The sequence below is a fragment of the Chiloscyllium plagiosum genome, unplaced genomic scaffold (genome assembly GCF_037043375.1).
Source record: "Chiloscyllium plagiosum isolate Xiang-an unplaced genomic scaffold, Cpla_swu_hap1 HiC_scaffold_1, whole genome shotgun sequence".
NCBI lineage: Eukaryota > Metazoa > Chordata > Chondrichthyes > Orectolobiformes > Hemiscylliidae > Chiloscyllium > Chiloscyllium plagiosum.
This window is the reverse complement of record NW_028270139.1, coordinates 109,516,357-109,578,112: the sequence shown is the minus strand read 5'-3', so window position 1 is coordinate 109,578,112 and position 61,756 is coordinate 109,516,357. Positions and strand designations below refer to the sequence as shown.

General features: G+C 44.3%; 1 protein-coding gene across 1 annotated transcript; it reads right to left on the bottom strand.

Moving 5' to 3' along the window:
* Positions 1 to 2,895: 2,895 nt before the first annotated feature.
* On the bottom strand, positions 2,896 to 40,684 carry LOC122555438 (cryptic protein-like). Its single transcript, XM_087993291.1, has 7 exons — positions 40,133 to 40,684; positions 39,972 to 40,036; positions 39,678 to 39,851; positions 11,350 to 11,464; positions 9,326 to 9,432; positions 5,517 to 5,626; positions 2,896 to 3,425 (listed from the first exon to the last, which is right to left on the bottom strand). The coding sequence occupies exons 1-7, from the start codon at positions 40,153 to 40,155 to the stop codon at positions 3,315 to 3,317; spliced, it is 705 nt and encodes a 234-aa protein (XP_087849417.1). The 5' UTR covers positions 40,156 to 40,684; the 3' UTR covers positions 2,896 to 3,314.
* Positions 40,685 to 61,756: the final 21,072 nt, after the last annotated feature.

Genomic DNA, 61,756 nt, shown 5'->3' with positions numbered 1-61,756 from the left:
TGTACAACCAACTCTTTACTCAGCAAATGAAAGGACAGTTGTGATCTTCACAAATACACCAAAATCTTAAAATAAAATAACAAAGGAGGAAGTCAATCTTGAATCATTGTGTCTGTGATAGTTCTCTGAAAGAGTTAATTGATTATTCCTACTTTACTGCTATTTCCCCATTGCCCAGAAATGTGTACTTCTCGAGTACCTATCTAATTCCTTTATAAAAATAATGAATCAACCTGCTTTTGCCATTCAATAAAAACTAAAAGAACTGCAGTTGCTGTAAATCAGGCACAAAAATAGAAGTTTCCCAAATAGCTCACCAGGCCTGGTAGCATCTGTGAAGAGAAATCAAAGTTAGTATTTGGGTCCAGTGACCCTTCATCAGAACTGATGGTCGCTAGGAAAATGTCAGTGTGTATGCAAAGATAGGGTGAGGGAGGGGGGTAAGGAGTAAACGATAAGTAGGGATAGAGCCTAAAACAAGAGAAGAACAGTCGACAAACAAAGGAGTCAATAATGATCTGGTTGTAATGAGGTAGAGAGTGGCTAACAATAGGTAGCATGTAATAGCAGACTATGTTCTGGTGTGTGTGGTAGGGGATTAGGTCATGGGGGAGTTCAGGCCCTAAAATTATTGAACTCGATATTGAATCCGGAGGACTGCAAGTTCCCCAAGTGGAAAATGAGGTGTTGTTCTTTCAGCTTGTTCCCTGACCAACATCTCTGTCTCAGGCTTGCTGCAGTGCTCCAGTGAAGCTCAGTGCAAGCTGGAAGAGCAACGCCTCATTTTCCACTTGGGGGACCCTACAGCCATCTAGCCAACTGACAGACCTGGGTGTATATGTGCACAGACCATTAAAAGTAATGGGTCAGATGAAGAGAACTGTTAATAAAGTATTTCATTTGATTTTGATTTGATTTATTATTATCATGTACTGAGATATAGTAAAAAGCATTGTTTTGCATACTAACCAGACACATCATACCTTACGTGAGTACATCAGGGTAATAGTACAAAGTGCAGAATATAGTGTTACAGCTACAGAGAAGGTGCAGAGAAAGATCAACTCCAATATATGAGAGATCTGTTCATAACAGTGGGGAAGAAGCTGTTCTTAAATCTGTTGGTAAGTATTTTCAAACCTTTGAGTCTGCTGCCAGATGGAAGAGGGTGGAAGAGCGTATAACTGGGATGGGATATATCTTTGATTATATTGGCTGCTTTCCCAAAGCAGCAAGAAGTGTAGACAGAATCAATGTGATGAAGGCTGGTTTTCATGATGGACTGGGCTGTGTTCACAACTCGCTGTAATTTCTTGCAGCCTTGGGCACAGTAGTTGCCATACTAAGCTGTGATGCATCTGGATAGGATGCTTTCTAAATTGGTAAAACTTATTGTTGACATGCCAAATTTCTTTAGCCTTCTGAGGAAGTAATGGCATTGGTGTGCTTTCTTGACTGTGGTGTCAATGTGGATGGACTAGGATAGATTGCTGGTGATATTTACTTCAAGGAAAGTGAAGCTCTCGATCTCCTCCACCTCAGCACCATTGATAGAGACACGGGTGTGTCCTCCACTCTTCCTGCTTCCTGAAGTCAATGACCAGCCCTTTCGTTTTGCTGACATTGAGGGAGAATGATCTTTACACCATTCAACTAAGCTGTATATCTCTTTCCTGTAATTTGTCTTGTTGCTGTATTCACAGTAGATATTTGCTAGGTTTGATGCCTGTATGGACAAGCCTTGGTTCACAATGGAAGAGTGGGCACTAGGTAGCAGAGGATTGATAACATTTATGAACTGTACCCGCCCATCAACTCCCTTATATGTCAGCAATTGCAGATGAAGAAAAGAAGGTGAAAAGCTGCCTGAAAGAATACAACAATATTTGTAATTGCTGGAATATGGGAGTCCATCCACTAGGATAGGAAGATGCAGCAGTATAGGAATCTTCCGGGAATGTAGTACTCTCAAGCTGGTTTCCAGTGCAAGTAATAACACAACAGGTACTGTAGTCCAGATCAAATCCATGGTACTGTGGGCAAATGATAGAACTACAGAAGCAGCAAAGTGGAAAAGTGCTTTTTTTTTTATTCTTTAAGGGGATGTGGTCTTCACTGGCTGGGCCAGCATTATTGCCCATTCCTAGTTGCCCTTGAGAAAATGGTGGTGAGCTGCCTTCTTGAACTGCTGCAGTCCATTTGGTTTAGGTACACTCATGATGCAACTAGGGAGGGAGTTCCAGGATTTTGACCTGACGACAGTTCAGGGACAGTGATATATTTTCAAGTCAAGATTGTCTTGGACAGGAACTTGCCAGTAGTAGGGTTCCCAGGTGCTGATGCCCATGTCCTTCAAGCTGGTAATGATCATGAGTTTCGAACATGCTGGTGAATTTCCCTGGTACCTTGTATATGGTACACACTGCTCCTCCTGTGTATCAGTTGTGATGGGGGTTTTGTGGATGTGGTGTCAATTTCAAGCATCTGCTTTGTTTTGGTGTCGAGCTTCTTGAGTGTTATTAGAGCTGCACCCTGACCTGTGCCTTGCAGAGGATGAGCAGGCTTTGGGAAGTCAGATGATGAGTTATTTGCATAGTCCTCTTTCACATTGAGGATACCCTCCATCATGTAATATGTTATTATTACAATGCTGCACAGATTAGATTTCAAAAAGATCTAGCAACTTTCCACTTTGCTGCTCCTGGAGTCCTGTCATTTTCCCACAGTGCTGTGGATTTGATTTAGACTACAGTACCTGAGGTACTGGAAACCAGTTTGAAAGTACTACATTCCTGGAAAATTTCTATACTGCTGCACCTATCCACCCTGCTGGATGGACTCCCAATTACCATCGTCTTGGTCTCGAGCTGCAAAATATTTAACCACAATCTGTAACCTCATGGCTCACCATATCCCCAACTTTACCATTATCATCAAGCCAGGGCGTCAATCCTAGTTCAATGAAAAATGTGGGAGGGCATTCCAAGAGTGGTGTCATACCTACATAAAAATGAAGTATCATTTTATTCTCTAGAATGGGAGGATAAAATGATGACCAAAGTCTTCACCAACACAGATGGTTTTACGATTAAGATTTTGAAAATATTGGGATGGAGAGAAAACGGCACAAGGCCTAGATTTGCTAATGTTAGACTTTATTATCTCTCACTAGAGCATATAGCATCTCTACATGACAATTCTAGGAAATTGGGTAATGAGTGCGGAAGGTGCATATAGTCACTGGTCGACTGGGGAAGGCAGAGTAGTCCTTTTGGAGTAATGAAGTAATGGTAAACCTCACTGCTTTGATTTTCTCAGATTTTTCCATGTGATTTGGTCTGCTTTTCATCAAGGAGAATTATGTTGAAGCTGTACAGGACATTGGTGAGGCATCTTCTGGTGTGTTGTGTCCAGTTCTGGTCACCCTATTATAGGAAGAATATTATTAAGCTGGAGATGAAATTTACCAGAGATTTACCATGAGCCCTTCTTCTTTCCTGAAGAAGGGCTCATGCCCAAAATGTTGATTCTCCTGCTCCTTGGATGCTGCCTGACCTGCTGCGCTTTTCCAGCAACACATTTTCAGCTTTTACTAGACTGTTGCCAGGAAAGGAGGGGTTTAAATTATGGGGAGAGGCTGGATATGCTGGGACATTTTCACTGGAGCAAAGGAGGTTGAGGGGTGATATTATAGAGGTTTATAAAGTTACAAGTATTAGCATCATAGAGCTGTACAGCTCAGAAACAGCTGTCACACCCGGCCATGCCAACCAGATATCCTAACCTAATCTAGTCCCATTTGCTAACATTTCATAGAGTCATAGAGATGTACAGCATGGAAACACACCCTTTGGTCCAACTTGTCCATGCCGACCAGATATCCCAACCCAATCTAGTCCTACCTGCCAGCACCCGACCCATATCCCTCCAAACCCTTCCTATTCATATATCCATCTAGATGCCTTTTAAATGTTGCAATTGCACCAGCCTCCACCACGTCCTCTGGCAGCTCATTCCATACATGTACCACCCTCTGTGTGAAAACGTTGCCCCTTAAGTCTCTTTTATATCTCTCCCCTCTCACCCTAAACCTATGCCCTCTAGTTCTAGGCTCCCCCATCCTAGGGAAAATACCTTGTCTATTTATTCTATCCATGCCACTCATGATTTTATAAACTTCTTTGAGGTCAGCCCTCAGCCTCCAATGCTCCAGGGAAAACAGCCACAACCTGTTCAGCCTCTCCCTACAGCTCAAATCCTCTAATTCTGGCAACATCCTTGTAAATCTTTTCTGAACCCTTTCAAATTTCACATCATCCTTCCTATAGGAGGGAGACCAGAATTGAACACAGTATTCCAATAGCGATGAATGGCAGGTGTCATTTCCCTAGGATGGAAGATTTCAAGATTAAGGGATATACTTTTAAGATGAGAGGAGAAAGATATAAAAAGGCATGGGGACTTTTTTTTTACAGAGAGAATGCCTCATGTGTGGAATAAGTCCAAAGATGTGCAGGTTAGGTGAATTGGCCATGCTAAATTGCCCGTAGTGTTAGGTAAGGGGTAAATGTAGGGGTATGGGTGGGTTACGCTTCGGCGGGTCGGTGTGGACTTGTTGGGCCGAAGGGCCTGTTTCCACACAGTAATGTAATGTAATCTAATCTAATCTAAACCACAGGTAGGTAATACTAATTTAAGATTATGGTTGGCATGGCTGGTTGGACAAAAGGGTCCATTTCCGTGCTCAATGACTATCTAAATAATTATAGGTGTTAACAATGCCAGCTTTTTATAATAACAGTTAGACAAATGATTCCATTGACTTATATGGGAAATGAGTGGTTGATTTCTGCTTCTACAAAATCCAATGTCCATCTCAATAGAAGCATTATACTCAGAGCAACAAAATATCAAGACCAATCATAAACTGACATAAATAAATTTATTAATATATTATAGAATAGCATCATACTTACAACAGGAATATTTACATTTTAAATAACACTTAAAAAACCTATTATTGATAGATAGGTTCCAACACAATAATTTCTTGAACAGTAAAACAAGAAAGAAATGATACCATAGCACCGTTTTGTTGACCATGGCTACTCTGAACAATTCCCCATGTGCAATACTGCATGAATATACCATTGCAACACTCCCTTATTGCCCAGCCTTCTAGCTGATGCAATAAAATAAAAACATGATAACCATTTCACACCAATCAACCCACCTACTATGATCGGACTTATATGCCTCACAAAAAAGGTGCACTAAAAAAAACCTACCACAGGCAGACCCACTACCCTCTCATATATTCCTATTTAATAATAAAAGAATTGTAGTGTATTGGAAATAATGGTAGCATTCCACTGAAGATAAACCACAATAGATTCTGCACATTAACTCAGTCATTGGCAAGAATAATATCCCTGTATTTCCCAAGACAGTACCAAACACATTCATGTGTTTCCAGTTTATGAATATACATTGTTAGGTAACAGTCCAAATAATACCATGTTGAAGAATATCACTGGCAGCAGCAGGTATCCCAATGGTAGCAGCTGAGAGCCATCTGAGAGTAATTGGTAATATTTATGATCTTCCTTTAAGTCTCTTCTAATATCTGATGTAGAAAGGAAAGGAAATGAAATGTTAAGCACACAGAACTCAATCTTCAAGCCTGAACATCAAATTGAAGAAATCCTGATGTGTAACATTCTGGCTTGTCTTACTTCAGTGCACCTTTGCACTTACATATTGGAGCCTTAGGTGAAAGGAGTTCTAATCTGCAAATGTTATGCATTACTCTCGACAATTTATGTTTGCTTTCTGTCAACACTTCACCTGAGAGTTCAACAGAGGGTAAAGACTTGGTTGTTTGATCAAAGGTCTGGATTACATTTTTAATTAATTTGTAATTAGTGGAGTGTAAGGCCACCTACACGACCTACAAAATGTACGCTGATTTTCTAGGGTTCTTATTATTCTTTAAAAAAAAACCTTCTGATCCTAATTTCCAGGCAAAGATGACGAATGTTAACTAAACCACCTTCTCGGACCAACATATGAATCATTAACAAAAGTAGGCCACCTGGCCTCTCAAGACTGCTCTACCTTTAGTAAGATCATGGCTGATCTAATTATTCCACATTCCTGCCTTTCACTGATAACCTCTCACCCCTTGCTTATCAAGGATCTTCCTACTTCTGCCTTAAAAACAGTGATGGACTCTGCTTACACCACTTTGAGGATGGGAGCTTCAAAGACTCATGATCTCCTGAGAGAATGTGCCCTGCCTTAAATGCGTCACCTTTTGTGGTGTTACCTAGTATGGTGATGTAACGTCCGAAAATGAACCTTCCAGCTCAGCGAGCAAACCTACATCCAGAACCTCAACCTGAGCTACAAATCTTCTCAAAACCTGCTGTGACTTCTTATTTTTAAACAGTGACCCTGATTCTAAATTCTCCCACAAAAGGAAATATTCCCTCCACACCTATCCTATTAAGAACCCTCATGAGCTCATATGTTTCAATGAAGTCACCTTACTCTTTTGAGCTCCCATAAATACAAGCCTAATCTGTCCAAGCAGTCCTCATTAGACAACTTGCCCATTGTCCAAACATCAATTACTCCAAATTATCTCAGATCCATTCTGTCTTTATCCAACATCCATGAACTTTACTGTGAATTGTAATTTAACTGAATTGTAATCTTGACAGAAACAAAACATTGGTCAAATTTTTCCTCCTCAGTTTCAGAGATGCTGAAAACAATGTAGAACATTCACTTATACAGGAAGTGGCATATACCAAAAGGTATAATTTCCTCTTCAACAAAGGCCATGCTTTTAAAATCAGATTGAGTTATGTTCTTAAAATATTAACAAAAGATGTAAGAAATCTAAAGTTAAAAATAGAAAATGTAAAGAACCTCAAGATGAAGTATTCATATTAATGAAGTATTAAATTCTTTGTCTTTAATGAGAATTTGAAATTGCTTTCTTATTCTGCAGGTACAGAACTAACAAGAACACTTGTTTACTTCACCTTGTTCTTTTGAGATGTAGGCATCAATAATAAAGCCAATCTTTGCTGCCCCTCTCTAATTGCCTTTGATCTGAGTAGCTTGCTAAGGTACTTTAAAGGACAGTTAAGACCCAACCATATTGTTGTGGGTCTGGAGTCATATGTAGGTCAGACCAGGTAAGGATGGCAGATTTCATATGAACAAGCAGCAGGAATAGGCCATTCAGTGCCTCAAACTCTTTCTGTCATCAATAAGGTCACGACTGACCTGATTGTAACCTCAAATACACATTCTCATCTGCCTTGATAAACTTTCACCCCTTACTTAACAAGAATCTACATGCCTCTGACTTAAAATATTCAAGGACCACTTTGTGAGGAAAAGAATTCTGAAGACACATGACCGTACATACAAGCAGTGGTAGAAGTTTGGAGCACTCTGCAACAAATGGCGACAAATTGTCATAAATTGTAAATTTGTCTTCAACAGATTCTTATTATCCTAAGTTATTATGAATGTATGAATTAGGAGCAGGAGTAGATCACTCAGGCCCTCGAGTCTCCTCCTCTATTCAGTAAGATCATGCTGATCTGATTATTCCACACTCTCAATAACTTTTCACTTCCTCCACTATTAAGCAATCAAAGGCAAGGATAAGTATATGGGGTTAGGTCATATATCAGCCATGATCTAATTGAAGAACAGCTGAGCGAACCTGAGAGAACAGGTCTACTCCTGTCCTTATGTTACTACCCCAAAAATAAATTTCATGTCAGCTGTCAAACACAAAAACAGCACTGGGTTTAGATTATGGGGGTCACAGCTTGAAATTGGTTTCCAGCACATTCTGTGCTTCTATGGGACACGGGTACACAGGATCCATAAGGTAAGTCAAGGATTATATATCAGCAATGACATTAACTTTTGTCTGATCAAGTAAGTGATAGCAGTGAGCAGTGTATTCTGTATTATCCACCTTTTGGATGCATTCGATCTTTCCACCTTAGATCTACTTTAATATTCCATGTCTTTATGTTTTCCAGCAGTGATTTTCTGAGCTGATACTTGGTGAAATTCCACACCATTGATACTTATTTGAAAGTTTCAGCCTTTGCTCTTGGTTCTAAATCCTTACTAGTGGAAGAATCATTCGGTCTCCATCATGTGAAGCCCTTTCATTATGTTAAACAGTTCAATCAGTTAACATTTTAATCCTCCTTTCAACTCTTGTGCATAAAACCTGTTTACATGATTACTTGTTATGGGAAATTTCCATCATCTAAGGCATCTCCCTGATGAAAATTCAATGAACTTCCTCCAAGATCAATAATTTCTCCCACTGGGAGGGTGCTTAAAGGTAATAACTCCTCTAGAATCAAGCTGGAAGCTATGCTTTCTATTATTAACAGCTCTTTCACTTGTTCACTAGTGCCGAGCAACTTTGTAATTACATTAACCACCATATATACTCAAGTAATAGTCGATCTCATGTAAACGTCGACTCCCTATGTTTGGCCAAATAACCTGGAATTTTCCATATATCTCGTGTAAAGGTCAACCCCAGTTCTTCACAGATAACAGATCAATGCTTATGAGTCAGTGTGCAGGCTGTCACATTCCACTCCAGTTTCCAGTCTGCCGGTTGTTGTGCTCTGCTCCCAATCTTCCAGTCTGCTAGCTGTTTTGTTCCACCCCGGGTTTTCAAAATTACCAAAATTCATCTTTTTTTCTCTTTATTCATTTAGAGAATTGGGCTTCTGCTAATGATATGATATGAATTTTGACAGGCATGAATTTCAGCCCCTCAAAAGTAGTATTCATGTAATAGTGGATGCCATAAATTTAAAAAGTAGTCAAAAAAATTTCACTATTTCTCAAGTATATATGGCATTTATTTTTATGCATGTGAGAAAAGGCTCAAAATTGCTGATCCAGGAAGTTCCTTTCTAATAGCACTGTAGGTGTTCCTACACCCCAAGGACAATATGAAGATGGTTCACTACCATCTTCTCCTGTTGAAGAGTCTATGCTCGAAACATCGATTCTCCTCCTCCTCGGATGCTGCCTGACCTGCTGTGCTTTTCCAGCGCTGCATGTTTTGACCTCACCATCTTCTCAAGAATGACTAAAGATGGGTAACAAATATTGGTTTGCGAAGCAATGCCCACATCTCATAAATGACTAATAAAAAAAAAATCAGGGAAATGATGCTTGTTTATTATTGCCATTACAACAGGATTTTATACTGCAATTTCTACAAGGCCCCTGTTACAAGACATTGCATATTTCTTACCACAGTTATCTTGTGATCCTTGAATGCAGTGCAAGATTCCAAAGCTACATCTACACCAAGTACAATTTTTGGGTACCCATGCTCCTTCAGGAATACTGCCACAATTCCTGTCAGAGATAAAAATGGAAACCATTCAGGAAACTATAACCACATACACATAATTATTAGATACAAGATAAAGGCTACTTCTCAAGAAATAAGACTTTAACTTGCTACCACATCACCACCCCCAACTCCCAGAAGCCTGATACATCCTGAACTGTGAAGTGATTCACACTTGGTATGAACTTGGATAGTCCTCACCCATATTGCATTATTAATACATGAATCTAATCAGCAATTGTCAGCAAAAATCCTAGAAAATCTAATCCTGGAACTCCCATTCTAACAGCACTATAAGTGTTTGTACACACAAGGATTTAGTGGTTCATGAAGGTAGCGCACTACCAATCTCTCAACAGCAATTAGAGATGGAGAAAGTGAGGACTGCAGATGCTGGAAATCAGAGTCAAAAAGTGTGGCATTGGAAAAGCTCAGGCAGCATCCAAGCAGCAGAAAAGTCAATGTTTTGGGCATTTCATCAGCAATTAGAGATGGGCAACAAATATAGTCCAGGGTTTTCCTTAGGTAAAGACAAATAGTAGCAAATTAAATGTTGATCAGATAATTCAGCTCAAACCTGGACTTTGAAGTCTGTTCCCTTTATTCACTGGGCCAAAACCAACCAGGCTATTGATAGAATCACATATGATCTCATTAAATTTACTGAGATTAACCTTTAATGGTATAATCAATATGTTTTACAAGACATTTTTCAAAAAAATAAACATATTAATAATAGCAAATGTTATGTTGCATTTACATGGAGAATGAATGGAATAACATCAGATAGCGAGGATCCCAGGACTAAGGGTCCCTAACTCAATAGAACTTAGTATAAAACCAGGCATCCTTCACATTTGAATGGTTGAGTATAATTTTGAAATGCTTTCTCCTGGAATATGTAACATAAGGTTGTTAATCATTTAAGATTTACCGAACTGACCAAACTTCAGACTTTACATTGACAATAAATATTGACAAGTTGGTCCATTGTGGAAGAAACTCTAACTATGTCTGATACTCTGTGTGAGGTACCAGTGTGTGTTTTGCTCCTGAACTTGCGGGGTCATCCAAATAGACACATTCCAATGTTACTCACTTATCATACAAACCTGAGGGGGTGGAAGGGAGTAGTCACTGAATAAGCAGCATGGATCAGAACTGTATTTTTGCCAATCATTTAACTTTTTAAAATTTATTGAAATATTTTATTTCATAAACTGGAGCTCTGCAACCAATTGTAATGCTTCTTAATCATTACACCAGCAGAAATCAGCTAAGTCTGGCTATTGAGGGAGTGCAGCGTATTCTGGCTATTGAGGGAGTATAGCGTAGGTTCACGAGGTCAATTCCTGGAAAGACAGGACTACCTTACGCTGAAAGACTGGAGCGACTGGGCTTGTATACCCTTGAGTTTAGAATACTGAGAGGAGATCTGATTGAGACATATAAGATTATTAAAGGATTGGACACTTTGGAGGCAGGAAACATGTTTCCGCTGATGGGTGAGTGCCGAACCAGAGGACACAGCTTAAAAATACGGGGTAGACCATTTAAGACAGAGATGAGGAGAAACCTCTTCACCCAGAGAGTGGTGGCTGTGTGGAATGCTCTGCCCCAGAGGGCAGTGGAGGCCCAGTCTCTGGATTCATTTAAGAAAGAGTTGGATAGAGCTCTCAAGGATAGTGGAATCAAGGGTTATGGAGATAAGGCAGGAACAGGATACTGACTAAGGATGATCAGCCATGATCATATTGAATGGTGGTGCAGGCTCGAAGGGCAGAATGGCCTACTCCTGCACCTATTGTCTATTGTTTAAATCAGTACAGTCTGGGATCTGCCACGTTCCTGGTCCGTGTAATTCACTCAAACTTCATCTATGAGCAATTGGGATGAATGCGGTTCTTAAATCTGAATCTTACCTAATACGTTCATCATATTCACAGTTTCTCCCCAGGAAGTGTTTTGGGCAAACGCAGAAACTCCCCAGTACACACGTACCTCCATTCTGACAACAATTCCTGCTCAATTTGCTACCTGGGGAAAGAAAAATAAATCATAAAATAAAATTTTATGAAATGTTGAGTCCTATATCTCAACATTTGAAACTGATAACTAAGTGTTTGATAAAAATCACAACAGACATAAGATTTCTATTAGAAATTTTAGTGACAGTTGTGTATTTATGTGCATTCTAATCTATACATATTTCTGCAAACACTTATAGAGCTAAGTTTGAACCCAATGGCTGTATTGCTACATGCAATATAGAACTGGGTCATACAGGTTATAGATGTTATCACATTGACCATTTGCTTTCTTCAGATGACAGGATGTTATCATGAATCCATCGGACTGTCAGTGCTTTCAGTTCAGTCAAGTGACTACTTTTAGAAGCAAAATAAATCAGCATAAAAACTGTGCCATGATTAGTATTGGTGAATTAGACAATTTATTTTAGGCAAACCGAAGCTATCTACGGTCAAGCCTCTTGAAAATATGAGTCTACATGTCTGCTGTTATAAACCCCAACAATTGACCTTACCTGACATGGCTACAATTTGGATTAGGGAGATGGCAAAAAGAGATGAGGTGGGGGGTGACTGCCCTTGGCAGGGCAGCATTTGATCAAATGCAGCATCAAGGAGCCCATTAAACTGGTGTCAATGGTAATCAGGTGAAAGGTCTCCACTAGCTGGAAACATGCCTGACATAAAAGAAGATGGTTGTGGTTGTTGGGAGAAAGTTGTGTCAGCTTCAGAACATGTCTGCAGAAGTTCCTCAGGATAATGTCCTAGATGCAACCATTTTCAGCTGCTTCATCAATGACTTTCATTCCATCATAGAGTCAGAAGTAAGAATGTTTGCTGAAATTGTACAATGTTCAGTACCATTCACAAATCCTCAAAACTGAAGCAGACTGTGTCCATATACAGCTAAACCTGTACAACATCTAAGCTTGGGCTGAGATGTGACAAGGAATGTTTATGCCCCATAAATTCCAGGAAATGATTATCTTTAACAGGAGAGAACCTAATCATCATCTCTTGACATTCAATGGCATTACCATCACCGAAGCCCCCATTATATAAATCGTAAGGATTTCTATTGACTAGAAACTGACCCGAACAGCCATATAAATACTATGGCTACACAAATAGGACAGAGGCTGGGAATTCTGTGACAGGTAACTTACCTCCTGTCTCCTGAGTGTTTGTCAACCATACCGCGACGAGTACAGCTCCAACAACACGCAAGGAGGTTGACAACACTCAGAACAAAACAGCTCTCTTGATTGACATCCTTTCCAATATCTTTTACATCAGTCCCTTCACCACTGATGTATATACCATCTATCTCAGCCTTGAATATTCTTAACACAGCATTGACAGCCCACTGCAGTAAAGAAATCCACAAATCCACAGAATCCACCTTCTGAGAGAGAAATTCCTTCATTTCTATGTTACTCTGAGAGTATGCCCTCTGGTCCTGGACTCCTGGCATGTGGACCAAAATGTAAAATTGAAATTGGGTAAATGAATATCTTTTTAAAATTAAAGTAAGTGTGTTTTGAATATTTACTGTTGATGAACTAGACAACAATTTAGTTCAAGCAAATCCAAACTGTGGCCTAAGGAACATGCAGTCTACAGCCCTAGTGATTTACTCCACAAAGCATAAGTAACTTAGTCCTATATATACTAATTTCTTCTTAGTTGCTGTTCTAATATTGTGGGCCTGAAAATTTTATAAAAAACGTTTTTGTGCTATCCCTGGGTCAGTGGTAGCACACTTGCCTCTCAGTTAAACTGTTGTGGAACTAAGGCCCAAGCAGATGCCTGAAAGCTTAATCCAAATACCTCAGTGCACTACTGAAGGAGATGACAAAAAATGCCACCTTTCATGTGAAATGTTAAGTTGAAGTTCTATCCACACTTTCTGGTGGATATAAAAGACCCCAAAGGCATTATTTGAAGAAAAGCAAGAAAATTCTCCCTGCTACACTGGTTGAAATCCATTCTTGAACAACATCACGAAGTATTTTGGAGTTCCCCCTTGGACATTGGTAAAATAGACAGAGCTTTTTGGGTTCAATGTCAAGTTCAACCAAGGAATCATCTTGCAATCTTGTTAATATATACCTGACCTTAAAATTATCATTAATCTTTATAAACAATCATAGCATAGTAAAATGCCAACCCACACAAATACATTTCTTCTCTTTATCTTAAGAGTTTATAACACATCATTAATCTGAACATTAACACATTTCTGTCTGCACACAGGATAAAGAGATGGTTCAGCACTTTCTGATTTTACTACAGTTGGATTGAAAAATTGGAATTATGATCAATTTGGTCAGTGATTCCTTTGAACTAATAGTTTGATGGTTAAGATGTCATCAGGAGTACTGTAGTTAAGTATAACTCACTTACAGCTAAAACTATCAAAATGGTCTATTCAGGCAATAATTCAGTTATATCTAGATTACACACATATTTTAGATGCAAATGAAGACAAAGCTCCAGGCCACAATCTGACCATTCATGTTTGTTGCAGCTTGCTATATGCTAAAATGGCCTGCATTCCCCTACATTACAACAATGATTACACTTCAGACCTACTTCATTGGCTGGACAATGTTTTGGAATGTCTTTCGTCCATGAATGGTGCCACACAAATGAAAAATGTTTCTTCCACCATTGGTGAAAAATTTCTGAATCAGGTCTGCAACTGGATTCATCCTGAGATATGAATGTTAAAATTAATCTTTATAAGTGGTCAACAAAGTTCTACAGCCAGGTGAGGCATGCAAACTAAAAGCATGGATACACCAGATGCAGCAAATTTTCAAAAAGTAGATGAAATTGAAGCAGATTGGGGAGAATGTCCATGCAGTCAGTGTCATTGTGAAGCAGTCTGGGAAGAGTATCAGAGTCATAAAGGTGTGCAGCACAGAAAAAGACACTTCAGTCCAACTCGTCCATGCCAGATATCCTAAATTAATCTAGTCCTATTGCAAGCATTTGGTCCATATCCATCCAAACCCTTCCTACTCATATACTCATTCAGATGCGTTTTCAACATTGTAATTATACCAGCCTCCACCACTTCCTCTGGTAATTCATTCAATACACTCACTACTCTCTGCTTGAAAAAGTTGCCCCTTAAGTCATTTTTAAATCTTTCTCCTCTCATCTTAAACCTATGCCCTCTAGTTTTGGACTCCACTACCCTGGGAAAAGACCTCGACTATTCACCCTATCCATGCCCCTCATGATTTTATAAACTTCTAAAAGGTCACCCCTCATTCTCCGAGACTCTAGAGAAAATAGCCCCAGCATATTCAGCCTCTCCCTATAGCTAAAGCCCTCCAAAACTGGCAACACACTTGTAAATTTTTTCTGAACCCTTACAAGCTTAACAACATCTTGCCTATAGCAAGGGGACCAGAAATGAACGCAGTATTCCAAAAGTGGCCTCATCAATGTCCTTTACCGCTGCGACATGACCTCCCAACTCCTGTATTCAATGCATTGACCAACAAAGGCAAGCAAATCAAATGCCTTCTTCACTACCCTGTCTACCTGCGACTCCACTTTCAATGAACTGTGAACCTGCATCCCAAGGTCTCTTTATTTGGCAACACTGCCCAGGACCTTACCATTAAGTGTATAATTCATGCCCTGATTTGCCTTTCCAAAAAGCAGCCCTTCACATATATCTGGATTCCTTGCAGTCAGTGTCACTGTGAAGCAGTCTGGGATGGGTGTCCTTGCAGTGGGTGTGAGTTGTATAGAGCCTTTTGCTGAGTCCAATGGAAGGATACGAGTCCAAGAGGGATGGTTATTCAAGGCAGTGGAGACCTGCAGGTTGGAGCCTCCCTGTACATGAACAATGTCATCGTTTTCTGCTCAGATCTGATGTCAGTGCACAGACTCATGAATATCTATTACCAGGTTGAACTGGTCCCGGGAGCCAAGGTAAATCAAGGCAAGAGCGAGGCCATGTTCTATAGGAACTGGGCCGATCAATCTTTTATCCCCTTCACCATCAGGACAGATTATCTGTGATGAGCATTTGATTCACAGGGGTCAGGAACATGTGCAAAATCTTGGAGGAGCACATTGCCAAGGTGAAGCAGGAACTGGTCTTTTGGGAACAGCACTCCCTCTCCATTGTGGATAAAAACCTGGTCATCAGGTGTGAGGCACTCTGTTGTTGCACATGTCTGGCCCATTCCCTGCGAATTGCGCTGTCACAGTCACCTGAGTCATCTTCCAGTTCGTCTGGAGGCCTAAGATGGACCATGTTTGCAGGGACTCCATGTACAAAACTCTACATAAGTGGGTGTAGGAATGAAAAATGCTCTTTGGTCTGCCCAAAACTCATTGGTCTTCCAGAACAAGGAGTTGACCTTAACCATTGTTGCAGACTGGCACATTCCCAAGGTCCTGAAAAATGCACTAAAGCTTGGGCAGCTGATGCAAAGGCACACACAGCAGGGAAAGACCACTGACTGAAGTCTTCTTCTGAACTTAAATGGGGGTCCGTTCAGTTATTGCAACCTCCCGGTGCCTCAAATCCATGTAAAGTAGGATGCTGGAAGAACACAGCAAGCCAGGCAACATCAGGAGGTGGAGAAGTCGTCGTTTCCGGTGTAACCCTTCTTTAGAACCGGGAGCAGGTGTGCAGGAAGCTGCAGATAAAGGGGGTGGCAGGGCCAGGGGGATGAAGTGGGGATAGGTGAAGACAGTGTTACGGACTAGGCCAAATCACTCAAAACATTCATAAGCAGGCAGCCCAGAATGTAACTTTGCTATTTGTTTTGATAAATGTACAGTGAAAATTACCCAGAGTAAGTTAGCTAGGTTGACTGGATCAGTGGTGCTGGAAGAGCACAGCAATTCAGGCAGCATCCGAGGACAGGCAAAATCGACGTTTCGGGCAAAAGCCCTTCATCAGGAATAAAGGCAGAGAGCCTGAAGCGTGGAGAGATAAGCTAGAGGAGGGTGGGGGTGGGAGAGAGTGGCATAGAGTACAATAGGTCAGTGGGGAAGGAGATGAAGGTGATAGGTCAGGGAGGAGAGGGTGGAGTGGATAGGTGGAAAAGGAGCTGGGCAGGTCGGACAAGTCCGGACAGGTCAGGGGATCGAGTTTCTGGAGGTTAGAAGCTAGGATGAGGTGGGGGAAGGGGAAATGAGGAAACTGTTAAAATCCACATTGATGCCCTGGGGTTGAAGTGTTCCGAGGCGGAAGATGAGGCGTTCTTCCTCCAGGCGTCTGGTGGTGAGGGAGCGGCGGTGGAGGAGGCCCAGCACCTCCATATCCTCGGCAGAGTGGGAGGGGGAGTTGAAATGTTGAGCCACTGGGCGATGTGGTTGATTGGTGCGGGTGTCTCGGAGATGTTCCCTAAAGCGCTCTGCTAGGAGGCGTCCAGTCTCCCCAATGTAGAGGAGACCGCATCGGGAGCAACGGATACAATAGATGATATTAGTGGATGTGCAGGTAAAACTTTGATGGATGTGGAAAGCTCCTTTGGGGCCTTGGATGGAGGTGAGGGAGGACGTGTGGGCGCAGGTTTTACAGTTCCTGCGGTGGCAGGGGAAAGTGCCAGGATGGGAGGGTGGGTCGTAGGGGGTCGTGGACCTGACCAGGTAGTCACGGAGGGAACGGTCTTTGCGGAAGGCGGAGAGGGGTGGGGAGGGAAATATATCCCTGGTGGTGGGGTCTGTTTGGAGGTGGCGGAAATGTCGGCGGATGATTTGGTTTATGCGAAGGTTGGTAGGGTGGAAGGTGAGCACCAGGGGCGTTCTGTCCTTGTTGCGGTTGGAGGGGTTGGGTCTGAGGGCGGAGGTGCGGGATGTGGATGAGATGCGTTGGAGGGCATCTTTAACCACGTGGGAAGGGAAATTGCGGTCTCTAAAGAAGGAGGCCATCTGGTGTGTTCTATGGTGGAACCGCTCCTCCTGGGAGCAGATACGGCGGAGGCGGAGGAATTGGGAATACGGGATGGCATTTTTGCAAGAGGTGGGGTGGGAAGAGGTGTAATCCAGGTAGCTGTGGGAGTCGGTGGGTTTGTAGAAGATGTCAGTGTCAAGTCGGTCGTCACTGATGGAGATGGAGAGGTCCAGGAAGGGGAGGGAGGTGTCAGAGATGGTCCAGGTAAATTTAAGGTCAGGGTGGAATGTGTTGGTGAAGTTGATGAATTGCTCAACCTCCTCGCGGGAGCACGAGGTGGCGCCAATGCAGTCATCAATGTAGCGGAGGAAGAGGTGGGGAGTGGTGCCGGTGTAATTACGGAAGATCAACTGCTCTACGTAGCCAACAAAGAGACAGGCATAGCTGGGGCCCATACGTGTGCCCATGGCTACCCCTTTGGTCTGGAGGAAGTGGGAGGATTCAAAGGAGAAATTGTTAAGGGTGAGGACCAGTTCGGCCAAACGAATGAGAGTGTCGGTGGAGGGGTACTGTTGGGAACGTCTGGAGAGGAAAAAACGGAGGGCTTGGAGGCCCTGGTCATGGCGGATGGAGGTGTAGAGGGATTGGATATCCATGGTGAAGATGAGGTGTTGGGGGCCGGGGAAACGGAAGTCTTGGAGGAGGTGGAGGGCGTGGGTGGTGTCTCGAACGTATGTGGGGAGTTCCTGGACTAGGGGGGATAGGACAGTGTCGAGGTAGGTAGAGATGAGTTCAGTGGGGCAGGAGCATGCTGAGACAATGGGTCGGCCAGGGTGGTCAGGCTTGTGGATCTTGGGAAGGAGGTAGAACCGGGCAGTGCGGGGTTCCCGGACTATGAGGTTGGAAGCTGTGGGTGGGAGATCTCCTGAGGTGATGAGGTTCTGTATGGTCTGGGAGATGATGGTTTGGTGATGGGGGGTGGGGTCATGGTCAAGGGGGCGGTAGGAGGAGGTGTCCTCGAGTTGGCGTTTGGCTTCAGCGATGTAGAGGTCAGTGCGCCAGACTACCACTGCGCCCCCTTTGTCCGCTGGCTTGATGGTGAGGTCAGGATTGGAGCAGAGGGATTGGAGGGCTGCGCGTTGTGAGGGTGAGAGGTTGGAGTGGGGGAGGGGGGTCGACAGGTTGAGGCGGTTAATGTCCCGGCGGCAGTTGGAAATGAAGAGGTCGAGGGCAGGTAATAGGCCAGCGCGGGGTGTCCAGGTGGATGCAGTGTGTTGGAGGTGGGCGAAGGGGTCCTCAGAAGGTGGGCGGGAGTCCTGATTGTGAAAGTAAGCTCGGAGGCGGAGGCGACGGAAGAATTGTTCGATGTCACGGCGTGTATTAAATTCATTGATGCGTGGACGGACGGGGACGAAGGTGAGTCCTTTGCTGAGGACTGATCGTTCGTCCTCAGTGAGGGGGAGGTCTGGGGGGATGGTGAAAACTCGGCAGGGCTGGGAGCTGGGAGCTGGTGTGGGTGTAGAGCTGGGAGTGGGGTCGGAGCCAGTACCTGGAGTGGGTGTGATGGTGGGGGGAATGGGGGTAGGGTCATGAGCAGGGGTAGTGTTCCCCTCGGGGTTCTGGGGGGTGGGGATAGTGACAGTGGGGTCTGTGGGGGGCGTGTCAGCAGAATGCAGGTGAGTGGCGCTGGTGGGGGCGGAAGTGGTGGCAGACACGGCAGTAGGGGTGGCGGAAGTCACTGAGCGTGTGGCATCGGCGATGATGTGAGGGCCAGAAGTGGCTGTGGGAGTGGCCATGATGGGGGCAGAAGTGACATCATCAATCAGCGTGGGGGTGGTAGCTGCATCAGCCGCATGGCTAATGGCGTTTCCGAGGCCAGGGGAATCTTCTGGAATGTTCAAGGAGCGCTGGTTATGGAGCTGGGTAGATAAAAGTTTGTTGTACTTACAGTTTTTGATGTTTGAGATGGAATTGAAATACTGTTTGTTGAGAGTATGAATTCTCCTGAGGATGTAGTACAGAGTGGGTCCTTTGCAATTCTGAGAGAGTGTGGCCCTCAGCTGAGGCAGGGCAGACTGTAGAGAGGTTAGGTACCGGCGCATTGCTGCAAGCGTAGAGCGGAGGATCTTGATGGAGAACCGTTGCTGGTGTTTTTGAATCTGTAATCTGTACTGTTTGTCCTGTTCGGGTCCGAACTCTGCTGGTTTAAAGGTGGTCCGGAGTCCGTGTGGGGTGAGTTGGTTACGGAGACAGGCACTGAGGAAGCAAATGTGGCTGTGATACCGAGTTTGTTTCAGGACATGGTTGAAGAGCTTCAGGGCTGAGGAAATGACCTGGGAGTTGCAATGAGAGAGAGACTCCCTGAGATTCTTGTAGAGAGAGGAGGAAAACTTCTTCAAGGCAGGCATCCTTGCAAGAGGATTCGCAGTAGGGTTAAAATCAACGAGGTAAAAACAATGACTGCAGATGCTGGAAACCAGATTCTGGTTTCCAGCATCTGCAGTCATTGTTTTTACCTCGTTGATTTTAACCCTACTGCGAATCCTCTTGCAAGGATGCCTGCCTTGAAGAAGTTTTCCTCCTCTCTCTACAAGAATCTCAGGGAGTCTCTCTCTCATTGCAACTCCCAGGTCATTTCCTCAGCCCTGAAGCTCTTCAACCATGTCCTGAAACAAACTCGGTATCACAGCCACATTTGCTTCCTCAGTGCCTGTCTCCGTAACCAACTCACCCCACACGGACTCCGGACCACCTTTAAACCAGCAGAGTTCGGACCCGAACAGGACAAACAATACAGATTACAGATTCAAAAACACCAGCAACGGTTCTCCATCAAGATCCTCCGCTCTACGCTTGCAGCAATGCGCCGGTACCTAACCTCTCTACAGTCTGCCCTGCCTCAGCTGAGGGCCACACTCTCTCAGAATTGCAAAGGACCCACTCTGTACTACATCCTCAGGAGAATTCATACTCTCAACAAACAGTATTTCAATTCCATCTCAAACATCAAAAACTGTAAGTACAACAAACTTTTATCTACCCAGCTCCATAACCAGCGCTCCTTGAACATTCCAGAAGATTCCCCTGGCCTCGGAAACGCCATTAGCCATGCGGCTGATGCAGCTACCACCCCCACGCTGATTGATGATGTCACTTCTGCCCCCATCATGGCCACTCCCACAGCCACTTCTGGCCCTCACATCATCGCCGATGCCACACGCTCAGTGACTTCCGCCACCCCTACTGCCGTGTCTGCCACCACTTCCGCCCCCACCAGCGCCACTCACCTGCATTCTGCTGACACGCCCCCCACAGACCCCACTGTCACTATCCCCACCCCCCAGAACCCCGAGGGGAACACTACCCCTGCTCATGACCCTACCCCCATTCCCCCCACCATCACACCCACTCCAGGTACTGGCTCCGACCCCACTCCCAGCTCTACACCCACACCAGCTCCCAGCTCCCAGCCCTGCCGAGTTTTCACCATCCCCCCAGACCTCCCCCTCACTGAGGACGAACGATCAGTCCTCAGCAAAGGACTCACCTTCGTCCCCGTCCGTCCACGCATCAATGAATTTAATACACGCCGTGACATCGAACAATTCTTCCGTCGCCTCCGCCTCCGAGCTTACTTTCACAATCAGGACTCCCGCCCACCTTCTGAGGACCCCTTCGCCCACCTCCAACACACTGCATCCACCTGGACACCCCGCGCTGGCCTATTACCTGCCCTCGACCTCTTCATTTCCAACTGCCGCCGGGACATTAACCGCCTCAACCTGTCGACCCCCCTCCCCCACTCCAACCTCTCACCCTCACAACGCGCAGCCCTCCAATCCCTCTGCTCCAATCCTGACCTCACCATCAAGCCAGCGGACAAAGGGGGCGCAGTGGTAGTCTGGCGCACTGACCTCTACATCGCTGAAGCCAAACGCCAACTCGAGGACACCTCCTCCTACCGCCCCCTTGACCATGACCCCACCCCCCATCACCAAACCATCATCTCCCAGACCATACAGAACCTCATCACCTCAGGAGATCTCCCACCCACAGCTTCCAACCTCATAGTCCGGGAACCCCGCACTGCCCGGTTCTACCTCCTTCCCAAGATCCACAAGCCTGACCACCCTGGCCGACCCATTGTCTCAGCATGCTCCTGCCCCACTGAACTCATCTCTACCTACCTCGACACTGTCCTATCCCCCCTAGTCCAGGAACTCTCCACATACGTTCGAGACACCACCCACGCCCTCCACCTCCTCCAAGACTTCCGTTTCCCCGGCCCCCAACACCTCATCTTCACCATGGATATCCAATCCCTCTACACCTCCATCCGCCATGACCAGGGCCTCCAAGCCCTCCGTTTTTTCCTCTCCAGACGTTCCCAACAGTACCCCTCCACCGACACTCTCATTCGTTTGGCCGAACTGGTCCTCACCCTTAACAATTTCTCCTTTGAATCCTCCCACTTCCTCCAGACCAAAGGGGTAGCCATGGGCACACGTATGGGCCCCAGCTATGCCTGTCTCTTTGTTGGCTACGTAGAGCAGTTGATCTTCCGTAATTACACCGGCACCACTCCCCACCTCTTCCTCCGCTACATTGATGACTGCATTGGCGCCACCTCGTGCTCCCGCGAGGAGGTTGAGCAATTCATCAACTTCACCAACACATTCCACCCTGACCTTAAATTTACCTGGACCATCTCTGACACCTCCCTCCCCTTCCTGGACCTCTCCATCTCCATCAGTGACGACCGACTTGACACTGACATCTTCTACAAACCCACCGACTCCTACAGCTACCTGGATTACACCTCTTCCCACCCCACCTCTTGCAAAAATGCCATCCCGTATTCCCAATTCCTCCGCCTCCGCCGTATCTGCTCCCAGGAGGAGCGGTTCCACCATAGAACACACCAGATGGCCTCCTTCTTTAGAGACCGCAATTTCCCTTCCCACGTGGTTAAAGATGCCCTCCAACGCATCTCATCCACATCCCGCACCTCCGCCCTCAGACCCAACCCCTCCAACCGCAACAAGGACAGAACGCCCCTGGTGCTCACCTTCCACCCTACCAACCTTCGCATAAACCAAATCATCCGCCGACATTTCCGCCACCTCCAAACAGACCCCACCACCAGGGATATATTTCCCTCCCCACCCCTCTCCGCCTTCCGCAAAGACCGTTCCCTCCGTGACTACCTGGTCAGGTCCACGACCCCCTACGACCCACCCTCCCATCCTGGCACTTTCCCCTGCCACCGCAGGAACTGTAAAACCTGCGCCCACACGTCCTCCCTCACCTCCATCCAAGGCCCCAAAGGAGCTTTCCACATCCATCAAAGTTTTACCTGCACATCCACTAATATCATCTATTGTATCCGTTGCTCCCGATGCGGTCTCCTCTACATTGGGGAGACTGGACGCCTCCTAGCAGAGCGCTTTAGGGAACATCTCCGAGACACCCGCACCAATCAACCACATCGCCCAGTGGCTCAACATTTCAACTCCCCCTCCCACTCTGCCGAGGATATGGAGGTGCTGGGCCTCCTCCACCGCCGCTCCCTCACCACCAGACGCCTGGAGGAAGAACGCCTCATCTTCCGCCTCGGAACACTTCAACCCCAGGGCATCAATGTGGATTTTAACAGTTTCCTCATTTCCCCTTCCCCCACCTCATCCTAGCTTCTAACCTCCAGAAACTCGATCCCCTGACCTGTCCGGACTTGTCCGACCTGCCCAGCTCCTTTTCCACCTATCCACTCCACCCTCTCCTCCCTGACCTATCACCTTCATCTCCTTCCCCACTGACCTATTGTACTCTATGCCACTCTCTCCCACCCCCACCCTCCTCTAGCTTATCTCTCCACGCTTCAGGCTCTCTGCCTTTATTCCTGATGAAGGGCTTTTGCCCGAAACGTCGATTTTGCCTGTCCTCGGATGCTGCCTGAATTGCTGTGCTCTTCCAGCACCACTGATCCAGAATCTGGTTTCCAGCATCTGCAGTCATTGTTTTTACCTAGCTAGGTTGACTACCAGGTTTTAAAACAGACAAAAATTTATTCACAAAATTATTGAATGAAACACAAAGAACAGAATATAGGATACCCTGAGAACTCAGTCTATTCAAACTAGACTTCATTATGCTGTTCTGAAAATACACGACAGTCCTAATAAAGAAACCCCTTAAACACAGAGTAAAACTGAAATAGAGATTTACAGGTTGAAGTTAGAAAGAGAAGGAGTCTAGTGGCCTGTTTCCACACAGTCCACTGCTGCACTGAACTAACTAACAACAAGAATTCAGCTTCCAGGACTGACCATTCCCCTTTCATTATATAGGTTACATCTACATGAAAGCTGTGACTTAAAGTTTATGTATAACCATAAAGGTCTCCCAATACCCTTTTCATCTCTGTACCAACCCAGCTGATTCGGAGTCCAGACTGTTTTACAACCCCTCTGAAAAAATCAAGGACACAGAATCTTTGATTTTTGGGCGGCACAGTGGCTCAGTCGTTAGCACTGCTGCCTCACAGTGCGAGGGACCCGAGTTCGATTCCGACCTCGGCAACTGTCTATGTGGAGTTTGCACATTCTCCCCGTGTCTGCATGGGTTTCCTCCAGGTGCTCCGGTTTCCTCCCACAATCCAAAGATGTGCAGATCAGGTGAATTGGCCATTCTAAATTGCCCATAGTGTTAGGTGTATTATTCAGGGGTAAATATTAGGCAGGAGAATGGGTCTGAGTGGGTTACTCTTCGGAGGACCGATGTGGACTTGTTGGGCTGAAGAGCCTGTTTGCATACTGTAAGGAATCTAATCTAACCTAATCTAATAAAAAGGACCAGCTTTGTGACAACAAGTAGAGAGTATGACTTGGTTGGTCAATGGGAGGAATGCATCTGGTTGGTAGCAGGGAGCAGCAGAAGGAATGGGGAAGGGCTGGGAATGGAGTTGGGGGATGGGAAGGGAAATTGGAGAACTCAGTGTGGAGCCCTCCAGGCTGTAGACTGCCCAGACAGAAGATAAGGCATTGTTCCTCCAATTTCTGGTGTGGTTTGTAGTGGCAATGGAGGAGGCCAAGGATGGTCATGTTGGAAAGGGAGTGGTTAGGGAAATTGAAATGTGCGTTGACTGGGAGGTCCGGTCGGCCACTGCAGGCCCAGCTGCGATGCTCAGTGAACCGTTCCATAAGCTTGCATTCAGTGTACCTGATGTAGAGAAAACCACATTGGGAGCACCTGATGCAGTAAACTACTTTGGAAGAGAGGCAAGTGAACCCCTGTCTCATCTGGAAGGACTGTTTGGGGCCCTGGTTGGAGTTGAGGGGAGTGGCATGCTGGCAGGTTTTGCATCTTTTGCAGGGGAGGGTACCTGGGGGTTTTGGATGGGGGGGCATGTTTGATGGGGAGTGTGGCACAAACCAAGGATTGTCGAAGACAGTGGTCCTTGTAGAAGGCAGAGTGGTGGGGAAGGGAAGAGGTTCTTGGTGCTGGGGTCTAGTTGGAGTTGGCGGAAGTGTTTAAGGATGATGCGTTGGATGCGGAGACTGATGGGATGGTAAGTGAGGACAAGGGGAACTCTGTCATTATTGTGTTGCAGGGAGGTTTTAGAGCAGTGGAACGGGGAATGGAGGTCATGTGGAGGAGGGCTGTCTGGATGACAGAGGGAGGATGGAAATGCAGCCTTGTATGTGAAAGAGATCCCTTTGGTTTGTCTGGAGAGAGTCAAACTCCAATGTTTATTTGTTTCCTTGATATGCGCTGTACAGAACTGAACTGCGTTTGTGACTATATATTCATAAAAAATATCCATATTTATATATAAAGGTATATTTTTGAAATAAAAACATCTGGGAAGAGTGTTCTCACAATCAGCATCACTGTGAAGCAGCACTTGGAAGAGTACGTGTCAAGGTTATCATGCCTTTGAGTTCTTTTCCCCCAGAGAGGGGGTAATTGGCCAGGCTCCAACTCGGTTGAGTTTGAAAGGTTTGTTGGGGCCCTTTTTGTTTACCCCAACAGACAATGCATCCGGCCTGAAGCTTGTATGTCTTAAAAAAACTGGTATAATCAAAGGATAGTGGCCATCTAGCTGTGGAGCTCGCCTTTGTTTAGATGAGAGTTCAGTAGCAGTGCGTGAGAAGAAAAGCAGCTAGGGCAAGTCCAGCTGGGTACTCTCTCTCTCTCTCGAACTTCAAGCCTGTAAGCCCTAGTTTGTTTCATTTTTGCTCTTTGTGCTAAGGGATGTGTTTACTGGGACTGTTGCAAGTATTTTTGGAACAGCATAATTAAGTTGGGATAGTCTGTCAGGGCTTTGGATAGGATAAGTTATCCGGTATTCCATTTTCTGTTCCTTGTGTTTCATTCCATAATTTTGTAAATAAATTGGTTGTTTAAAACTTGGCAGTCAAACCAGCTAATTCACTCCGGGAATATCCACTATACACTTACCTAAAACAATAGTAAAGTTACGGTCTGGGTTACCTGCTTACAAATGTTTTGAGAGGTTGGGCTTGGTCCATAACAGATTGGGGGCTCTTTGTGGGATTTAAACAGCGAGTGGTAGATATTAGAGTCTTTTATTTCGGGTGTTGGTTTGGTTGGTTTAAACAGCACTTGGTTACCAATGGCTCTTTTAGTCAACAAGGCGGTTCTGGAGGTGGAAGAAGTGACCTTGTGGGTTTTACAAAAGGATAAGACCAAGCTGTGGGAATTAGTAGCTGAAAATGTGTTGCTGGAAAAGCGCAGCAGGTCAGGCAGCATCCAAGGAGAATCGACGTTTTGGGCATAAGCCCTTCTTCAGGAATGCGCTAAAAGCGCTTTTCCAGCAACACATTTTCAGCTAAAGCGCTTTTCCAGCAACACATTTTCAGCTCTGATCTCCAGCATCTGCAGTCCTCACTTTCTCCTGTGGGAATTAGTAGACAAGCTGGAGTTGAAGTTACCTCCTAATGTGAAGAAAGATGTGTTTATTGCAGCAGTAGCTCAGCATTTAAATTTGCTGGAAACCCCATCAGGATCTGTGGAAATAGCTAAACTTCAATTGCAAATGAAGAAGCTTCAGTTAGAATCAGAAATGAAATTCTTTGAGTTACAATTAAAATTGGAAGAGAAAGAAAATGAGCAAAGGGCTTTAGCAGAAGGGAAAAAAAAGAGTTTGAACTTCAGAAAATGACACTTAGAAAGGAAAGTCAGCTTAAAAGGATGGAGATGAAAGCTGAAGTAAAGCTTAGTGAGGAAGAGCAGAGAGTTGAAACAGCGAGGTTAGCAGCTGAAATGGCTGATGATTATGAGCTGGTCCATAAAGCATGGTTTGGCTTCCAGAATCAATTTCAGTCCATGAGGGATTGAAATTGGGGCAAAGAGAAATTGTCACATGGAAAGGGAGAGGAAGAGCTCAGTGAAGATCAGAAGGATAACTTACCACAGGGTAAAAAGGAAACCCTTGAAAGGGATAGAGAAGGTAAAAAGCTCCAGTGTTTTCATTGCAATAAAGTAGGCCACATGAAATCACAGTGTTGGTGTGCTAGGAAAAAGCCAGATATAGGAAAATAGGACAAGTCTGGGAGTTTTGTTGGAATAGTGAAAGAAAGCACAGTGGAAGCTAGAAAGCTGCATCAGCATGTACAAGCTGATCGGAGGTTGGTTGAAGAGGAAATGTCGGAGCTGCTTAAAAAATATACCTGCAAAGGTAAAGTTTATTCACAAAAGCCAGCAGTAGCAGGTAAAGAGGTTACAATATGAAGGGACACAGAATCCTCTCAGTCTGTGATGCTGAAGGATGAGTAGATATGTACTCCTGAAGAACTATTGCCAGAAAAGGTACTGGTAGCAGGAATTCATGGTGAGACAAAAAGTGCTCAGTTATGTAAAGTGAGGCTAGAGTGTCCAGAAAAGAGTGGAGAATTTGTGGTAGGAGTACTGGACGAACTCTCAGCTCCAGAATACAATTTGTCCTTTCAAATGATATAGCTGATTCACCGATAGATGTGCTGCCTACTGTGGTTGAAAGGCCAATGGCGACTCAGGTAACTGAAGCAATGCTGGATTTTTATCCAGGAATCTTCCCTGATTGTGTAGTAACTAGGTCACAGGGTCACCAGTTGAAAGAGGAGAGATCAAAGGGCATTGATAAGGAAGCTGAAGTGACATTAGCAGAGACTGTGTTCAATCAGATAGTTGAGACACAACAGGAAATGGAGATCATCACATTTTCAAGCAGATGAGAAATGGGCAGAAATTCATCAAATCGTATTGCCAGTGGTGTATAGAAAGGACATTTTGCAAGTGGCACATGAGCTGCCACTTCGAAGTCATTTAGGAGGGAGGAAAACACAGGATAAAATACAAAGACATTTTTACTGGCCTGGACTGCACACGCATGCAGTTGAATTTTGCCAGACATTTAGATTAGATTACTTACAGTGTGGAAACAGGCCCTTCAGCCCAACAAGTCCACACTGAACCGCCGAAGCGTAACCCACCCAGACCCATTCCCTTACATTTACCTCTTCACCTAACACTACGAGCAATTTAGCTTGGCCAATTTCACCTAACCTGCACATTTTTGGATTGTGGGAAGAAACCGAAGCACCCGGAGGAAACCCACGCAGACACGGGGAGAATGTGCAAACTCCACACAGAGAGTCGCCTGAGGCGGGAAATGAACCCGGGTCTCTGGCGCTGTGAAGCAGCAGTGCTAACCACTGTGCTACCGTGCCGCCCAAATGTCAGATAATTGTAAAACTACAGGTGGTAATAAAACTGCAGCTTTAATAACTATCCCAGTATTTGAGGGTCCTTTTACAAGAGTCTTAATTTATTGCATAGGTCCCCTACCTAAACAAAAACTGAATCAGTATTTGTTAACAATAATGGATGTATCAACTAGATTTCCAGTGGCTGTTCAATTACACAATATCACAGCTAAAAGGATTGAAGAGGGATTACTCAGATTTTTTACTAGATACAGACTACCAATAGAGATACAGTCAGATCAAGGGTCAAACTTCATATCCAAACTATTCAAAGAAGTTACGGACAGCTTAGGCATACAACAATTCAAATCTACTGTGTACCATCCAGAATCGCGGAAAGGTGGCATCAAACACTAAAGACCATGTTGAGGGCTTATAGTCAGGATTATCTGGATGATTGGGATAAGGGAATTCTGTTTGTACTTTTTGCTATCAGAGATACACCAAATGAATCGACCAAATTCAGTCCATTTGAATTAGTTTTTGGGCATGAAGTGAGAGGACCATTAAAATTAATTAAGGAGAAGTTAGTAAGTCATAATTCAGAGACCATGCATTTGGATGGTGTGTCAAATTTTAGAGAATGATTAAATAGAGCCGGGGAGTTGGCTAGGCAGCATTTAAAAAATATCATGGCATGCAATGAAACAGGAAGTAGGCAAGGAATTAAAAATTTGCAATTTTGCTATCTGAAATATCAGATATCAGTAATAGTGTTTTACTTCCAGTAATAGGTGAACCCTTAAAAGCAAGGTTTGGTGGATCTTATCAAATCTAAAGGAAATTGAGTGAAGTGAACTACTTGATGGGGACTCCAGACAGGAAGAAATCTCACAGTGTGTGTCATGTAAGTATGCTCAAGAGATATTTTGACAGGGAAGGAAAGCAGGAGGAGAAGGTGTTAATGATTACAACATAGAGGGAAGAACCAAATTCAGAGGATTCTGAATTGGACATTCCTCAAATTAAATGAGGAAGTTGTCAAAAATTGGGATAAATTATTGAATTACTTTCTTGACAAAAATCAAAATGACCTGAGTTATTCCTATCACATGGGGAGATATGTGGAAATAAACTAGGACGTACTAACTTAATTGTGCACGATGTAGATATAGGAGATGCTGTTTTGATTAAACAACATCCTTATAGGCATAACCCTCTAAAGTTGACACAGGTTCAGAAGGAGATTGAATGCATGCTCCAAGATGATATAATTGAAGTGGCTTACAGTGACTGGAGCTCACCTAGTGTAAAGGTGCCAAAGCCAGATGGTACCCAACAGTTATGTGTGGACTATCACAAAATCATTGCAGTTACAAAGACTGATGCATATCCGATTCCATGGTTGGAAGACTATATTGAAAAGGTGGGACAAGCAACTTACATTTCTAAATTGGATTTGCCCAGAGGTTACTGGCAGGTACCATTGTCAGAAAGAGCAAAGGCAATTTCGGCTTTCATAACGCCAAATGGTCTGTATCAGTTTAATGTCTTGTCAATTGGTATGAAAAACGGTACAGCCACATTTCAGAGATTAACTAATTAGGTCATTGCCAGTTGACCCAACTGTGTTGACTACATCGATGACCTGGTGATTTTTAGTCACTCATTGAATGAACATTTGCAACATTTATCGGACTTATTCAATTGACTTCGGAAGGCAGGCTTGGTGATAAACCTAGCTAAAAGTGAATTTGTCAAAAGCCCAAGTCACCTTCCTGGGCCATGTTATTAGACACTGACAAATGGCGCCACGGGATACGAAAACAAAAGTAATTGGGGAATTTCCCACACCCTCGACAAAAATAGCAATACTATGGTTTCTGGGGTTGAGTGGATTTTATTGAAAGTTTGTGCTGAATTTTAGCAGTGTGGCAGCTCCATTCACTGAATTACTAAAGAAAGACAAGAAGTTTCAATGGACAGCAGACTGTCAGAGGGCGTTTGACAGCCTGAAGACTGTGTTAACCACTGCCCCAGTATTAGCCACACCTGATTACACAAAGCCTTTCAAGACGGCTATTGAGGTCAGTGATGTGGTTGTCGGTGCTGTGCTCCTGCAGGAAGATAACAAGAAGATAGAGAGACCTATTGGGTATCTCTGAACGAAGTTGAAAGTTCATCAACAGACATATTCAATAGTGGAGAGAGGGATTTTGAGCTTGGTGTTGGCACTACAACATTTCAGTGTTTATACTACCAGTAACACATGTGAAACGATCGTATACACTGATCATAACTCATTGAAATCTATGGAGAAATTGAAGGACAAAAATGCCAGACTGTTTAGATGGAGCTTGTTGTTACAGCAATTTGATTTGAAAATTGTGCAGGTGGCAGGTCGAGAAAACGTGATTGTCGATGCATTATCAAGATTCAAATGAGAGATGAAGGCGTTCAGTGGTGGGAGTACTACAGACTAAATCCGAATGTAGTTATGCGTGTTTGTGTGTTTATAGTCAGTGAATGTGTGTGCGTGTTTTAGGGTATTAACCACTATTTTTTGGGGTTTTGAAAAATGAAGCCATCTTTGGATATTGATGTTGTTTTTTTAAGGGGGGGAGGTGTCACAATGCTGTTTCTTTTAACAAGGTTACAATGCCTTGGAGTTCTTTTTGCAGAGAGGGGGTAATTGGACAGGCTCCCACTAGGCTAGATTTGAAAAGTACATTCGGGCCCTTTTTGTTTATGCTGGAAAAGCGCAGCAGGTCAGGCAGCATCCAAGGAACAGGAGAATCGACGTTTCGGGCATAAGGAAAGTTGTTGGGGCAAGTCTCGAAGTGGGAATTGAGAGCAAACGCAGATGCTGCCTGGAGCCACCAGAATGCCAGCACAATGCACTCACAACCTAGTTGATTAGTTTAAGACAGGTGGGGGAGAGAATACACATAAGTAGCATATTCTGCCCGCTGAAGTGTCTGGGTCCAGCCAACAACTTTGATAGAAATGTTAATAGCTTGATGCAGACTCAAACAAAGTGCTAATAGCCAGGGCTGCAGTAACCGTCCTTCACAGAAAGTCATTAGCGCCCATTATCACACTAATGGACTTCTGCGCAGATGCTGAAATTGACAATGTCTGCACTGAAACTGACAATGACCACACTGAAGTTAACAAAGGCTGTGCTGGAACTGACAATGACTGCACCAAAGCTATCAATGATTCTGCAATGTTTACAATAAACAAACTATAATACAGAGACAATAACCTCATCACTAACCTATTATATTACAAACATATAAAAATATCTTGACATGTGCTCCAGGTTGAGAGAGGACTCGCAGCTGACCACTGTGCTGTTGGTGTCTTTCTCTCCCCGGAGCTCTGGTATTTCCTTGTACAATAAACTCTTCTCGATGAACCCTGGCTGATTCTGAGGCTGGTGATTTTTCCCATAACAAACAATTGGTGCTGTGAGCAGCAGGGTTCCTTTCACTGGTGCCCTGGTCGAAGGCCACGATCGGGGAGCTGGGGTAAGAATCAATTTGTACCTGCAAACGGGAAGAGTCAGACCGGGCCAGTTTAAAAGGTATACCAATTGTAATGTCTAACTTGCTATAGTACTGTGTTTAAAAAATGTAAGTGCATGCCTGTGGAGAATGAGTGTTAACTGCGTCAACTGTTGTAAGAACCTGCTGCTTGTGATGAAACAGCCAGAGGACAAGGGCGTGCCTGTCTCAAAACCCTGCCCTAAACTGGTTGTTAAGAGGGGTAGCCCCCCCATGTGAAGGTTGGGATTTGAAGGAGGAATTGAGGCGCCAAGGGCACGAGGAGTTGTGAAGCACAAGTGGCAAAGTCAGGTAACATTGGACTCTGTAGGGACAAACAACAGAGTCCAGTTAGAGTTTTAATTAAGTCAGGTGCCATTTGTACTTGTAATTTCCAATGTGGTGAGGAAGAGGAGCTGATCACTCTGACCAAGAGCCAAACCTCAATGGAGCGCATGTTACCAAAGTGTGAAGTGTGGACACTGAGTAACTGTGTTAGACTGGCGCCTCCTAGCAGAGCGCTTTAGGGGACATCTCCGAGACACCCGCACCAATCAACCACACCACCCCGTGGCCCAACACTTCAACTTCCCCTTCTGGATTAGTGGTGCTGGAAGAGCACAGCAGTTCAGGCAGCATCCAAGGAGCTTCGAAATCGACATTTCGGGCAAAAGCCCTTCATCAGGAATAAAGGCAGTGAGCCTGGAGCATGGAGAGATAAGCTAGAGGAGGGTGGGGGTGGGGAGAAAGTAGCATAGAGTACAATGGGTGAGTGTGGGAGGGGATAAAGGTGATAGGTCAGGGAGGAGAGGGTGGAGTGGATAGGTGGAAAAGGAGATAGGCAGGTAGGACAAGTCCGGACAAGTCATGGGGACAGTGCTGAGCTGCAAGTTTAGAACTAGGGTGAAGTGGGGGAAGGGGAAATGAGGAAACTGTTGAAGTCCACATTGATGCCCTGGGGTTGAAGTGTTCCGAGGCGGAAGATGAGGTGTTCTTCCTCCAGGCGTCTGGTGGCGAGGGAGCCGCGGTGAAGGGCTTTTGCCCGAAATGTCGATTTCGAAGCTCCTTGGATGCTGCCTGAACTGCTGTGCTCTTCCAGCACCACTAATCCAGAATCTGGTTTCCAGCATCTGCAGTCATTGTTTTTACTGTGTTACCCTGTCAATCCATAGTAGAAAATCAGAGCTTGAATAGTGGCGGTGGCCGGGAGGGCAAAGAGTTCCACCAATAGAGAGCACACTGGGCTAGAGGTAGGTTTCTGGGCCTATCGGGAGGGGTTGGGTCAGTAGAGGTGGCCGGGCAGGTACAGGAGTCCCACCGGTAGAGAGCACACCCTATTGAGCCAGTGTTCCCAGCTGACTGGTAGGTACCGACTAGTAGTGGTGGCTGGGAGAGTAAAGAAGTCCCACCGCTAGAGAGTACACCTTGCTAGGAGGCTGCTATGGCCATACGGATGATGCTTGGACAGTATTATTGGCCAGGGGTAGAGATGTCCCCACTGGTTAGGAACACTTTACTGTTGGTGGTATCCGGGGGTACACAATCTGCTAAATGGCGGATCAAAGTTTTAAGGGGGGACACTGCAGGTTCCCTTATTGGGAAATACAAGGCAGACAGACAAGGGTTGACAGAGCAAAGAAGAAAATTGATTGGGATCCATCCCAGACAGTAGCATAACAGAGAGGGTGGATAGGTAAACAAACGGAATAAAACCAAACAGATAGGGGTAATGTTACTGCATCAATTAGCAGGCCCAATTGAACAAGTAAGTGCCTCCACGAGTAGGTGGAGAAAGGGCCAAGAACAAATTAAAGAGCTGGAGGACAGAATACAAGAGTTGGAGCAGGATCCAAGAAGGGTGCACAAAAATTCAGACATGGATTCGCTTCCTCCTTACGAGACCATCCAGCAGGGACCAACTGCTCCCTCTGTCGGACGAACCATGCACAAGTATAACTTAGCGCCAGTTACTAGAGGAGGAGCAGACTTACCACCCAAAGCAAATTATAAACCCTTCACCCCAGGGGAGAGGCAGCAAATTATGGCGTCTCTGGGCAAATTACAGCCCTGCAGCACAAACACCAGGTTCTGGGAAAGCTGGACAGTGTATGGGTAGGGCACCAACTACACCTGAGAGACATACACCAGCTGGTCTGGGCAGCTTGCCCAGTGGACAAATGGTGACAGGTAGCTGGCTGACCCGATCCCACAGCAGCCTGAGACTTGAGGGAAGGGCGGTGGACACATGCCATTGCCCTTACAACCGAGATCGATGCCCAGCAGGCCCCCTTCACTGACTTTAAAGAAGAAATCCGGAGGGTGCTGGGAAATGCTCCCATGAACTGGAGCAAGATCACGACCACTAAGCAAATTAAAGGGGAAGGAGCCTTTGAGTATAGGGAACGATTATTTAGGGTCTATCAGGAATGCTCAGGGCGAGCGAACCCAGATCAGGGGGAATCAGGCATTCATCCAAGCTTTTAGGGATGGGCTCTCTAGCGCCCACCAAGCCATCCTGAAAATGGGAGTAATAATGCCCCAGGATGATGATGATCTCGTTGTGTGAGCTAGCTGGGTGCAGGAGGCAGAAGCTCCAGCAATAAGGCAAGACCTGACAAAGCAGCTGACCTGAATGGAGGGGAGAGTAGAATAAAGCAATCCTGCCACAACTGTGGCTGGCAGGGAGGCTTTGCTAGAGAGAATGTAGGGCCCCATGAGCAGGGAATAGAGCAGGGAACAATGTAAAATACTGCAGCTACTGCAACAGAATAGGACACATTGAAGCACCCCCAAACACCACCCGGAACACCACAGAGTCCTGAGGTCAGCAGAGCTGACAACCAGCTGTCCACACTCGTGAGGGTAAGGGAGAGAGGCGAATTTACGTACCCGAAGTAATAGGAGGGAGAAAATGTGAAACTCGAGTAGACACAGGAATGGCCGTATCTATCACAAACTTACCCTTACCCCACACAAATAAAATGATTCACTTTACTGGGATAGCAAGATTGACTGGTATGAGGGGTCATAGTTTTAAGATATTAGGAGGAAGGTATAGAGGGGACATCAGAGGAAGGTTCTTTAAACAAAGAGTTGTGAATGCATGGAATGTGTTGCCAGCAGTGGTGGTGGAAGCAGAGTCATTGGGGACATTTAAGTGACTGCTGGACATACATATGGATAGCAGTGAATTGAGGGGTGCAGAGGTTGTTATTTTATTTTTCATTAGGATTAATGCTTGGCACAACATCATGGGCCAAAAGGCCTGTTCTGTGCTGTACTTTTCCATGTTCTATGTTCTATAAGGTCACCCCCAAATTGAACCCATTTGTAGCAGACCCCTCCACCATTTTAAATGACTTGGCTCTCCCGAACACAAGACCTTTACTGTTTTAGACATAGCCAATGGGTTCTGGTCTATCCTATTACACCCTGAGTCCCAGAATAAATTCACTTTTATAGTAAGGGACAGGCAGTACATGTGGACTCACCTGCCACAGGGTTCCACAACAGCCCCACTATTTTTCGCAGGGTGATGAGCGACATTCTGAAAAGAATAGATTTAGCAGAGGGTAGCACTGCCCTCTTATATGTAGATGATATTCTAACTATCAGAGTCTGGGTCAGGACACCAGGAAGTTTTACGTCTAGTATTACAGGAATTGGCAACTACAGGATTAAAAGTTAGCCCCACAAAGGCACAGACTGGCAAAACACCAGTCTTATACCGGGGACACCTTATATCCCAGGGACTCAAAGAAATGCCCAACAACCATAAGAAGGCAATCCAACAGATGGCATGAGCTGCCACTGTCAGGGGTGTCAGAAAGGTCATGGGGCTATTCAACTACAGTCGGAGCTCTATTCCCGAGTTTGCAAAATTGGCTGAACTGATCAAGAGATTAACTAAAGGAGGCAAGCTCTCCTTGGAATCTGTAACCTGGGGGCCAGAACAGGAGGAGGCATACAGTCAACTTAAAACTCAACTCATATCAGGTAAGGCTGACAGATCCCAGCAAGGATTTTCACATCCGCTGTAATAATGAGGGAGGGTTTTACTCTGCAGTGGTCACCCAAGACCATGGTAGCAGGAGAAGGCCCATAGAGTACTACTCAACTACAGAAGGGCCAGTAGTCAACGGGTTGGCAGGTGCATAGCAGCCTTAGACTGTGCTGTTTGGGCCGTTAGGGTTAGCGAGCCCATAGTAATGACAGGGAATGTCATCCTCCACATTAAACACACCCTAGTAGAGATGCTAAACACAGGGAAAGTGAGGGCCGTCTCCAGTATGAGAAGGGCAAAGTGGGAGGCAGTTCTTTTACCCCCAAGTTGGGGTCCATGGTAATAGTTAGGGATACAGGAGAAAACCCAGCTGAGGGAATTCTAGACACAGGGGAACTGCACAGCTGTGGGAATATGGATGGGGATGAGGATGAGGATAGGGGGCGAGTAAAAGATACCACCCTAGACACAGCCCAGGAGGCCATCTTTGTGGACAGGTCACAAAAATATGTAGCAGGGTCACCCCGAACAGGATGGGCTGTGGTAAATGATAGGTTAAAAACTTATCTGAAAGGATTGATGGAAGTCAGTCTGCACAGGTAGTAGAACTGGTAGCACTCACCAAAGCACTGGAACTAGTAAAAGGAAAAACCGTGAATATATATACAGACAGTCAATATGCCTTCAGTGTAGTCCATGACTACATGGTGGCATGGGGGCAGAAGAGGGTTCACCATTGCAGGGGGATCCCCGATTAAACACCAATTAAGAATTCAGACACTATTGCGTGCCAGTGACAGCCAAGAGAGGCTGCAGTAATAAAAAGAAAAGGCCATCAAAGGGAGCCAGCAAAAGAGAGCCAAAGTTAACTAAAGTTCAAAGGAAGCTGAAAATGTGTTGCTGGAAAAGCGCAGCAGGTCAGGCAGCATCCAAGGAACAGGAGAATCAGGAATCCTGAAGAAGGGCTTATGCCTGAAACATCGATTCTCCTGTTCCTTGGATGCTGCCTGACCTGCTGCGCTTTTCCAGCAACACATTTTCAGCTCTGATCTCCAGCATCTGCAGCCCTCACTTTCTCTTAAAGTTCAAAAGAAATCAGGTAGCAGACCGAGCAGCTTAGAAAGCCTTAGAACAAGAAGTCATTGACGAGGCTGCAATAGCCACTATTGAATTAGCAAAACACGCTAACCAAATTCAGCAGCGACTGGAGGACACTGTGCAGGAAGAGAGAGAGAAATGGGAACTGCAGAGGGCATTCAAAGGGGAGAATGGTGTCTGGAGGTGAGCAGACAAGGTGGTAGCATCAGTGTGTATACAGAACACATTGCTGGAACTGCATCACGGGCTCTCCCATACAGATAGAGCCTAAGGAGAGAGTGGTGGTGGAAGGGAATGGAAAGACACGTGGCCAAGTACTGCCACAGATGCATGGTTTGTGCACAACATAACCCAGGGAGACCCATAAAAGTTAGGATGGGACACCAGCCCAGACCTAGGGGACCCTGGGAACATCTTCAGGTGAATTTTACAAGGCCACTACCACCATTCTGTGGGAAAGCGTACTGCCTGGTCACCATAAACCAATTCACCTAGTGGGTACAGGTATTCCCAACCAAATGCTGAACTGCGACCACTGGAGCCAGAATATTAGAGGAGGAGGTAATCCCGAGGTGGGGGGTACCCCTCCAGATCGGCTACGACCAAGGGACGCATTTTACAATCAAAGTCATAAAGACTGTCTGCCAATTACTCAGCATTAGACAAAAATTTCACATCCCCTATCACCCCCAGAGCTCAGGGATGGTAGAGAGAGAATGAATAGAATGCTCAAAAATACTTTAGCTAAGGCTACACAAACCTCAGACAGAACAGGGGCTGAAGTGCTGCCACCCATACGAATGAAATTAAGAGCCACCACAAATCACAAACCGGGCTAACACCATATGAATTAAAGACCGCGCAAGCAATGCAATTAGCAGAGACAATAATCACAGGTGGCACCGATGTGGGTCCATGAAAAGACAAAATTCGGCAGTATGTAATAGAATTAAGCGCCCAATTGAAAGGGACGCGGAAATCTGTAATTGACAAACAAGACAAAAAGGACAAGGCAGGGGAACTCGAAATCTTCCCTGAGGTCCCAGAGTTGGGGTGGCTTGGTGGTTAGCACTGCTGCCTCACAGCACCAGGGTCGCAGGTTTGATTCCAACCTTGGGTGACTGTCTGTGTGGAGTTTGCACATTCTCCCCGTATCTGCGTGGGTTTCCTCCGGGTGCTCCGGTTTCCTCCCACAGTCCAAAGATGTGCAGGTTAGGTGAATTGGCCTTGCCAAAGTGCCCGTAGTGTTAGGTGCAGGGATAAAATGTAGGGGAATGGTCTGGGTGGGTTGCTCTTTGAAGGGTCGATGTGGACTTGTTGGGCAGAAGGGCCTGTTTCCACACTGTAGGGAATCTAATCTAATCTAATCTAAACTAAACCAGGATTTCTGAAGCCTTTCCTGGCCTCCGCTCTTCCTACCACAGTGCATTATCTCATACTTTCCCACATTGTATTCTATCTGCCACTTCTTTGCCTACTCTCCTTAGGATTCTCTTAGGTTAAAATGCAGGTATAGTTGGCTGTTAGGAAAGCAAATGTGATGGTAGCATTTATTTCAAGAGAGCTAGAATAAAAGAACAGGGATTGACATGGCATGGTGGCTCAGTGGTTAGCACTGTTGCCTCACAATGCCAGGGACCTGGGCAGGTTCCAGCCTCGGGCGATCTCTGTGTGGAGTTTGCACATTCCACCCCCTGTGTCTGTGTGGGTTTCCACTGGGCACACTGGTTTCCTCCCACAGTGCAAAGACATGCAGGTTAGGTGAATAATTGGCCGTGGTAAATTGCCCATAGTATTCAAGGATGCATAGGTTAGGTGTGTTAGCCTCAGGAAATGCAGGGTTACAGGGATAGAGTAGGGGATGGGAGTGGGTGGGATGTTCTTTGGAGGATTGGTGTCGACTTGTTGGGCCAAATGGCCTGTTTCCAACTGTGGGATTTTATTTTATAAAATTGTACTGCTGAGGCTGTATAAGTGACTGATCAGACCCCATTTGGAATATTGTGAGCAATATTGAGCCCTTTTATAAGGAACAGTGTGCTGGCCTTGGGGGAAATTCTACAGGAATGATCTCAGGGATGAAAGACTTGTCATAGGAAGAGCAGTTGAGATCTCTGGGTCTGTACTCGATGGAGTTTAGAAGGATAAGGGGAGGATTTGATTGAAATATTGTTTCATTGCCCCATAGTTTCCAAGGATGTACAGGCCAGGTGGGTTAGGCATTGGATATGTTGGGTTACCGGGACAGGGTCGATGTCCGGGGCGGGGGGTGGGTACGGATGGAGTTGCTCTTCAGAGGATCGGTATGGGATCGATGGGCCTAATAGCTACTTTCCGCACTTTCAGGATTATATGATCACACAGCAGAGCATACTCGATAGGCCGAATGGTCTAATTCTCCTTCTATCTGTTATGGTCTTGATTAGTTTCAATATCCCTGTGCTTCCTGAGCTTGAAAGTCAAAATCACACACAATCTTAATTCTTCTAATAGACTGAATGTAAATTTATATATTTTATCCTGTTCGCGAACTTAGCGATTCAAATAAAATAAACCAGATTTACCCAGATCATAACAGGGCGTGATGGAAGTGGAACTGCCAGTTATGATTCAGAATCGATGGTTTCTCCTGAACTTCCCTCACAGCGGGTTGCCGCTGTTTAGATAGCAATAAAACCCAATGAGGGCCATGTGTGTACTCAGTAAAGACTGGTTTGTTTGGATAAGGATTAAAAAACTAAAGAGAGATTATTGAAGATTGAATTCATTGCGGGAGAGAGACTGAAACCAAACTCGGGTCAAGTTTACAATTTTAGTCTCTGTCTTGCAGCATTGCCTCCAATGGTTCATTATAAACCATTCTAATGCAGATAATAGGAAGTGGGAGGCATCTAAACATTAGGCGTGTTAGTAGCTAACAACTTCAAGATGCCATATCTATGCACAGTAGAGAAATTCAGAATAGCCTGGTGTGTGCAATGGCTCTTACTCACTATCGGTGAGTCCAACGAAAGGTATCATCCCTTCCCCACGCCGTGCCTTCCGGTCTGCCGCCTGTTTGGTGAACTGGTTGAAATGCTTTAAGGCGAATCCATGGCTCTTCTCCACAGCTTTCTGAGCCACTGACCCTGAGGCATCTTCACAATTTTGACCTTCACAGCCTGAAACTGACCAAACAACATCCAAAGGATGTTCCTGAACGTCAGCAACAACAAAATAGTAATCCACGGCTCTTGATAACTGTTCTAACAGAGTTCGAGCCACGGAATATCATTTTCGCTACTCACCACCTGCAGTCCTTACCGCCTGCAAAGTGAACAACACGGCAGGGAGGAATCTGAATCTACATACACTAAAAAAAAACACAGAAAAAGCAAATTAATTCCTAACATTTCCATCCCCCAACTTTGCAGATCGCATCCCGTCCAAATACTTTCAGCAAATTTACCGTGGAGTCTTCCCAAAAGGCATTATTCCCAGATATTCTAATTCTTCCCTACTTTTTGGAACTAAAACAAAACGCTTCGATTTCGCCAGCTCAGGTTCAGAGAGAAGTCGGGGGGAGCTGATGATTCCCTAACTCGGCTCCTTCTGACCATTCTCCAACTGGAACCAAACGCTGGGCGATTAAAGTTCTCACCTCCTGCCGCTCGCCGCTTCCAATAAACCAACACTGTCCTCAATGCCCGCCTCCTCGTTCAGACCAGGATTTCCAGCATTTGATTTGAGACTTTTCACCACGTATACATTTCACTTCCTTTTTTAATTTCAATGTTCCGAACAAACGTAAACTGTAACCGTGATATAAAAGCAGAATATTACGGATACTGCAGATCTGAAAGTGCAGAAGAAACTCAGCAGATCCAGCAGAATCTGTCTAGAGAAAGAAACAGAGTTAATATTTAGGATCAAGTGAGTTTTCTTTGGGGACCACTCTACATTAAGTGTAAAGAAACAGCCCCTGTATGAACTTTCCAGCTCCTACTACAGGGATTGGACCTATCACTCTGGGCAACTGAACTAACCAACTCCACATGACAAAATTAATTTTGGATTACAAATCAACTCTAATTTCCGTCAGTCCTAATATATCTCTGCGGACACTTTAATTTCTTCACATTAAAACACCAAATAATGATAGTGAATACAATGGGGTTTCTTCGTGAGCGAAGTATGGCAAAAAACATACTGTTACTGTTTCCCAGTGATATCAATGTTGGGTGGTATAAATCATTAACTCTTCCCAGTGATTATCTTTCCCTCACTCAACACAGTTGGGGAGAGAATGTGTTCTGGCAGGAGGTTTGCATTCCATTGAATACTATCTCTCTTGTTAGTTTATCTAAGTGCATGAGGTGAATGCCATTTCAACTCTCAGCCATTTAAAGCTTATTAAGTATCTAGTATGACATGTTTCATCCTAATTTTCCTGTCAATTTAGGTGAGTGGGCAAGAATATGTTAGGTAGAATGTACTATCTGGAATGTGAAGTTATTCACCTTAGTAGGAAAAATAGAAAAGCTGAACATATTTTAATAGACGAGAGACTGAGAGACATTCGCATTAAGAGTGACGGGATGGCTCAGTGGTTAGCACTACTGCTCAGGGACCTGGGTTAGATTCCACCCTCAGGTGACTGTGTGGAGTTTGCACATTCTCTTTGTGTTTGTTTGCTTTGCTCCAGTTTCCTCTCACAGTCCAAATACATACAGGTTAGGTGCATTGGCAATGCTAAACTGCCCACAGTGTCCAGAGATGTGCAGGCTAGTTGGCTAGATGTGGGAAATGAAGGGTTACATGGTGGCACAGTGGTTAGCACTGCTGCCTCTCAGTGCCAGAGACCCGGGTTCAATTCCCGCCTCAGGCGACTGACTATGTGGAGTTTGCACATTCTCCCCGTGTCTGCATGGGTCTCCTCTGGGTGCTCTGGTTTCCTCCCACAGTCCAAAAATGTGCAGATGAGGCGAATTGGCCATGCTAAATTGCCCGTAGAGTTAGGTGTAGAGGAATGGGAATGGGTCTGGGTGGGTTGCGCTTCGGTGGGTCGGTGTGGACTTGTTGGACCGAAGGGCCAGTTTCCACACTGTAAGTAATCTAATGTGTAGTTGCCATGTATCTCGTAGGGGGGAGGGTCTGGGTGGGATGCTCTTTGGAGGATTGGTATAGGCTGAATGGCCTCCTTCCATATTGTAGGGAATCTATAATGATTCTGAGTGAAGGAGATACTGGGTATCCTTGTACATGATTTGATAAAGGTCAACATGGAGGAACAGTAAGCAATTTAAAAAAGCATGCAAACAAAAACAGAAATTGCTGGAGAAATTCAGTAGGCCTATGGAGAGAAAGTGAGGACTGCAGATGCTGGAGATCAGAGCTGAAAATGTGTTGCTGGAAAAGCGCAGCAGGTCAGGCAGCATCCAAGGAGCAGGAGAATCGACGTTTCGGGCATGAGCCCTTCTTCAGGAATGAGGAAAGTGTGCCAAGCAGGCTAAGATAAAAGGTAGGGAGGGGCGTTGGAAATGTGATAGGTGGAAGGAGGTTAAGCTGAGGGTGATAGGCCAGAGTGGGGGTGGGGGCAGAGAGGTCAGGAAGAAGATTGCAGGTTAGGAAGGTGGTGCTGAGTTCGAGGGTTGGGACTGAGACAAGGTGGGGGGAGGGGAAATGAGGAAACTGGAGAAATCTGAGTTCATCCCTTGTGGTTGGAGGGTTCCTAGGCGGAAGATGAGGTGCTCTTCCTCCAGCCGTCGTGTTGCTATGGTCTGGCGATGGAGGAGTCCAAGGGCCTGCAGGTCCTTAGTGGAGTGGGAGGGGGAGTTGAAGTGTTGAGCCACGGGGTGGTTGGGTGGGTTGGTCTGGATGTCCCAGAGGTGTTCTCTGAAACGTTCCGCGAGTAGGTGACCTATCTTCCCAATATAGAGGAGGCCACATCGGGTGCAGCGGATGCAGTAAATGATGTGTGTGGAGGTGCAGGTGAATTTGTGGCGGAGTTGGAGGGAAGTAAGGGGGGAGGTGTGGTCCTCACCTACCACCCACCAACCTCCATATACATCGTATCATCCGTCGTCATTTCCATAGGGGAGGGGAGGGAAATATATCACTGGTGGTGGGGTCCGTTTGGAGGTGGCGGAAATGACGACGGATGATACGATGTATATGGAGGTTGGTGGGTGGTAGGTGAGGACCACACCTCCCCCCTTACTTCCCTCCCCTCCCCTATCAGCATTCTGAAAAGACCACTCCCTCCGTGACTCCCACGTCAGGTCCACATCCCCCACCCGACGTGGCCTCCTCTATATTGGGGAGACAGGCCGCCTACACCCGGACCAACCAACCCAACCACCCCATGGCTCAACATTTCAACTCCCCCTCCCACTCCACCAAGGACATGCAGGTCCTTGGACTCCTCCATCGCCAGACCATAGCAACACGACGGCTGGAGGAAGAGCACCTCATCTTCCGCCTAGGAACCCTCCAACCACAAGGGATGAACTCAGATTTCTCCAGTTTCCTCATTTCCCCTCCCCCCACCTTGCCTCAGTCCCAACCCTCGAACTCAGCACCACCTTCCTAACCTGCAATCTTCTTCCTGACCTCTCAGCCCCCACCCCCACTCCGGCCCATCACCCTCACCTTATCACCCTCACCTTAACCTCCTTCCACCTATCGCATTTCTAACGCCCCTCCCCCAAATCCCTCCTCCCTACCATTTATCTTCGCCTGGTTGGCACACTTTCCTCATTTCTGAAGAAGGGCTCATGCCCGAAACGCCGATTTTCCTGCTCCTTGGATGCTGCCTGACCTGCTGCGCTATGGAGAGAAAGCAGAGTTAACGTTCTGAGTTCTACAGAAGTGTCATTGGACCCAATAAGTTCATTCTACTTTCCCTCCACAGATGCTGCCGGCCCTGCTGAATTTCTCTAGCAATTTGTTTTGTTTCAGATTTGCAGCATCCATAGTTCTTTGTTATATTATATAAGAAAGCAAGTGATAAGTTAGCCTTTATTACATGGCTGCATTTGTGGCCAACACTACTACTCAGCGGAGTACCATATGTGCAAAATCAGAATATTGCTTTTAAACTCTGATCCAGCAGCAATGTGCCATACATGATAACCAGAATCATAGAATCCTTATAGTGTGGAAACAGGCCTTTTGACCCAACAGGCCCACGCTGACACTCCGAATAGTAACCCACTCAGAGCCATTCCCCTATATTTACCCCTGACTAATGTACCCAACCTACACACAGTCTGAACACAATGGGCAATCTAGCTTGGCCAATTCACCTAACCTGCACATCTTTGGACTGTGGGAGGAAACCGAAGCACCCGAAGGAAACCCACACAGATCCCGGGACAATGTGCATTATCGCTGAAGGTGAGCACCTCGCCAAGACCTTCCCTATGCTTCCACTTCTCACCTTTAAATAACCGCCAAACCTTAAACAGACCATTGTTCGCAGCAAACTGCCCAGCCTTCAGGACAACATTGACCACAACACCATACAACCCTGTCATGGCTACATCACTTACCATGTACGCAGCAGGTACTCATGTGACACGGCCAACATTGTCTATCTCATACGCTACAGGCAAGGATGCCCTGAGGTATGGTACATTGGCGTGACCGAGCAGATGCTACATCAACGAATGAATGGACTCCATGCACCAATTGCCAGACTGGGGTGCTCCCCCCCAGTCAGGGAACACTACAGTGATTGGGGACATTTGGCCCCAGACCTTCGAGTGACCATCCTCCAAGATGGACTTCTGGATATGTAACAACGCAGAGTGGCCGAGCAGAGGCTAATAGCCATGTTTGGTACGAGATCTTGGGTCCATGTCACACTACAGGTGAGCCCACTACACTATATATGCTCACACATAAGCACACACATACACTTACATACGCACACAGACCCTGTCTCATACATGTTCTCTCAGACACACACAAATACATCCCACACTCTCACCCACGTGCACACCTTCTCACAGGTATATACTCTGTCACATTCACGCACACACTCTATCAAGCACGCACACACACACATACAGACTCTCTCACTCTTTACCACACACATAGACACACTCTTTCATTCTTCTCACATTTAAGTCTATGGGGTGAATTTGCAGTTGCAGAATTGTATTTTCAGATACATTCTATTTTGGTCAAAAAGCACACAATCTGTAGGCAGATAATCCATGCGATATTTTATAAATTCCTACTTTAGAAATAGAACCAGTTTGACTCTAACCTCATACCTTTAATGCATTGTCTGAGCTGAGATGTTACGATTTTTATAAAAAAACGTGTCTTTGGGAATGTAACTTAAAAGAAGTTCTGGGATTTACATATTAATGAATCAAAACTTGCAACCTATTCGAAGTGATTAAAGACTTAAGTGATTAAAGATCAAGGTGTCATACAGCTGATGTGATGTATTGAACAAACCTAGCAATCTAGGTTTGTTCAATACATCACATCAGCTGTATGACACCTTGATCTTTTGCTATAAATTCTGTGTCCTATGATCCTGTCCTACATGCTATCTGAAGAAGGAGCAGCGCTCAGAAAGCTAGTACTTCCAAATAAACCTGTTGGACTATTATCTGGTGTTGTGTGATTTGGGGGATGTACATGTATCTGGAAATTTGTGTTGCAGACGTTTCGTCCCTGTCTAGGTGACATCCTCAGTGCTTGGGAGCCTCCTGTGAAGCGCTTCTGTGATCTTTCCTCTGGCACAGAAGCGCTTCACAGGAGGCTCCCAAGCACTGAGGATGTCACCTAGACAGGGGACGAAACGTCTGCAACACAAATTCCCAGTGCGGCGAACAGAACCACAACAACGAGCAGCTGAGCTACAAATCTTCTCACAAACTATGTATCTGGAAAGGCAAGGACTGATTAGGGATAGTCAACATGGCTTTCTGTGTGGGAAATCATGTCTCACAAACTTGATTGAGTGTTTTGAAGAAGTAACAAAGGGGATTGATGAGGGCAGAGAGGTAGATGTGATCTATATGGAATTCAGTAAGGCGTTCGACAAAGTTCCTCATGGGAGATTGATGAGCAAGGTTAGATCTCATGGAATACAGGGAGAACTCGCCATTTGGATACAGAACTGGCTCAAAGATAGAAGACAGAGGGTGGTGGTGGAGGGTTGTTTTTCAGACTGGAGACCTGTGACCAATGGAATGCCAGAAGGATCAGTGCTGGGTCCACTACTTTTCATCATTTATATAAATGATTTGGATGTGAGCATAAGAGGTATAGTTAGTAAGTTTGCAGATGACACCAAAATTGGAGGTGTAATGGACAGCAAAGAAGGCTACCTCAGATTACAATGGGATCTTGATCAGATGGGCCAACGGGCTGAGAAGTGGCAGATGGAGTTTAATTTAGATAAATGTGAGGTGGTGCATTTTGGGAAAGCAAATCTTAGTAGGACTTATGGAAAGGTCCTTGGGAGTGTTGCTGAACAAAGAGACCTTGGAGTGCAGGTTCATAGCTCCTTGAAAGTGGAGTCGCAGGTAGATAGGATAGTGAAGAAGGCATTTGGTATGCTTTCCTTTATTGGTTAGAGTATTGAGTACAGGAGTTGGGAGGTCAGGTTGCGGCTGTACAGGACATTGGTTAGGCCACTGTTGGAATATTGCATACAATTCTGGTCTCCTTCCTATCGGAAGGATGTTGTGAAACTTGAAAGGGTTCAGGAACTGTTTACAAGGATGTTGCCAAGGTTGGAGGATCTGAGCTACAGGGAGAGGTTGAATAGGCCAGGGCTGTTTTCCCTGGAGCGTCGGAGGCTGAGGGGTGACCTATTAGAGGTTTATAAAATCATGAGGGGCATGGATAGGATAAATAGACAAAGTCTTTTTCCTAGGGTGGGTGAGTCCAGAGCTAGAGGGCATAGGTTGAGGGTGAGAGAGGAAAGATATAAAAGAGACCTAAGGGGCAACTTTTCACTCAGGGGGTGGTACGTGTATAGAATGAGCTGCCAGAAGAAGTGGTGGACGCTTGTGCAATTGCGACATTTAAAAGGCATCTGGATGGGTATATGAATAGGAAGGGTTTGGAGGGATATGGGACAGGTGCTGGCAGGTGGGACGAGGGTTGAGATATCTGGTCGGCATGGACAGGTTGGACCGAAGGGTCTGTTTCGATGCTGTACATCTCTATGACTCTATGAACTTTGTTTACCCCAGTCCAACACAAGCACCTCCACATCATGGCAACTATTACTGACTCGCTGAATATGTCCTAACTTGACCAACTTCACTCACATTCTTCAGGTAAATAATGTTGCTATGGGAATCTCCAAGGATCTCATCAATGCCTCTGTTTTCAAGGTAGTCCCTCAATTAGAGGAAAGGAAGAAAGGAGAAAATGTGTGAAAAAGAATTGCACTGATAAGATCATTTCTTATTCTCGTTCTTTCAAAACAAAATATTCCAAAATTCATTCCTGTAAATTGATATTCATGTTCATGTTGATATTCTTAATGTGAAGGGTGAACATATTCATTCCGGTAGAAAAGACAAGAGAATGTCCTCCATTTCAGGAATGGGTGTGAACAGCTTTGTTTGGACTGGACAAATACTCTCTTCTTTCAGTCCTCTGTTTGTCCAATATCCACTTGAAAGTACTGTCTCTGTGGGCTCACATCTGTGTACTTTGTCCTTTCGCAAGTAACACTGAGCAAACTCTAACCAGTCATTTGTTTCTATTCTGTTGTAACCAAACAGTTGCTCTTATAGGCTCTTTGATCCCTTTTCCTAACACTAACACAGCAGTTTGATTTTTCCATCTTTACCTTGAAAGCCAGTCTGCTGTCTAATGTATGTGTCGATTGTAGGACTGTGGAGATACGTTGTGGCTGGTTAAATAACACAATTAGGGGCGCTTCAGATTTTATTTCTAGCATGCGCCAAATTAACTGATTCCAGCTGTGCCACCAATAACTACTTTTAGGAGGGGGAAAAGATCAGTCATTCCTGATTGTCATTGAGAGAGACTCTTGTCAGCAATGCTCCTATATCAGTGTTGGGAAAGGTTAGGATCAGGCTGTTTTGCCTTTTGAAGTTTATTCACTGGAAGTGCTCAGGTTTATGCTTATATTTGAAAAATAACCAGTGAAGTGATTAATGTCCTTAGAACAGCAGCAAGTCAGCATTTTCAGCAGGGGGAGGAAAAAGGTGAGCAAAGTGGCAAATTTAAAAAAAACAATTTTAAAAATGGTTGGCAATGCTCATGTAGAGTAATTCCTGATCAATAATTTCAGCAATTTCGACCTATAAGCAGTTAGCTTATTTTCCTTGCTACCAGAGAGATTTCTCCAATTCATGAACTAGGGATTACCATTCTGTAAACTAGATAATCAAGTTGAATGACTGAATATGTTTATTTAATGAAGGCTGAGCTTGTTTAGTTAAGGATTAAAAATGACATGAAGAGATAAAAAGTAACAACTTGGCTGATTGACAAAAACTGAAGCCAAAACTAAAAACAAAGGTGAAGGGTTCTGAAGAAGCTAATGTTCTGGGGCCATGGGTTTGAATTCCACCGTGGTGAATGGTAAAATTTGAATTCAGTTAACACAGTCTGGAATTAAAACATAGTCTAACAGTGACCCATTTACTACTGCTGATTGTCACTTAAAACCCATCTGGTTCACTAAAGCTCGTTAGCAAAGACAATCTGCCATCCTGACCTGGTCTGATCGACATATAAATCCAGATCTATACCAAAGCAGTTTACTCTTGACTACCATATGGACAAATAGGTGTGGGCAATAAGTGCTGGCTTAGCCAGCAAGACCCTCATCCCACAAATAAATTAAAATAAACATGGAACACTGTATAGATAAGTGAAACACTGAGATTTTGTAATAGGAGAAATTTATTCCCTTGACATGTTGGTTTGTTTTTGCTGCTTCATATAGTTTCTATTTCCTTTTAATTTTTTTCCCTTAAGGACATTATCAGTCCTTTACAGATGAGATGGAAGATGGGAAATCTGGTAATTTGGCAGCAGACGTGTCCCCACTGCCTTGAGATATTATCATCAGCAATAATGACAGTGGCTCAACCATTTATTATCCAGAGGAAGATGGTCAATTACTCTAATCCATTGACCTTTTAATGATCATTTTGCCAGATCACTGGGATTTTACACACATTAAAAGAGCTCCTGCCTACATGGAGAAACGTTCACCTACACAGTGGTGGCCTCCCAGCAGCTTCCCATGTGCAGACATTCCTTTCTGGATGCTTCATTATCCAAAATTATCCAATGGCTGCCCTGGGGGCTCCAGCATCACCGCAGGAAGAAACTGACTTGCCTGTCTGACATCAGCACTATCCTTTGTGGGTGCTTCAACATGGAGATCCTTCTTTCTTACAAGAAATCTCCCAGAACTAGACATCCAAGTGGCTAGGGAGAATAGGACATTGAAGGAAATTGTACTAGGCAAATTAATGGGGCTGAGAGTTGATAACGTCCCAAGACCAGACAGTGTACATCCCAAAGTGTTGAAAGAGGTTTTTGTAGAGATAGTCGATGCATTGGTGATGATCTTCCAAATTTTTATAGATTTTGGAATGACTTCTGGAAGGTAGTATATGTTATTGCACTATTTAAGAAGGGAGAGATAGAGAGGAAAAGCAGGGAACTACAGACCTGTTAGCATTGCATTGGTGGTAGAAAATTGCCAGCATCTACTATAAAGGATGTAAAAAGTGGATACATGGTTGCTAAAGATCTAATTGGGAATAGCATGGATTTGCAAGTAAGAAATTGTTTTTGATGAACTTGTTGGACATTCTTGAAGACGTTATGAACAAAATTGATAAAGAGAAGTTCATGGACATAGCATAACCAGATTTTTAGGCAGCCTTTGATAAGGTACCCCACAGGAGGCTGGTTAGAAGGATTAAAGCACATGGGATACAAGATAGTGTACTAATATGGATTAATAATTGGTTAACAGACAGAAAACAGGGTGCAAGGATAAAGGGATCATTTGCGCATTGGCAGACTGTGTGTATTGGGGTACTGCAAGGATCAGTACCTGAGCCTCAGCTGTTTACAATATAGAAAAATGATTTGGATGTGGGTACCAAATATTTCTTATTTTTCAGATGATAAAGAGCTAAGCAGGAACATATTGAGAGGTAGATGTAAAACAACTTTAGGAGGATTTGGACAGGCTTCGAGAATGGGAAAGAATAAGGAAGATAGAATACAACATGGAAAAATGTAAGGTTTTGTTAGGAGAATGGATGTGCTGATTCAATATCGCATGTGATCAAGTCTACCCATTCCAACACACCGATCATCCCATGAGTTGACAAGGTTGCATGAACAAATACCTTCTGGTATTAAAGAGATGAAGAAGATGAGTGCAGACAGTCTGATTGCCCAAGGGGGATTTGATTAATTGATTTTTTCAGAAGATCACAATAACATTACAAACAAAACCTCCCACAGGTTTCTCAATTCTTTAAGCTCTTTATCCCAAAGCTAGAAACATCTTTTGTTTTATTTAAAAGAACACAAGACCTCTTTTAACAAGGATGAGGATGACCCATGTTGTGTGTTGCCTGACTTAAAAAGCACTTTGTATCTCAAACATGATTGAAAGGCAAATTTCCTGCTGTTTTTATAAATTAGAACAAGACCAGCCACAAGATTGTGAAGTTCTTCTGAGGTACTCGAGCATAGAAGTGAAAGGGAGGTTTTTCAAAGGATGAGGGTAATCCCCTCAGAAGTGTGTACGAGTGATTAAAAAGTCAGAGAGGAAAAAACAATAATGGTTAACAAAAGGATTTCCCAAAGCTTTACAGCTCATGCTTAAACTGTTGGGAGACTTACTGATTGAATCTCTAATTTACCAGAAAGATTTCAAACAATTTACAGCCAAACCATGTCAGCAAGGATTCAGAGAGAGAGAGAATGGTCATCTAAGAGGCTATTAATGTATATCTATATTTATATTTCATTGTTCTTCATTAAAGATAAACACATTTTAGAAAATGATCTGTTAGCTAATAACAACTTAATGTTACATCTTTTTACTTCAGTTACGAAGAATTCCTGATTCTAAACAACAGTGAACTTTTCTGTTGGGGTGTGGAAGGGCCAGGGTGAGAAATCACCTGTCCTGTTTCTAGACTCCTTAAGCTTCACATAACTAACCCCACCCCCACCCCACCACTCCAACCACCAACAGTCCCACTAAATCAGAAAATTAGTTTAAGACAGGGTAAACAGGATTCTGGCATTAACTGAGATGCTGGTAAGTGAGTGTATGAAGCACTATGAGACTTGGTGTGTAATAGTTTGGTGGGGGAGTGATAATGACAGCAGAGCACCTATTAGAGAGGACACTCCAATGCCCATCCTCATGAGTGTGGGAGAGTTCAATGTCAGCCTTATTCACCTGGGGGTCTCATTGAAAGCACAGGCATGTGATGGAAGTGGATTTCACAGGCAGTGAGACATTCTGAGAACAGTGTCCCAAGTTTCCACATAGTTTTCCATAAGGCCAGGTTGAGAAATTTTCTCTTCCCACACAATTCCACAGAAGAAATCCAAGGTGAATTGGAACAAATTGCAATGTATTTCTTTCATGACAGTCCAGTGATTCCTGCTGTCCCTTCCCTGTGCATACACAGACAAGGGAGTGCAGAAAGCCCTTGTCTGACAGCTAATAATGAATTAGGAGACAGTGAGGTATGCAGATGCTGGAGATCAGAGTTGAGAGTGTGTTGCTGGAAAAGCACAGCAGGTCAAGCAGCATCTGAGGAGGAGGAAAATTGACGTTTCGGACCGGAGCCCTTCATCCATGAAGCATGAAGGGGTCCGGCCCAAAAAGTTGATATTCCTGTTCATCGGATGCTGCCTGACCTGCTGTGCTTTTCCAGCAACACACTCTCAAAGCTAATAATGAATATCTGACATAATGTGATAGTGGACAGGGACAGTGGACAGGGAAGCCGGAATATTTAGTTGGGAAACTTTGAGGGAGGATGTGTCAGTATGCAGCTTTTTAAAAGGCATGGTTTGTAACTTCCTGAATTAGACATTAGTTAAAGCAGTCAATTTCTCTGGCCAGTAATAATAACTTAACACAGAGGTAGGCACTGAAACTTGTTTCAAGATTAGAGTGGTGCTGGAAAAGCACAGCAGGTCAGGCAGCATCCGAGGAGCAGGAAAATCAATGGTTCGGACAAAAGCCCTTTATCAGGAAGGGCTTGTTTAGCTCATATTCCAGATCTGAAGACAGTGTATTCCATCAAATGCTCCACCTTTACAACATCAAGACATACTACTGATGTTCATTCAACAGAACTCTCTTCCTCACAAGACAGAGGTAAGAAAAGAGGGACTGAGAATCTCGTGAGTATTCCTCAACCAACCACTGCTGTTGTTCTGGTGCTATATGTTCAAACCAAGGCTCTGAGGGAACAGGCACTGATGTTTTGCATCTTTACAACCCACTTCCCCAGAGACTCAACGATGGCTGGACATTATTGCTATCACTTTCTGTAACTTTAGTTTTCCTGCTGACAACATTTTCAAAACTGATTTACCGTATGACCTTATAGAGTCATACAGCATAAAACAGATCCTTCAGCCCAACTCGTCCAGCTGACCAGGTTCCCTACTAGTACCATTTACCTAAATGTAGCCCTTCTGAAGCTTTCCTATCCATGTACTTGTTCAAATGTCTTTTAGATGTCATAGCTATACCTGCATGTACCATCTTCTCTGGCAGTCCATTCCACATACGGACTGACCTCTGCGTGAAAAAGTTATCCCTCAGGTCCTCATCTTAAACCTATGTCCTCTAGTTTTGAACTCCACCACTCTGGGGAAAAGGTCTTGGCTATTCACCTTATCTATGCCCCTCATGACTTTTTAAACGTCTACAAGGCCACCCCTCAGCCTCCTATGTTCCAGAGAAAAAAGTCCCAGCCTATCCAGCCTTTTCTTATAACTCAACCCCTCCAGTCTTGATAACATCCTTGTAAATACTTTTTGAACCCTTTCCAGTTTTACAATATCCCTCCTAAAGGAGGACAGCCAGAATAATATGCAATACTCCAAATGTGGCCTTATCAATGTCTTGTACAGCCATAACATGACGTCCCAGCTCCTGTACTCAATGCTCTGACTGATGAGTGCAAGTGTGCCTTCTTCACCACCCTGTCTATCTGCGATGCCACTTTCAAGAAACTATGTACCTACACCCCTAAGATGTCTCTGTTCAACAATTTTCCCTAAGGCCCTACCATTAATTGTGTAAATCCTGGTTTGTCTTACCAAAATGCAATACCTCACATTAATCTAAATTAAATTCAATATGCCATTGCTTGGCCCACTGGCCCATTGTACTCTTAGATAACCTTCTTCACTTTTCACTATACCACTAATTTTGGTGTCATCCACAAACTTATTAACCATACCTTCTATATTCTCATCCAAATCATTTATATGAATGACAAATAACAGCGGACCGACCCAACACTGATTCTTGTGGTATATTGCTGGTCACAGGCCTCCAATCTAAACCGCCAACTTCTGTCTCCTGCGTCAAGCCAATTTTGTATCCACTTGGCTAGCTCTTCCTATTCCCATGTGAATTAACCTTACTAAGCAGTCTACCATGTGGAACCTTGCCAAAGCCCTGCTAAAATCCACACAGACAATGTTTACTGCTCTGTCTTCATCTATCTTCTTGGTCAGCTCTTCAAAAAACTCAATCAAGTTTGTAACACATGATTTCCTATGCAAAAAGCTATACTGACTATCCCTAATCAGTCCTTGCCTTTTCAAACGCAAGTAGATCCTGTCTGTCAGAATGCTTCAGATTTATTACAGTAACTTTCCGTAGCTGGAGTCCAGGAATTGTCTTTTGTGCTTTCTTATTCCTTTATACCCTCGTCCACATCCCACAACATGCCCCCACTCACCATCTTAGCACAACCCCAGCTTCACATGAAGTTCAATAGGCTATTTGACAATTGAGAACCAAAAGGACTGCTGATGCAGACAGAATCCCTGTGAAATATTGAAACATTATGGCATGAATACGTGTCTTTCTCTCACTCATCTGGAAGAGGGAGTACCTGTCAGAGGATCTCCAAGACACCGCAATTGTATCCACCTTCATGAAAGAAGACAAGACTGGTTGTGGGAATTACAGAAGGGTTTCACTGTGGTCTACCAGGGAGGAACATTGCAAGAATTTGCCTCCATTTCCTTCTCTCAGTGGGTGAAGTGGTCATTTTGGAGATGATGTGGATTCTATCCTTCAAGAGACACATTGGTCAAGATCTCTACAACAGGACAAAACCATGATAAATGCAAAGAGCAGCAGTCTCTATACCTGCTTTCCTTTGAGCTCACAAAGCTCTTCGACTCTGAAAGAAAGGACGGACTATGGAGCACCCTCCTCGAATCTGCTGCACGACACATGATAGTTACCATCCTCACCAATGGACCAGTACAAGTGTAAGCTGGGGTTAAGCAAGGATGGTCAAATACCAACACTCTTCTCCATCTTCCTTACTGTAACATTTTACGTCAGATCCATGAACTCCCCTCTGGAGTGGAGCTTCTCTACAGTATCAGCAAGAAATTGTAAAACCTACATCACCTTTGATGAAAACGAAGATCACCTCAAAACGAAGATCACCTCAAGCTATGCAATCATCGAACTGCTAAACACAGATGACACATGCATGTGCACACGCTCAGAGGCTGAGCTCCAGACCACTGTTGATGCATTTAAGAGACATATGAGAGAAGGAATCTTAGGCTCCTTCACATCTGCAATGATCTTCTACTAGCCTGCTTCCATAGAATCCTTGCAGTGCACGCTTCCACCATGTAATACAGTCCCCAAATATCAAGACAAATAACGAGCCACACGACGATTTGGATCATTTCTCAAACCTTGGGCCTGCCTTTGGCAGTAGCAGCAAAAAGATGATATCTGCTCTCCTTCATGCTTTGGAAACATGAACAATGTACAGCATTGGATAAACATTACAAATCCTCACAATTTAGTGGCAGGATATTACTAATGCATTCTGAGGCCAACTTCCCCAGTATCCTGGTTATGGTCAATCAGTGGCACTAGATGGTAATATCATCCACCGCCCTGTCACTAATGTCTCAAAACAAGCTCCCTACTAAGTTTTACCATGGTAAGTGGTTACCAGCGGGCAGAGGAAACGCTTCAAGGATGTCCTCAAAATCTCCTGAAAACAATGTAACATCCCCACTGAGTCATGGGAATCTCTGGGCCAGGACCATTCCAACTGGACAAGATACATCTGCGAAGGTGCCCACCACCTTGAGCTTCCCTGACCGGCTTAGGTGGAGGTGAGGCATAAACAGCAGAAGCAGTGTTCGAAACTCTGAGCATCCCACCCACCTGCTTTGCCGAAAACCACAACTTGGTCCTGATAGACTGCCAAAGGAGAGATTTCACATATACTTTGAAATGCATAAATGTCTTGAATCAATATGTGCCAAATAAGGAAAATGCTAGATCACTAACATTAAGTTCTGTGCTAACTATGTAATAGGACTGAAAATATTTGGGACAGTGATTAAACATTTACCGTCTGTTGGAGCTGCCCCTACATTTTTTAGAGACACAAAATGGCCATGATTTTTTAAAAAGCCTGTTTCAGCATTTAGACACAAGATGGTTGATCAACTGTGGTTAACAAACTGATTAAAATAGAATTAAAAAGCCTGCTTCACCATTTCAGTGTAACAACAGTACGTTTGAGAAAGAGTTTTTTTGAGGCAATAAAATGTCACGCTGGAAAAAGCACATCAGGTGAAGCAGCATCTGAGGAGCTGGAGAGTCAACGTTTCAAGCATAACACTTCGTCAGGACTGAGGAGGGGGAAGCAGGCTGAGAAATAAATCTGGGGGGTGGAAGGGGGGAAATGTAGGTGTGATGGTGATAGGTGGATGCAGGTTGGAGGTGATGGTGATAGGTCAGTGGGAAAGGTGGAGCAAATAGGTGGGAAGGAAGGTGGACAGGTCAAGAGGGTGGTGTCGAGGTGGAAGATTGGATCTGGGATGATGGGTGGGAAGATTTGGAAACTGGTGAGTTCAATGTTGAGGGTGTGTGGTTGTAGGCTCTAAGATGGAAGGTGAGGTGTTCCTCCTCCAGTTTAAGGGTGGCTTGTTTAGGCAGATGAGGAGGCCCAGAATGGACATGTCATGGGGGCAGTGGGAGGGGGAGTTGAAATGGTTGGCCACTGGTTTGGTTGATGCGTACAGACCAGAGGTGTTCCCTGAACCGGTTCCTGAGTTTGCGCTAGATCTCTCTGATGTAGAGGAGACCACATCGATAGCAACAGATGCAGTAAATGAATGCTAACAGTAGAAGTAATTATAAAACTTTATAAATAGAAATTAATATTATGATGAACTTTGTGCATAGGAAAAGTGATATAATTTGATAAAGATAGCAAATGGGATACAATAAATAATAGAATTCAAGCACTACTTAGAGATAAGCAACTCAAGAACATGTGCAAAGGAGAATAGCCAGTAACTCTGGAATGCGAATTAATAAATTAGACAGAAAGATACCAAGGCTGAGAGATTAAAATGATTGTTAGACATCATGAAAACCAAGGGAAGCCAAGGCTGTCCTTAAGAGTGTGCATCATTGATCAGGTGTTTCACAGGATTAGTTGTATAGAGAAAGGGAGAGGGACAGTAACCATGTTGTATGTGAGAATTGTAACGCAAAGTATACAAAAATACTGTTTTTCAACATAGAAACCAAAATGCATCATTGATCTCTCTGCCAATCTGAGCCGCAGATTACGGGAACGATTGGGTTCTCACATTGAGGCTAGAGGCTAGATTTGGGGAACATCTCTGGCCCTCTCCCTGCATTAACTGGTTGTTTTTTGAATAAAACTCTGCCACATGCCTGAATCCTGTCTACCTCCTGAGTCTTTGACCCCAGTTGGGGGTTACGCTCCTACACTATCATTGTGAAAAAGTGATCAATACATTCTTATCTCTTTTTTGGGGAAATGAGAAGAATATGAGAATTTTTCATAATTTTGTGCCAAAAAAATCGCACACAAATGACACAATGTTGAGTTTCAAAGTGTGATTAATCATTCTACATGCTTGCTTGAATACTTTCTTTTTTAGTTTTCTCCAAATTGCCCTGAGATTTTCACCCTTTACCACTATTGAATAGAAGACTTTGTGAAAACTAGATTATTTATTGGATTCATTCCTTCACCGTACACATAGGTTTAAAATGTTTCATCAAATTAGAGAATATACATTAAAATAATGGCTTTTAAGATATTGCCATTTGGTGCAGACCTGAGGAACGTTAATTGTTTGTCTGATTTGATAATATACATTCCAGAAAGAATATTTCCCAATATTGAATTTGATGGGCATCAAAAAATACATCAAAAATGTCTGCAAAGAGTTCCCCGGTGGACAATACCAAGTGAAATACTAAACTACTTGAACCAAAGAACCACAGTTCTCTCAAAGATATCAGAATCTTGGACACCATAGAGCAGGAACTTGGAGTACTGGAGGTGTCTGTGCAAATATAACATCCACGTCCCTCTAAGACCAGTAAGAAAGATGGTCCAATAGAAAAATCCTTTTCCAAATGAATAAGCCTAGCATCAAGGTACTAATCACACAAAAGCAGCTCTGCTGGGCAGGGTGTGTCATTCTAATGGCTGACACTAGTCTTCTGAAGCAAATGTTTTATTTGTAACTGGTCATAGCAGGAGACTCCCCGGAAGACAGCATGGATACTTCATGGATGTCCTCTGATCATCCCTGAAGAGGTGAAACATCCTCACTGATCCAAGAGATCTCCTGGCTTGTCAGCAATCAAAATGAAGGGTGGCACAGTAGCTCACAGTGCCATGGACCTGGGTTTGATTCCACCCTTGGGCGACTGACTGTGTGGAGTTTGCACATTCTCCCAGTGTCTGCGTGAGTTTCCTCCAGGTGCTTTGGTTTCCTCCCAGAATCCAAAGATGTGCAGATTGGACAATTTAGCATGGCTAATCCACCCAAAGTGTCCAAGGATATGAAGGTTAGGCTGGTTAACCATGGTAAAAGTCCCATGCTGGGTTATGGGGATGGGTGGGTCTGTGTTGGATGCTCTTTGGCGGGTTCGTGCAGGCTCAATTGGCTGAATAGTCTTTAGGAGTGGCATGGTGGCTCAGTGATTAGCAGTGCTGACTCCCAGGGCCAGGGACCTTGGGTGACTATGTGGAGTTTGCACATTATCCATATGTCTGTGTGGGTTTCCGTTGGTTGCTCCAGTTTCCTCCCACTGTCCAAAGATGTACAGGTTAGATGGATTGGTTGTGCTAAATCATCAATATTGACCAGGGATATGTAGACTAGGTAGATTAGCCAGGGGAAATGCAGGATTACAGGGATAGGGTGGGGATGGGTCTGGATGGGATGCTCTTCGGAGTTTCAGTGTGACTCGATGGGCCGACTAGCCTGCGTACACATAGTAGGGATTCTATGATTTTAAGATGATTAATTTAGGGAGGCACTGAACACATTGAGAGACTTCATTCAGCTAATTGAGACTTCATTGGGAATATGAAGATAAAAAGTGAAGGAATTTGAGACTGCGCAGAAACCTTCAGCAACCTCCATGGTGGCACAATGGTTACGATTGCTGCCTCACTGTGCCAGGGACCCAGGTCTGATTCCAACATGGGGCAAATCTCTTTATGGAGTTTGCACATTTTTGCCTGGGTTTCCTCTGGGTGTTCCGGTTTTCTCCCACAGTCCAAAGATGTTTGGGTTAGGTAGATTGGCCATGCTAAATCACCCATAGTGCCCAGTGATATGCAGGATGGGTAGATTAGCCATGGGAAAATGTAGGGTTACAGGGATAGGATTGGGGTGGGTAGGGTGAGTCTGGGTGTGATGCTCTTCGGAGGGTAAATGTGGTCTCAATGGGCCAAATTGCCTCTTTCCACACTGCAGGGATCCTTTGATTCAACTTTTGCACCCCACCTTCCAAGCACCACCTGTCTTGTATGTTGTAGTCTGAAGATTGCCAATTGCATTTATTCTGACCCATTAATCAGAATGGAAGCGAGTAACCCCTCATGCTGAAGGACTGATGAAGAAGAAGGAACTCTAAACTTAAATACAATAATTAGACTCAGTATTCCTGAGATGGGACAGGGAATAATCAACCATGATTCCTGACTGTTTGCAGTAACCCTCTCTAGAAACTCCATGTGTAGATATTGGTGAGATCAAGATTGGACTATTCGTGATCCCTCCACAGTTTAGCTGCTAATATTCACAGTATAGTCACACATGCAAAATATGTTGTTGTCAGGGCCCCACTGTACCTCGACAAGGTTGACAACTTTAGGAGAAGAAACAATTCACAAAAACATGTGAAAAAATGATGCAGACTTGCTTGGTACAATACATTCCCTTAAGTAATTAGAATTTATGCATAAACAATTAGCTGTCACTAAAGGATAATTAGCTCAACAACCTCACATGAAGAACCAACATTCTTAAAACTAGGGAGATAACATTAAAATCAACTCCATCTGTTCTTAAATAGGTCTGAGTGTAAACGTTGGGGGTGGTGCTGGAGAATAGGAGGTCGAGGGAAATCTTTGCTTTTATCTGAACAAAACAGCTGGAAACTAGATAGAGCTGGAGCCACTAATATTTGCACCTAAAACAAAATCAACCCCACTCTTCTCTGGGCTGCGTTTTTTTTTGGATTAAACATTACTTAGTTTTTTTCTGCGTCTTTCACATTATTATTGATCACATTAATGTTTTCCTGCTTCTGTGACATTTTAAATTGATTCGGCACTGAAAATCCCGCAACAGTAAGCACAATATCTTGAAACTGATAAATTCCTCACAGTAATAAAACACAGGTCTTGTCTGTAACTTCCCTGTTAGGAGTCTCCATGTCTGGCTCTTTGGCTAGATTCTGTTTGTACTATCTGCATACGTCACCTTTTTCATACACAAATAACATGCTATAAATATGACATGCAGTATGTTAAACCTGAATAAAACACTGTTTGGCCTCAACTTGAATGTTGCATCCAAATCCAGGTAATGCATTTTGGAAGATTGTGAACACTTTGGAGAGGGTCAGAAAAAATTCCCACAGTTAGTTTCAAATTTGATGAACTTCAATCACATACTTAGATCAGAGAAGTTGGAATATTTCTCCCTGGAGAAGAGAAAGTTGAGTGGGAATTGAGAGAGAATTAAATCATTAAAAATAATGAGGGGCTTAGCCAGAGTAGGTAAGGAAAAACTGTTCACATTGGTGGTAGATTTGAGACCCAGAAGTATACTTGTAACATAGTTAGCAAAAGAAGCAATGACCATAAGATATAAGAGCTGAATTAGGCCATTCAGCCCATCAGGTCGCTCTGCCATTTAATCAAGGCTGATGTGCTTCTCAAGCTTATTCCCTTGCCTTCGCTCTGTAACAACCCTTGATCTCCTTACTCATCAAATGACACAGTGAGGAAAAATATTTCCACATAGTGTGTGGTTAGGATGTGGATAGGCACTGCCTGAAACTGTGGTGGGTATAGGTTCAATTGAAGTTTTCAAGAGAGAATTGGGTCATTATCTGAAAATGAGCAATTTTCAGGGCTTCAGAAAAAAAGGAGAGAAGTAGCACTAGGTCATTTGCTCCTTCAGAGGCTAGCTAAGAAACGATAGGTCAAATGGCCTTCTCTGTGCTGTAACCATTTTACAATTCAGTATCTCATGAGAATTTGTTCTTCCTCTAATCCCATTGGAAGATCCTTCATGAAGATATTTGTATTTTTACTGTAAAGTCTTTGTTGTAAACTGTTAATGTTAGAACAAGTCCTATTTTGGTGTCATCTGCAAACTTACTAACCATACCTTCTATGTTCACATCCATTTACATAAATTCTGAAAAGCAGTGAACCCGGCACTGATCCTTGTGACACACCACTGGTTACAGGCCTCCAATCCAAAATCAACCCTTCACCACCACCTCATGTCTCTTATCCTCAAACAATTTTGTATCCAATTGGCTAGCTCTTTCTTGGATCTCATGGGATCTAACCAGTCCATCGTGCAGAATCGTATCAAAAGCTTTGCTGAGGTTATTATAGAGTCAAGAGTGTGGTGCTGGAAAAGCACAGCAGGTCAGTCAGCATCCAAGGAGCAGGAGAATCGATGTTTTGGGCCTAAGTCCTTCATTAGGGCTTATTTTCAAAACATTGATTCTCCTGCAACTTGGATGCTACCTGACCTGCTGTGCTTTTCCAGCACCATACTCTCAACTCTGATCTCCAGCATTTGCAGTCCCTACTTTCTCCTCCCTGAAGTTCATATAGGCAATGTCTACTGCTCTGCTTTCATCAATCTTCTTTGTTACCTCATTAAAACAAACTCAATCAACTTAGTGAGACACGATTTCCCATGTACAAAGCCATGCTGATTATCCCTAATCAGTCTTTGCCTTTCCAAATACAACTAAATTCTGTTCCTCAGAATCCCCTCCAACAACTTATTCACTACTGACATAAGGCTCGCTGGTCTATAGTTCCCTGGCTTTTCCTTACAGCCTTTCTTAAATAATGGAACCACATTAGCCAACCTCCAGCACTGCACATGTGGCTATCGATAAGACAAATATCTCTGCAATGGACCCAGCAATCTCTTCCTTAGCTTTCCAAAATAATTCTGGGAAATACCTGATCAGGCCCGGGGATTTATCTATCTTTATGCATTTCAAGACCTCCAGCACCTAGAGATACCAACGCAAGATATTTATTTTATATCTCACTCATCTCCTGTGGTTCCACACATAGATAGCCACATTGATCTTTAAGGGACCCAAGTTTCTCTCTAATTATTCTTTTGCTCTTAACGTATTTGTAGAATCTCTTTGGGTTCTCCTTAACTCTGTTTGCCAAAGCTATCCTATGTCTCCTTTTTGGCCTTCTGATTTCCCTCTTAAATATATTCCTACTGC

Bases quoted from the DNA above. Each gene is read 5' to 3' on its own strand.
- LOC122555438 (XM_087993291.1), bottom strand. From the start codon at position 40,155: ATGCCTTTTGGGAAGACTCCACG. The intron at 9,433-11,349 runs GTAAGATTCAGA...TATCTCTGACAG, and splicing joins GAATATGATGAACGTATTAG to GAATTGTGGCAGTATTCCTG. The intron at 5,627-9,325 runs GTAAGAAATATG...TTTCTACATCAG, and splicing joins AGGATCACAAGATAACTGTG to ATATTAGAAGAGACTTAAAG.